The sequence below is a fragment of the Aethalodelphis obliquidens genome, unplaced genomic scaffold (assembly GCF_003676395.1).
Source record: "Aethalodelphis obliquidens isolate GAN/ISIS:26980383/991018 unplaced genomic scaffold, ASM367639v1 scaffold53, whole genome shotgun sequence".
NCBI lineage: Eukaryota > Metazoa > Chordata > Mammalia > Artiodactyla > Delphinidae > Aethalodelphis > Aethalodelphis obliquidens.
Window position 1 is genome coordinate 14,021,752 of NW_020837997.1, and position 67,021 is coordinate 14,088,772.

At 60.8% G+C, this 67,021-nt stretch overlaps 4 protein-coding genes and 1 non-coding gene across 11 annotated transcripts in view; 2 read left to right on the top strand and 3 right to left on the bottom strand.

Moving 5' to 3' along the window:
* Window positions 1-4,692: 4,692 nt before the first annotated feature.
* ARID3A (AT-rich interaction domain 3A) lies at window positions 4,693-38,618 on the bottom strand. 3 transcript variants are annotated; one of them, XM_027085908.1, is made up of 9 exons: window positions 38,440-38,618; window positions 34,247-34,904; window positions 32,931-33,243; window positions 14,274-14,346; window positions 10,766-10,949; window positions 10,156-10,403; window positions 7,533-7,814; window positions 6,262-6,360; window positions 4,693-5,782 (listed from the first exon to the last, which is right to left on the bottom strand). In XM_027085908.1, exons 2-9 carry the CDS (start codon window positions 34,633-34,635, stop codon window positions 5,607-5,609), a joined length of 1,764 nt encoding a protein of 587 aa, XP_026941709.1. In that variant the 5' UTR covers window positions 34,636-34,904; window positions 38,440-38,618; the 3' UTR covers window positions 4,693-5,606. The 3 variants fall into 3 exon arrangements, with proteins under 3 accessions (XP_026941709.1, XP_026941710.1, XP_026941708.1); XM_027085909.1 differs by lacking the exon at window positions 38,440-38,618 and adding an exon at window positions 38,278-38,335; XM_027085907.1 differs by lacking the exon at window positions 38,440-38,618 and adding an exon at window positions 38,116-38,249.
* A 5,743-nt stretch (window positions 38,619-44,361) lies between these two features.
* Window positions 44,362-47,848, bottom strand: KISS1R (KISS1 receptor). Its single transcript, XM_027085947.1, has 5 exons — window positions 47,565-47,848; window positions 46,653-46,777; window positions 46,008-46,143; window positions 45,468-45,700; window positions 44,362-45,277 (listed from the first exon to the last, which is right to left on the bottom strand). The coding sequence occupies exons 1-5, from the start codon at window positions 47,806-47,808 to the stop codon at window positions 44,828-44,830; spliced, it is 1,188 nt and encodes a 395-aa protein (XP_026941748.1). The 5' UTR covers window positions 47,809-47,848; the 3' UTR covers window positions 44,362-44,827.
* Window positions 47,849-50,858: 3,010 nt separating this feature from the next.
* R3HDM4 (R3H domain containing 4) lies at window positions 50,859-59,923 on the top strand. Of its 5 annotated transcripts, XM_027085980.1 has the most exons (9): window positions 51,064-52,032; window positions 54,211-54,369; window positions 55,658-55,812; window positions 56,183-56,328; window positions 56,744-56,861; window positions 56,978-57,063; window positions 57,539-57,624; window positions 57,703-57,758; window positions 58,898-59,923. In XM_027085980.1, exons 2-9 carry the CDS (start codon window positions 54,356-54,358, stop codon window positions 58,999-59,001), a joined length of 765 nt encoding a protein of 254 aa, XP_026941781.1. In that variant the 5' UTR covers window positions 51,064-52,032; window positions 54,211-54,355; the 3' UTR covers window positions 59,002-59,923. The 5 variants fall into 5 exon arrangements, with proteins under 5 accessions (XP_026941779.1, XP_026941778.1, XP_026941782.1 ...); XM_027085978.1 differs by lacking the exons at window positions 51,064-52,032; window positions 54,211-54,369 and adding an exon at window positions 50,859-51,007 and having other exon boundaries at window positions 56,204-56,328; XM_027085977.1 differs by lacking the exons at window positions 51,064-52,032; window positions 54,211-54,369 and adding an exon at window positions 50,878-51,007.
* Window positions 59,924-60,043: 120 nt separating this feature from the next.
* LOC113608976 (uncharacterized) overlaps window positions 60,044-67,021 on the top strand; it is a 61,989-nt gene continuing 55,011 nt past the window's right edge. Inside the window, 4 exon segments of the mRNA XM_027086031.1 lie at window positions 60,044-62,205; window positions 63,593-63,770; window positions 64,347-64,454; window positions 64,659-64,828. Coding sequence (XP_026941832.1) covers window positions 63,638-63,770; window positions 64,347-64,454; window positions 64,659-64,828 — 411 coding nt within the window. The 5' untranslated portion in view covers window positions 60,044-62,205; window positions 63,593-63,637.
* LOC113608999 (U6 spliceosomal RNA) lies at window positions 61,702-61,808 on the bottom strand. The gene has a single exon (XR_003428466.1). It is a non-coding gene; the product is annotated as a U6 spliceosomal RNA (small nuclear RNA).

The following is a 67,021-nucleotide window of genomic DNA, read 5'->3' on the forward strand; positions in this document are numbered from 1 at the left end:
TATTCCAAAGACGGATTGGAGCTAGAACCAACTGTTCCTGATTTCCACCCCCAGAACCAGCTGATGTTCCCTCCCTGCTTCCTCAAACTTTTTTTCTTTTTTTCTTACTGCGAGTAAGAAAAATGAAACACCTTAAATGCTAGTTTACATTTTTCAGATACTGTTTTCCCAAAACCACATCCTTCTTTGAATCCTGAATCCTGGGCATTCTGTGGAGCCCCATTTGAGAATGGGCACACTCTGCGACCCCCGGAGGTGGAACAAGGCAGCCTTCTTCTAGCCACCAACTCAGGGCTTGAACCTGGTCCTGAGCAGCGGAGCAGGTCACTGCACAGCTCTGGGCCTCAGTTTCCCCATGTGCAAATCAGGGATGCTGATTCGAGCCCTGGGTGTGTGTCCTCATCTGCGGAGGTCTGGCCTGGAAGTTTCCAAGCACCCAGGTTCCAGGACGCAGGGTGGGCCCTGCAGGTGCCGGTTGCAGGGGGACCAGTTGTGCAAACAGAAGTCGCTGCTGTGGTCACTCAGGCAGGGGCAGCCCCTGGCTCTGCTGGAGGGCAGGGCAGCTGGAGTGCTGGCCCGGCCCCCTCCCAGGCCTCTCCCTCCACTCCTCCTGTTTCCCCTCTGCCCCTCCGTGGGGGGACGCAGCTCGGCCAGGCTGCTGTGTGAGGTCAGAGGTCACCCCACCCCCAGCCTGGTTCCGGAATGAGGACAGACCAGTTGTGTCAGAAGGGCAGGACAAAAGCCACACTTTGGGGGCCTCTCGGACCACCCAGTCACCAGACCTCCTTGGTGCCAGCCTGGTTCCTGGTCCTAGACCCACTAAATCCTAGGCCTGGAGGGCATGAGGCTGGCGGCAGGAGCAGGATGGGGAAACTGAGGGACAGAGGTCTGCACAACCCCTCCGGGTCTAAGCCCCGCATTCTTCGTTCCCTACACATGTACTGAGAGCCTCCTGTTTGCAGGCCCAGGGTACACTGCCCCATCTCACGCCCTGCCCACCTGGGGCGGCGGGGACCCAGGAACAAACCCAGCAGCCCTGGCCTTTGTGGGGCCGCCCCGTTAAGTGCACTAATGGCGGAGGGGAAGGCGGATGACTCAAGCGAAAACCCTCTTCTTTTTCCGGCGTCCTTTCATCCAAACCTGCCTTTGGCTGCTGGTGGGCTCCCGCAGCTCTGCTGATCAGACATGGTTTTGAGTTTCACCTGGGAGGCTCCCTGGGCCTCCTCACAAGCACAGAGCGGGAGGCCCAGCAGGCGGGAGGCTCCTCGGGGATCTGGGAGGCTGGGGAGGAGGTGGCGGGGCCCGACCCCCTCCCGGCTTCCCCCCTGCCCCAGGGCTGTGTGACCTCAGGGCCTCTTGCCCCATCTCTGGGCCTCTTCAGAGGAGGAATGAAGATGCTGGACAGGCCGATCCAGTTTGCTGAATGGGCCTTTTTAAAACAAAAAAACAAACAAAACAAAAAAACACTTTTCCTTTACCTCCCTGGGGGGGCAGGGGGCTCTGAGGGGCAGGTGGGTTGACCCCTGTCCTCTGACCTCTCCAGGTCCCCCAGGCCCGCAGAGGCTGGAACCACGTGGATGGGCCACAGGGAGGTGTCTCCAACAGGAGTGAGTTGTTTTTCCTCACTCAACACAGACCTGGGGGCTGACCCCGGCGGGAGGGACCAGCCCAGGCCAGCCGTGGCCGGAGCAGGTGGCAGGGGAGCCATGTGGCAGGAGGCCCGCCCTGCCCACCATCCGGCCACGCTGACCTTGAGCCCGTCACGTCCTCTGGGCAGGGGGTGGGGTCAAGACATGGCTGAGGAATAGATGCCCAGAAAATCTTGCTGTGCTGGTTTGCCCGTGTGTGGGGTTTCCCTTCCACGTGTGCTGAGCCCAGGGGTCGCAAACTGCCCCGAGGGCTGAGCCCGCCCCTTGGTCTGCTTTCTTTGCGGCCACAAGTCAAGTGTAAAAATGTGGACTGAACCACAGCAGGAAGGCTGGGGGTTGGGGAGGGGGCAGAGTGGACCCCTGTCACGGCCAAGACTGCTTGGGCTGCTCCCAGTGGGCGTGGGGCAGCTCCGTGCATCTCACCCACATAAGGTCAGGGTGACACCACCCAGCACTGCTGACATGGGGGAGGGTCGTCCTCTGTGGGGCCCCGCCCCCCCCACTCGATGCCAGGAGCGCACACATCCCTGGACGTGGCCCAGTGTCCCCTGGGGGGCACAGTCCCTGCTGGACGCTGTCTGGGTCAGGCCCTGTGCCTTCTGCTGCCAGGACCCAGGGTAGGGGTGGGGCGACGCCCAAAAAACCACCACAGGAGCCGTTCTCTGTTAAAAGAAGTGTTTTGTCTTGTTTTAATATTTCATCAGCTTTACAGGGTTACAACTGTCTTAAATATTTCTGAAGTTTAAATACAATCTGCATAATAATGTTATAAAATGTAAACTTTCAGTGTTCTTTTAAATTTCAAAATCACACCTTTTTTTTTCTTTTTTTCTTTTTTTGGTCTTTTTTTTTTTTCCCTCCCTTTTAATACCTGAATGTCCTGCAAAAACTGAAATAAATCGTCACAGGCTGCCCCGCCGCGGCCAGGGTGCGACAGGCTGGGCCCGGCCAGAGGTAGAGAGTAGTTTTACATCTTTTTATTAGAAGTTTTTTTTTTTTCTCTTTAACCTGAGTTCAGGCGCGGTCCCCACGCCCTCTGACAAACCCCAGAGAAACTGAAATTTCACATGTCAGGAATGAAAGGCTGAAGTCATGTTTGCCAAGAAAAAATGCAGAAGCAAAATTAAGGGGGGAAAAAAAAAAAAGGATGGTAGTGGGCAAAAATGCTAACAGTGAGAAAAGTGACTGTACAAACACACAACTATTACAAACCAACCCGCCACCCCGTGCCCCGTCCCGCCCCCCGCCCGCCCCCCAGCCGGACAGCTACAGCCCTGCAGCCGGTTTGGAGGTCACAAGGAAGGTTCTAGAAGCAGCCCATCCACAAGCATCTCCAGAGCAGGGGAGCCCCTGGAGCCCCTCTCCACCCTGAGTTTGGGGGTCCCCACCCTCAGCATGCTGCTAAGCCCCACCTGTTCTGGAATGAACAGCACTCAGCCCCCATCCCCGTCCCGGTTTGCATAAGGGGTGCTGAGCAGCACCCCAGAAACCCCCACTGACAGGTAGCGGCGGGGTTGGGAGCAGGGGGGGCTGATGGGGGCGCCCCAGTCAGAGGCAGGGCCCCCTGGGGGCTGAGCGCCCACTGGCCCCGGGCCCCCCTCGCGTTTCCACGGCCGGTGGACTCCCCCCATCCTGGGCCCACGCCCCCCCCCATCCCTTACAATCATCAGCGTCGCCCAGCACCGCAGGCACACCCTGAGTTAGACCCGGGGGAAGGCGCCTCTCCTGCAGGACACCCGCTCCCCGAGACACACGTGGATCTCAACAGGACGCACGGGGGTGGGACCCTGAGCTGGGGGCTGGGGGCTAGGGGGGGTGGGCGGCCTGGCGGGGGTTTTGGCATCAAAAGTCAGACCTGAGGTAGAAAGAAACTCGCAGCAGAGACCCCCCTCCCCCCCACCCACGCGGCCGGCAGAATGGGGGGCGGAGTGGGGCGGGCAGAGGGCAGCCGCCCACGCTGCTGCGGTCAGGTGGGGGGAGAGGAGAGGGAGAAGGGGGGGTGATGGCGAGAGGGGAGCAGATTGTGTCTGGGGACAAAAGGATCCCCCTCCCACAATGATTGTGCCGCTGCAGTGAGAGACGGGAGGGGAGAACCTTCCAGAAGGAAAAGCAGGAAGAAAGCCCCGCGTCCAGCGCTACCCCCTCCTGGAAGGGTGGGGGGCGTCAGCGACCCTGAGATATACCAAAGAAACGGGCTCCCTCCCAAAGACACACATCAGCCCTGCAAGGCAAACCCAAACCCAGAGAGACTGGGGGCGGGGGGGAGGGGGGCTGAGGACCACCCTCACGGTCTCCAAGGCAACAAGATGACGCCGGGGTCTGGAGGCTGGAGGCGGGAGGCGGCCGGCGGCGCCCTCCCGCTCCGGGCTCGTTAGGCCGGGCTCCCTGGGCCCATTTAGAGGTTCCAGGCTCACCCTGGGAACAGCTGAGCTCCTCCCACCCCACCCCAGAGGAACGTGAAAGAGCGCTACCTTGTGGGAGCTACGGCCCCACCCAACAGCACCTGGTCCTCAGGGACCCCAAACCGCGCCTGGGCTTAGGACGGATGTGCAGCTCGCCTGGTGGAGACCTTCACCAGCCCTGAACTAATGCCCCCCAGCTGCGCGCCCCCCCCGATGCCCACCTTCTGACACGGGGCACAGGGTCGCAGAGGGAGGGGCACGGCCCCTTCTCAGCCTCTATTTAGTTCCTTTAGTTACTGCAGGGACCCCAGGAAGTACGAAGGGACAAAGTGGAGGAGATGAAAATGCTGGGGGGAGGGGTGGTGTTCAGGGTGCCGTGGCCCCACAGAAACCCTGCCCTGAGCTAAGGCCGGCTCACCCGTGTCCCCCGCATGGACAAGTCTCCAAAAGCAGCCCTTTCAGGCAAGGGAGTCCCCAGGCCGTATTCATCCCTGAGACAGGAGCCTGGGGCTGACAGGCGAACCCCCTCCCAGCAATTTCTCCTTTCGAGTTAAGACTTTGGGGTTCCTGACTGAGGAGCTCCGCATGAAGTAAGAACAAGTACGGTGATGTCTACCATTCAGCATTCCTGCTCCCCTTTCCCGCGGACCCCCGGCATGCAGCCCCTACCACAGCACCTGAGTTCATCGGCTCTGCTGACTCTAGCCCAGGGATCCAGTGTCCTGGGCCCGCCAGCTGCCCACTGCGCCACAGGAAATGCACAACCGAACCCAAATCAGTCATGGGAAAAATAAAAAGGGTATTACTTTTTTCTTTTTTTTTGTTTTTTTTTTGTTTTTTTTGCTTTTTCAAGTCCAGTTTCCCTGAATGAACACAAATATATAGATATATATATCCTTTTCCTAGGTTTGATTCCTCCCCCAAGAATAAAATAGAATATTTACAAAACAAAACCCCCGAAACCTCTTAAAAACCCTACAGACTTTGAAGTTCACTATTTCTTTAAAAAAAAAAAAAGTTCCCGAAAGCAACAAGAAAAAAATTCAACTGCTCTTGGCTCAGGGGTTTCATTCAACTCAAGGAGCTGGGTGTGGTGAGTGTGTGATGAAGAGGGAAAAAAAAAAAAAAAGGGAAAAAAACAAGATAAAAATGAAAAAACACAGTGCAGGGATGTATGAGGTAAACAGGATTGGCCTGTCCAAACCAGACACCAGTCCACGTGGGTCCGCTAGGGCTACAGGAAAGCCCTAGGAGACATTTGCCTCTCTTGTTTCTAATTTCCTTTGCTGCTCTCACAATTCATCTCTCTGAATGTCCGAAACCTGAGTAATTCAAGTGTTCCTTGGTTTTCCCCTGTTTTATTAAATTTTCTTTATATATATATATATATATATATATATGTATATATATATTTTCTTTTCTTTTTGGCGTCAGCTGTCGCTCCTTTGTGGATACCTCCCCTCCCCACCCGTATCTCCCGCCATCCCGGCCCCTGCTTGGCCCACCTGGACCCCCTGACCCGTCTGGTGGGCTCCCAGGGTGAGGAGTGTAGCGGTTAAGGCAATGAGTTATTTGAGGTAGAAGATGCGGGGGGTGCAGACAACCCTGCTGGCCCCGCCTGGCTGCCTGCGCTGCTGCTGGTCCCGCTGTTTGCTCCCCGGCTGCTGCCACCTCCGCCTTTGCTGGGAGCTGAGGGTGGCGTGGGGGCCGGCGGCTGGGCGAACAGCACTCCTGGTGCAAGGACAGGAGACAAGTCGTGGAGAATTTAAAAGATCATGTGACAGGTGCAAGGGATTCCTGAGCGCTGACCCCCTGTAAAGAGCGTGCCCGCCCCCCTACCCCCCGGCTTGCCGGACACTACCATCTCCTCAGCCTCCCCCCATGGGGGTCTTTACAGCCACCGAGCTGTTCTGTGTCAACATCGCCACCTGGTGGTCTATAGGAGCCATGGGTCTGATCACATTTTTTTTAGAAGGAACCTGGAAACATCATTTGCTATAAGATATATAACACAGGATATGTATTTCTGAGCACTTACTCTGTGCTGAGCTCCGTGCTAAGTATAGGACACAGACTATCTCGCTTGAATCTCATGAGGGAAGAGGTCTGGGCTCAAGAAGGCCACACCCCCGGGGGGTGGGGGTGGGGGCAACCAGGACTCGGGAGGGAGAGATGTGGTCAAGGTGGGCATGGGGGCTGGGTGGTCCTACCTGTGTACATGATTCCATTAATCTCTACTGACATGCTAATACTGTTGCTGCCATTGGTGTTGGTCAGGTTCGCAGCTGAGTCCTGGCGGCTCTCAGAGCCTGCGGGAAGAAGAAAAACCACCCTTTGTAATCATAAACCCACCTATGCAATGATCTGGGTGACGTGGGTCACCCACCAGACGTGAAGCTTCTCGAAGCGCTGGACAGGATCTCTCAGCAGCGCACACAGTAGGTACTCAATAAATACTTATTGAATAAGGATGTATTTGTCTCAAATTTGCTTTTTTCTTGATTAGAAGTATTTTTTCTTTTTTTTAAATAATTTTTACTGGACTATAGCTGATTTACAGTGTGTTAGTTTCAGGTGTACAGCATGATTACAAGTCCTAAGTGGTGTCCCCACACCCAAATCATGTCATTCTTTTTTTTTTTGGCTGTGCCGCACGGCTTGTGGGATCTTAGTTCCCCAACCAGGGATTGGACCTGGGCCCTCGGCAGTGAGAGTGCAAAGTCCTAACCATTGGACCGCCAGGGAATTCCCCATGTTATTCTTTTTTTTTTTTTTTTTTTGCAGTACACGGGCCTCTCACTGTTGTGGCCTCTTCTGTTGCGGAGCACAGGCTCCACAGCCATGGCTCACGGGCCCAGCCGCTCGGCAGCATGTGGGATCTTCCCGGACCGGGGCACGAACCCATGTCCCCTGCATCGGCAGGCGGACTCTCAACCACTGCGCCACCAGGGAAGCCCTCCATGTTATTCTTTTTAATGACCACAAAGTATTCCAGACTTGATTCAAGAATTCCCCTACTGATGGACACACTAGTGACGTCATGCAAATAACTGCAGTGAACGTCCTTGAAAACCTGTGTTTCCTTGTTTCCCTACATTAGTTCTGCTCTAGATGTCAAGCAGAATCACCCAGTCATGGGGCAAGCACATTTTCTATTTTTAAAAGAGATTGCCAAGTTGTCACCTATTTACGTTCCCACCAGCAGGACCAATGGGGCCCCTTTCCACACATCCTGACCAACGTTTGATATTATCAAACTCTGACGGGTGAAAAACGGTATCTCCTTGTTAACTTGCAGATCCCCAACTAGATGGAGTTGAACGGTTTTTCCTATGAGTTAACGAGTCAGAGCTGCCCATTTCTTCTACTGGTTTGTCTGCCTTTCTATCTTACTGATCCGTAAGCACTCTTTACACGTGGTGGCTACGGGGCCCTTGTGCGCATGCAGGAAGCACAGAGGGTCTGAGCGCCAGGGTGGTACCTTGGCTGTTGATCCGGATGCTCATAGGCAGCTGGGCCGTCATGGCCAGAAAGTTCTGCTGTAGCGCTCGCTGCATGAGCCGCTGCTGTTCCTCTGCCACCAGGGCCATCTTCTTCTCAGGAGGCTCCCCAGACTCCAGCTTCTCCCGGAGCTGCTCCAGGGCGGCTGCCTGTGCCGCCACGGCTGCCTGGGCCGCTACTGCCTGGGCTGCCACCACGGGGTGACCTGCCAGGGAGACTGGCAGGCGGCCGGGGACCGTGATGGGGATGGCCGAGTCCTCCTCTGGACAGGAGAGAAGAGGGGTTGGAGGCCAGAATGGAACAGAGGTGGCCCAGTCCCCACCTCCCACCCAAGGTAGGAATGTACCCCCTTGAATACCTCCACCGATGGGGTGCTCACTTCCTTTCCAGGGAAGTGTACAGGTTTTTGAATAGACACAAGTGCTATAAGATCCTTTCTACTATCAGGCTGACATCAGATACCAGCATAATGGTAATATAGGTCACGGTGACAATACTAGTTACAGTGACAGTATCATAGTAGTATTTAGCATTAGTGTTATAGAGAGACCACAATAGCACATATTACATCTAATACTAGTTATGACAAGAGCTCACCACACGTCTTGTCTAAAGCACTTAACGTGAACCGTCTCAACAATCCCATAACCACCAAGTCACCCCTTTCTCCACTTTACCGCTGAGGAAACCAAGGCTCAGAGAGGATGGATAATTTTCCTGAGGCCACAGACCTGGAGAGAGGCTGAGCTGAAATGAAACCCATGCAGCCCAACTCCAGAACCAGCTCCTAACCATTCCCGTCCTGTGGTTGAAACAAACGTCCCCGTGGTTCCCACCCACTGGTCCCACTGTCTCCTCTTCTGACTCTCCCTCCCGTGTCTATCCCTGGTGGCCTGGGGCTGCCTCTCCAGGAGGGTCCCCACTCCAAACTTTGCAGTTGCCAGGCCCTCTGCTCTGGAGTCTCTGCAGCCCTTTCTGCTTGCCTCCCGCTCAGCTGAAAAGAGCCCCTGGGACCCATCAGAACCAGCTTTTCCTGGCCCCCTCAGTAGCTCCATTAGGTCCGAACCTCTCCCTTATCCGCCCCCGTCCTCCCTAGCTCCAGCACAGGACCTCGCATGCAGCAGATGCCTAATGACATTCACGGGTATCGCTGCAACTCCCCAAGGCTGGGGGGTAAACTGAGGCTCACAGAGGCCGGAGGGAGCTGTCACTGGTGAGACCCCATTCACCTTAGATCTGACCAGCCCCAAATTTTCAGGGCGCTGTGAGGATCACCTCGGATCCCCGGGCCAAGCTTGGAAAGTAGGGAGTCACAGCTCATGTGGCAAATGAGAAATGGAACCTCGGACAGGTGCACCGACCTGCTTGAGGCTGGGCTGCCACATGTGTTACCGAGGATTCAGAGACTTGCTGGAAGAGGGGACTGTGATCGGCTGGTGATGTCTGCCATGGATGGGGATTAGGGGTGGGGGGCTGCCAGCTACCTGCAACCTGAGGCCTGTTGCACACTGGGCATTTTACACACTGCAGGCTCCCCAACACCCCCACAGAGAAGGCATAATTTCCCCCACTTTACGTGTAAGGAAAGCTGGGCTCAGAAAGGGGCAGTGAGCTGCCCAGGGGCACCTAGCAATAGCTTTAGGGGTGGTTAAAGAGTCCATTTGGGGCTTCCCTGGTGGCGCAGTGGTTGAGAGTCCGCCTGCCGACGCAGAGGACACGGGTTCGTACCCCGGTCCGGGAAGATCCCACATGCCGCGGAGCGGCTGGGCCCGTGAGCCATGGCCGCTGAGCCTGCGCGTCCGGAGCCTGTGCTCCGCAACGGGAGAGGCCACAACAGTGAGAGCCCCGTGTATCGCAAAAAAAAAAAAAAAAAAAAAAAGTCCATTTGATGACCCACACGACACCCTTGGTGTCTGGTGGGACAGTGTGTTCAGGAGGATTCTAAAGCTCAAAGGGAAAAGAATACAGTGATCAACTAGTAATGTCCGCCACGTGCAAGGGACTAGAGAGAACGACAGCGATGAAAAGCATCAGCCTTGGACTTCCCTGGTGGCACAGTGGTTAAGAATCTGCCTTCCAATGCAGGGGGCCCAGGTTTGATCCCTGGTCAGCAAACTAAAATCTCACATGCTATGTGGCCAAAAAATAAATTAAAAATCAAAAAATTAAAAATTAATTAATTAATTAAATAAAAACACCAGCCACAGGCAAGTGGACTGGGCTACAGTAAAACAGTGATTAATCAGTAATGTCTGCCACGGGTATAGGATGGGAAAATTGGGCTTGATTTGCCATGTCTGCCTTGGCATAGAACTGGAGGAAAAAATTATCGGTTCGTGATGTCTGCTGAGGGCACAGGTTCAGGGGAAATGAATTGATTAGTGATGTCTGCCTGCTTCGGGCCTGGGGCTGGAAAAATGGCAATTGATTAGTAATGTCTGCTACGAGCACAGCATAAGCAGGTTGGCTGCCTTCTTACACACCAACTTTGGGGTCTATCATCCCAGTTACCCAGGGAGGGGAAAAGGCAGTCCCCTCCCTGGGACACACCGCCAGGCTGAAGCTGAGTCAAGATCAGGCCCCAGGCCCCATGCAGCCCTCACCTTTCTTGATCTTGGGGGCTGGGGTGATGGAGCTGCCGTTGGTGCTGGCGGCCAGGCCCAGGGAGGACACAGGGAGCTTGGGCGAGGAGAGCATGCTGTGGGCCCCGCCCGGTGAGTAGGCGAAGAGGGAGCCCCCAAAGCTCTGGCGCCGGCCCTCCCTCCGGTTGCTGTCGATGGCGGCCTGGAGCTCATTGGGGTTGCTGAGGCCACGCTTCTCACACTCGTAGGGGTACAGGTACTTCATGTACCTGCAGGCAGGGGCAAGGGGACAGGATGGCACCTGGGATGCCTCTGGGGTCTGCATAAAGCCAAGCCCTGCTGCAGCACCAGCTCCTCAATCCCCATCCCACATCTCTGCCCGGAAGCAACCGGCAGCCCTCCAAGCCGTGGTCCTTGCCTGTGCTGTTCCCTCTGTCTCAATGCCTGTCCTGTGACATGTCCCCAATCCCGTCCCCACATCGACTACCTGCTATTCCTTCAACACTCAATTTGCATAGCCTCGGAGCCAGGACATTCCACCCTCCACCCTGTGGTCTGGCCACCCCCCGCCCCCCACCACTCCTCCCTGCCTTGGGTCCTTTCTGCCCGGACGCTGCGGGCGGGCACTCACTGGGTGCGCAGCGTGAAGGCGGCACTGGTGATGGACGTGGGCAGGTTGAGGCCCTTGGTGATCTCCCGCCACAGCTTCTTGTTGATGACCTCCACCAGGCCGCCCTTCTCCGTCACCAGCACGTACAGCATGAACAGGTCGAGCACCTGTTTGGCCATGATGGGGATGCGGTTCACGGGCGTCCCTGCGGGGAGGGGGGGTGCCGTCACCTGGGGTGGTGCCCGACGCGTCGGTGAGCGCGGGTCCCCTCGGCATAGCTGACCTGGGGCGGCTCACTCTCTTGGGGGCCGTCCCGGACGCTGTGAGGGGTGGAGCAGCCTCCCTGCCCCACCCACTGGATGCCAGGAGAGGATGCCAGTGTCCCAGTGTCCCCTGGGGGGGGGCAGGGTCACCCGGGTGAGACCCCTGCTTGCGAGAGCCCTGAGGAGGCAGCTCTGCCTCAGTCTCTCCATCAGTGATCTGGCCTCATGCTACTCTCACCTGGGTGGGTGACGGGGGAGCTGCAGGGCCAACCTGGGGGCCCAGCAGGAGAAACACAGCCTTTGTTATTCCTCCTACAGACACGACAGCTGCCAAAACAACTCTGCTGTGTTGGGGGCTTTGCAGTGGGGGAGGGAGGGCTTGATTAATCCACTTTGCAGCTTAGACACTGGGGAGGTGGGCCAGACCTGGGAGGGAGGGGGGGGGTGGCCCAGCCTCGGGAGGGGGCTCCTCCCTACAGACAGCCCTGCTCCCATCTTACACCCACCCCGATGCTCCAAGCCCCTGCACAGCCATCTCCCTGTCACCCAGAAGCCCCAGCCGTGGGAGCCCTTAGGTCTCAGCTCAGCCTGCCTGGCACCATCATGGCTGAGGGTGGAGAAGCCCCCACTTAAACCTCTCTCCCTGGCAGGGAAAGTACGGGTTTACTGTGGCCCCCACCTGCTGTCCTGCTCACATGGGGTCCCCCGGTGCCCAGCCTGGCATACAGCAGGTGCTCAGTAAACAACAGGGAAGGTTGAAGGCCCCCACCCCAGCCCTGGGGGCATGCTTGCCGCCCCTGCAGAGGTGGCAAAGGGAAGCTCCAGGGTGGGTTCCTGCTCCCTGCCCCCACCCTGGACAATGCCCTGTACCCAGGACCCTGCTTCCTGGTCCCCCCTCTACAAGCTGGACATCCCGAACCACCTCCGGCCAACCTTGGCCACTGCCGGGCCCTTCCCGGGTTGCAAAATCCCCAAGGAATGAAGACCTCCTGGAGGGGGTTGAGGAAGATGGGCCTCAGACCCCCACGCTACCCACTTCATTTTCCAGCCCAGGAAGGAGAGAGAAAAGCAACGCCAGGTGTCAGCAGCACACCCAGCCCCACAGATGCGCCCACAGCGCCCACCTGGCCCACCCAGGACGCTGGTTTAGGCTCTGCATTGGGAAAAAGAAGGAATCACACCAAAGCTCCTCCTGGGACCCTGCGCCCTGGTCCGGCAGCCGGGCGACGGATGTTTATAGAAGGAGTGGGGCTGGGAGAGCACAGAGAGGCACTGATGGAGGCGGGCGGGGGTGGGGGGGCGATAAGGAAGGGCGGAGAGGTTGTCAAGGAAACCGCAGGAAGGTGGGGTGCAGGCAGGACCCCTCCTCCATGTCCAGCCCCCAGAGAATTCAGAGAGATATCCAGTTGGAGGCTTTTACTTTGTGATGTGCGGGAAAGACTACTTTATTATGGGATGCAGGACATGGTATCCAGATTCTCAGCCCCAAAGCCCCCGACCCCAATTATAGAGGGGAGGATTCAAGAGGAAGGTAGGGAAGAGAGGGCCTTGGAGCTGGGTTTTGAGGGTTGCATAGGAGTTTGTTGCTTCCTGTCCTCCAGGAGCACCTGGCTTGGTGAGGGAGACAGGGCTGGACACAGACCCTTGAAGCCCTGTGTGGCCAGGAGCTGGGGGCCCCAGAGGACCCCAGCCTCATCACTCTGGGGCAGCTCACCATATTTCCTCCGTGCCTCCAGGACACCGGGAGCCCAGTCTGGGGCAAAACGGGTGGGCTCTGGGCCTGGGAGCTTGGAGCCCCGTGGTGGGGGGAGGGGGAGCGGGGGGCTCAGGTAGGTGTGGACGGGATGATAAAGGGTGGGTCGATCTCTCTGACCACATGGGGGGTGGGGGGCGGCGGGGGGGGGGGGGGGCAGCAGGCCTGGCTGGGTCTGGATTCCTCCACCCCCGGCACAGGAGGAGTTAATGTGGAGGCCGCAGCCCCCTCCCCTTTCATCTCCTTCCCTTCCGGCCTGGGCCTGGTTGGGCCTGTGTTTACAGAAGCTGCTGGCAGGGAGGGGCGGGCAGGGGCCCTGGACAAAGAAGCCGCCTGGCTGGCCCCTGAAACAGTCATAGCGCATGCAGCTCCCCTGCCCGCCCCACCCACCCCCAGCAGCCCCGCCCCAGCCCCGCCCCTTCCTGCTTCTGTGGCTCAGAGGCCCTCTCCCCTCTCCAGGCCTCAGTTTCCTTCCCTGAACAGTGGGGGTCGTGATAACCCTGCTGGGGGTGTGTGGGGGGAGGAGGTATCAAGGAAATGAGCCCCACACGCAGTGGGTGCTCCTGAGACCCCTGGCTGGCTGGCAGCTCTGAGCTGAGGGAAGGCCCTGGGGACCCTCTGGGTGCCCTCCTCCCCCATCCTCCCTGGGCCTGGCTCACCCTGAATGCCCCCGACGCCCCCCCCAGCGTCTGGGCCGTCCGTTTCCCCACCTGGACACCCACCCAGACCAGTCCCTGCTCCCCAGGCCTGGCCTCCGTCCCTGGTCGTCTCCCTGTTCTCAAGGCCGCGTCTGGCATCCGCCTCACCTCAGACCCCAGGGTGTAGGGGGATACAGGTGGCTTGGGCCTGGTACACTGTTGGCGCATAATAACTGTGGACCTGGCACTCAGCACATCTGGGGCACTGCCACACGGCGGGGAGTGTTGGTGGCCCACCTTACGGATGGGGTAACTGAGGCCCCAGGTGGGAGCAGGGAGGGGCCGGGACCCAAACCTCCCACCAGTGGCGGCAGGAAGGCCAGACTCTAGCCTGTGGGGAGCTTCTGTCCTGCCACCCAGCGTCCGCCCGCCTGCCTGCCTGCCTGGGAACGCAACCCTGCTCCCCAGACAGAGGCCAGCCCCGCTGCGGGGGATCCGGGGAGCCAGGATCTCAGCGCCCGGGTCTCAGCAGCAAGGGAGGAAGCCTGGACTGTCAGTTCCGGGTTGGGGCCCTGAGAGCCCCCCCGCACCCAAGGACTTACCCCTCAGACTCTCACAGCTGTCTCTCCCCCATCAGACCCTCAAGGCTGGGCTATGTCTCCTGTCAGATACCCAAGGCAGGATGGTGCCTCTTCTCTCAGACCTCCCCCGCCACCATGGCAGGGCTGTGTCTCCCCCCTCAGGCATCTCTTGGATGCCTCCGGCCACGGAGAACTCACTCACAGCCTGGCTGACACACCTGCCCCGGGCAGTGGGCAGCAGGGCCCCCTCTTCTGTGTGCTCGTATCTGGGACTTCCCGGCGGGCAGGCCTCACCTCGCTTCTGCATGAAGCTGAACAAGTCATCCAGGAACTCCTTCCTCTTGGGGTCCCCGTCCAGTTCGTAGAGCTGCGACGGCAGGGAGGGGATGGATTAGTTGGTGCCAGAGCTTGGGTGCGGGTGCCACGTCCACATGGCACGGAGGGCCAACCGAGGGGTCCCGGCCCCAGACCCCCGGCCCCCCACAGTCCAAACATCTCCTGAGGCCTGCCCCCACCACTATCAAACAAGGACCGAGACACCTGTCCTGGGGCGGCCGTAACAGCTGACCACACACTTGACTTAAACCAGAGATTTATCCTCTCCTGGCTCTGGAGGCCAGCCGTCTGAGATCAAGGTGCGGCAGGGCTGTGCTCCCTCCAGAGGCTGGGGCGGGGGGCAGCTGCGGGGGGAATCCTTCCCGCCTCTTCCAGCTCCTGGGGCTCCAGGTGTCCTGGGCCTGTGGCTGCATCACCCCAGCCTCTGCCTCTGTCTTCACGTGGCTTCTCCCTGTGTCTGTGTGTCCAAATCCCCCTCTTCTTATGGGGCATCACTCACTGGCTTTAGGGCTACCTCATCTCCACCCGTGACTAATCACATATGCAAAGACCTGATTCCCACATCATGTCCCGTTCACAGGAACCTGAAACTCAGACTTGAACATGTTCATTTTGGGGGGCACAATTTATCCCACCTAGACCATCGCCACCGTGAGGATGGTGGACGTCCGGTACGGTCCACTGAGTCACACGCATGTGCTCCTGAGAGGTGGCCCATTTTGTAGCTGAGGACAGAGGCAGGCCTGAGCCTGGAGTCAGGACTCTCGGGGACGCTCAGCCCAGGCTCTGTCCTGCGCACCCGCTGCCTGGGTTCACCAGTCACCGGCGTGGGGAGAGGGCCTCGGTCTGGGCTATCAGCGGGGCAGGGGGTCCCCAGCCTCAGCTCCCAGGTGCTGGCAGGCAGGAGAAGCCGGCAGAGATAACTAGAGAGCAAAGTTGGGGGGGGGATTTGCCAAGGGGGGCAGTGCAGATAGCAGGCTTCAAATTAAGCTTTGGGGAATGCAGTCCCCATGGCCACCTGGACACAGAGCAAGCGGGACTGTGTGGGGCCTTGAAACCACCAATTAGCCCCGGCTGAGACAATCGGTCATCAGGGCCCAAGAACACACTGGTGCCCAGCTCCTGCGGTATGGGACATCCCCGGGCCTGGGGAGGCAGGGTCCTCGGGTTGGCTACCCCTCGGCCACCCCGCCCCTCTCTGGGCCTCACTTTCTCCATCTGTGTAATGGAGAGATAGTGGGGCATGCAGGGTACAGGCCGGAGCGGGGGGCGGTGGCGGCTGCCAGGAGCCCAGACCTGGGTGGTCGAGGCCGGGCCTTTGTCTCCACCCTGCCAGAGGCCGGCTGGCCAGCTGCATTCCTGCACTGATTTATGGTGGCCAGGGAGGCCCCGTTTTTCCCCCTGCCTGAAGGGTGTGGGGCCTGCAGGTGGACCTTCCCGTGGGCGTGCACCCGCCTGGGCCGCCTCCACTGCCCCTGCCCCATCCTCATGCCCCCTGCCCGCACGGCCCCCAGCACTGTGTGCGCCCCTCGGCCCCTTCATCAGATCCCCATGATTCAAAACCTGGTCCAGTCTCCTGTCTGTCTGCCTGGCTGGAACGCCGGGGATTTTGTCTGTTCTGTTTTCAAAGTCTAAAATGGGGCTGAGCACACAGCAGCTGCTTAATAGATGCTCGTTGAGTGAACCCTGATTTTCTCGGCCGCAACGTGGGCCAGGCTGGGCACAGAAGATCAGAGAGACTTGTGGGGAATTGCCCTCAAATTCCCATCCACCCGGAACCTCAGGATGGGACCTGATCTGGAAATAGGGTCTCTGCAGATGACATTAGTTACGATGAGGTCCCACAGTAGGGTGACTGGTGTCCTTATGAGAGGAGGAGAGACGTAGAGACACATGGGGAAATAGAGGCAGAGATTGGGGTGACGCCTGGAGCCCCAGAAGCTGGAAGAGGCAAGAAGGACCGTCCCCTGGAGCCTGAGTCACGCCCAGCCATCCCCTGGCCCCAGACGTCAGTTCTCCAGAACTGAGAGTAAATCCCTGTTGTTCTAAGCTGCCCAGTCTGTGGTCATTTGTTATGGCCGCTCCAGGAAGCTCACCGGGGACCACCGAACCTCAAGCCCTTCCTGACGAGGGGGCGACATCTCCTCTCTTGAGATCCCGACCCTGGTGGAGGGGGGTCCACCCAGCAGGAAGCCCTTCCTGGGCCCAGCTCCCACCAGAGATCACAGTGCCCCTCCTGCCTCAGTCTCCCCATCTTTCAGAGACAGTGGGTGATAAACACAATAGCTTCACCCTGAGCTCCTGGAACCATCAGGACCCCCATATTCCAGGTGGGGAAACTGAGGCTCAGGGCAGAGAACAGCTGCCGGGCAGAGGTGGGCTGGCTTGGTGGGGGGCCGTTAACTCCCAGGCCAAATGGTGGGCGGGCTGCCGTGGCGCGGCCAGCGAGGCCATAAAGGGGGTGGGCAGGCTGCCGACAGAGAAGGAAGAATTCATGGCTGTTGCTGTGGGCAGCCAACAACAAAGACGGGCAGTAAAGGCCGCCCCAGCTATATGGGGCTCTGGGCCCAAGTTCCGCACCCCTGCAGGGTGTGTCCTGCCCTGGCCAGCCGGCTAGGGCTGCCCACCAGGCCTCAGGGATGGGGGAGCTGGGGGCGGTGTCCAGGCCCCCCGTGGTGGTGTCCAGGCTCCCCTCGTGAGCCCCTGGGCCCGTCTGCCTGTCCTCACAAGGCTCTCAAGCCACACAGCTGGGCCACAACAGATCCTGAGCCACACCCAGGCCTCGGGCCCACCTGGGCCCTCTGGCTGAAACCCTGACCCTTTCTGGACGGACCAGGAGGCACTGTCATACCCCGAGCTGCAAACCCAGGCTGGAGGTTGGGCAAAACCTCAGGAAACACCCCCGCCTTGGGCTGAGGCCCCAGATAAACTGCCCCAGTCTCCCCTCCCCGGAGCCTGATTTCCCCGGGGCCACTGGGCGCTCTGATCACGGGGCCACCTCCACCTCCCGCCAGTTCTGAGGACACCCCGCCTCTCTGCGGCCACGAGTCCCAGAAGACCTGCCAGGGCCGCTCCCAGCTGACCTCTCACCAGCCTTCCCGCTGCTTCTCAAACCCGCCAGGGGCCGCGGTCCCCCCTCCAGGCCTTTGACCTGGCAGCTCCTCTCCTGGAATGCCGTCCTGGCTCTGTCCTAGCTCTGTCCCCGCGGGCTTCCCCGTTGTCGCCCAGGTCTCTGTTCCCACGTCGCCCTGGAGAGAAGCCCCGCGTGCCTGTGCTCTCACTTGGAGCACATGCACCGATTACAGGCGACTCTCCTATGTACCCCATTCCCCCGCACCACCAAGCCGCATGGGTTGACACACTGGTATGGTCTCCTGTCCACCTGCCCCGGTAGGGTGTTTGGGATTTTGTCTGCTTGGTCGCCAGGATCTAGAATTGGGCGCCCAGCAGCTGCTTCATAAATGCTCGTTAGGTGGACCTTGATTTCTCCGAGCAACGTGGGGGTGGGAACCCCTATCCTTTCCCAAACCCGAGATGTGTCCGTGCACAACCCACACTTCGGGCCACCTGCGTCCTGGCGTCGGGCAGACAAGGGTCTTGGGGGCACTTGGGAGTCTGCCCTGCTGGGTTCACAGCCTGTCCTCCCCAAGCCACATCTGTGAAGGCGGTACAGAACCCCGAGGATGTGGGTGTGGACGTGCGGGCCCGGGCTGGGGGCTCCCACAGAGGCTCCCAAGCACACACCTCCCTTCCCGTTTTCCACCTGCTGGGCGGGGTCACCGGGACAGGCCCCTCCGCCGCTCTCTGCTGTGGCTGGGCCCCTACCCAGTGACGGAGGGCATCCATCCGCTAGTTACCAAGGCTGGACTGCCCGCGTGCCCATCTTCCCCTCCCCGGCACCACCCACTTCACAGACGGGAAACTGAGGCACAGACCAAGCAGAGCCAAGCCCCCACCCCTGCTGAGCAGCCAGAGGGGCCTTCCCGGGCAGCCCGGGAGAGACTCTCCCCCGCCTTACAGTCTCCCATGGCTTCCCATTGCCCCCATCGAGGATCCCACTTCCCCTGCGGTCACTACTGGCCTGTCACCTCCTTGCCCTCACCTCCCTCTGCTCGGCTCCCTTGGGCCTTGTCATGCTTTCTGAGCAAAAGCCACAGGCCCTCACCTCAGGGCCTTTGCACCTGCTGCTCCCTCCTCTGGAATGCACTTCCCCGGATCTCCGCAAGGCTCCCTCCTTCCCCTCCCAGCCCCTCCTCACCCTCTGACCCCGGCCTCTGCCTCAGTTTCCTTTGCAGCAAAGGCGCCACCCAGCCTCATGCCACACATGGATTTCTCAGTGGGCCCTCGACCGCGTCGGGAGGATGATGAGCGCAAAAGGCCACCTGCCTCGCTCTGGGCCCAGCCCAGGTGGGAGGGGGAGGCTGGTGGGGAGAGGAGGGGGTCCCCGGAGGGACCCCGCCACCCACCCCTCCGCAGAGGGTGGAGGGGACAGTCTGCAAGGAAGAAGCAGATAAAGCAGGACAGGCTCCGGGTCAGGGAGTGGGCGGGGGAGGCGGGGGAGGGGCCAGGGAGGCAAAAGTGAGATAACCTCCCCTCCCCCAGGTGCGCGAGGGGCAAACAGGAAATTCTTGTTTGTGGCGAAAGGTGAGCATTTTCACTACCACCAGCTTCGAGGAGCTCCCAGCCAGGTCAGCGGGTTGTGCTGCGGACCAGGCCTCGATGGCCCCCGGGGTGGGGCCCCCTCCCCCGAAGCCGCCCTGCGGGCACAGCGGACCCCTCGGGAGCCAGGGCACCACGCATGCCCTGGGCCCACCTGCCAGCCTGAAAGAGGAGGACAGGCCCGTGGCCTCCATCAAACCGCGAGGGGGGACCTGGTGCAGGGGGGAGGGGCGCCCCCAGGGCCGCCCACACGCGGGAGACCCCTCCCTGGCACCGTGTCCCCAGCTCCAGCCTGCACGGGCCCAGGGCGGCGACCAGCCCAAGGCCGAGGGGCCCCAGCTGTAAAGAAAGCACCCGCTCCAGGGCCCCCAGGAGGAACTTTGCCCCCTTAATGGTGTCCGCTCAGCCCCCTCCCGACACCCAGGCGGCTCCAAAGTCCGCAGGGCCCTACCTCGGATGCAGGAGGCCACTGGGCGGCAGGGGGACTCCAGGAGTGAGGCCGTGTCCTTGGACGGCAGATACAGGGACAAAATCAGGAGAAACCGGGAGCGTTCGGGCGACCGGCGACCCCCAGCCCCAGAGAGGGACAACCTTGTCCCTGGCAGCCACCAATGTGGCAGGGAGAGGCCCACAGCTGGGAACAGGTGGAAAAGGCCCCCTTGTGGTTTTTTTCTTTTTTTTGGCCCCACCGTGTGGCCTGTGGGATCCTAGTTCCCCGACCAGGGATTGAACCCGGGGCCCCTGCAGTGGAAGCCCCAAGTCCTAACCACTGGACAGCCAGGGAAGTCCGGAAAAAGGCCCGTTTTTGCACTTGTGTCCAATACGGCTCATATGGGCAACCAGAGAAGGATGGCTCCCCCCACGGCCAGAACGGCAGGAACAGACACCGTCCATGTGTGGGGACCATGGGGACCCCGCTGGAACCCCGGCCCTCGGAGGGGGTCTGGGAACGGACAAGGATGAACGGCGGAGTGAGGCGTCAGGCACGGCTGGCGCCGCCCAGGAGCCGCAGGGCCTTCATCTCACCTACCTGGTCCTGGATCGTTCAAAAAAATATTTATGGAGGTGAAAGTCACGTAACACAGAATTCACCATTTTAAGGTGAACAATTCAGTGGCCTTTGGTGCACTGAGCATTGTTCTGCAACCACGACCCCTATCTAGTTCCAGAACATTCCATCATCCCAGAGGAAGCCCCGTCCCCATCAGGAGTCACCCCCCTCCCCCTCCCCAGCCCGTGACAACCAGGAACCCACTCTCTGTCTCTGCGGATCTGCCTGTTCTGGACGTTTCCCATCAGTGGAATCACACCCTGTGTGTCCTTCTGTGTCTGGCTTCTCTCACTGAGCATCGTGTTCTCAGGGTCCATCCACGTGGTAGCGAGTGTCGGGGCTTCACCCCTTTTCACGGCTGAGTGATGCTCCCGTGTGTGGATGGACCACATTTGTTTATCCATTCGCCACTGATGGGCATTTGGGTTATTTCCATTTTTTGGCTATCATTACCAATCTCACTATTTCTATATTCTTTGGGCTTTGGACAAGAACTGATTCATTGTAACTCCTGTAAACAAAGTGAAACTGCACTGAAAGAGCAGAGAAGCCCGCACAGCTGGTTTTTATCCCTCAACGTCCCCCCACAGAACACCCAAGAACAATAGGATGACACTTCCTCCTTGCAGCCCCCCAGGGTGGAGAGTCCAGGGAGCTTTTAATCTTTACATTGAGGTCAGGCTGTGTCTCCCCTGCTCCGAGGAGGCCCCTGACTCCCTGCTGCTGTCAGAAGAAGCCAGGCCTCCTGCCTGCCAGGCTGTGGTCCTGGCCCCCCAGATGCCTGCACCTGGTCCCTCCCCAGCACTGGTCCCTCGCTGCTCCCAGCCTGCTCCTGCCCGGGGCCTTTGCATTGCTGGTCCCCCCACCTGGCTCCCCCTCCTGGCGGCCCCACCCCAGCTGATAAAGCCCCTCCTCACATTATCGGGCCCTGGGAGGCCCTGCGCCCCATGACTCAGCGCTGGCAGCCGTTACCCAGGTGGGCAGGGGCTGGGTCCCTGGGGGCCAACCAGCCTCCCCCATTCACAGAAACGCCCACGCGCAGGGCTGGGGGACGGGACGGGCAGGGCACGGGTGGGGCGGGGGCGGCACCCACATCCCCCACGGCCCCTCCCCTCGTGCCCACTGAGGCGGCCAGGGGCTTCCGTGCGGGTCTCGGTCCGGCACTGGTGCCGCCCCGCTGTAGCCCGCTGTAACCATCCTCTTCCGCAGCCCAGCCCAGAGGGTGCGCTCCTGCCCCTTCTCGCCCCCTCCCCAGAGACCCCGGGGCAGGGACAAACGGATGGATGGATGGACGGATAGATGATGAAGTCTGGCGCGGGGAGGCCGGGTGGGGCGGAAGCACCTGGAGTCTGGAACCCTCCCTGTCAAGCGCTCGGGGCTGCGGCCAGGTCAATCCATCTTGCGGCCGTGACTGAGCACCTCTGTATGCCTTTTTTTTTTTCCTGGGCTGCACTAAACTGTTTGCGGTGCACGGCTTGCGGGATCTTAGTTCAAGGGTTGAACCCGGGCCCACGGCAGTGAAAGTGCAGAGTCCTAATAACCACTGGACTGCCAGGGAATTCCCAACCTTCTGTATGTTAAGGCCCGTGTTGGATGCCCAAGAGAGACCCAGACAACCCTTGGGAGCCCCAGGCCTGCGAGGGGGACAGCAGGAGTCACACACAGGCAGGGGGAGGTGGTGAGGGAGGGGGGCGTCTTTGGAGCCGGCCATCCCTGCGGCAGGATGGGGGAAGGGCACGCTTGCTGGCTGCTGCACACAGTAGGGGCTTAATCAGTGTTCACCGGGCGACCTCAGGCTCTTCCCACAAGTGCCCTCCCGGCGCACCTGACCCGAGGCCACCCACCCCCACCAGACGCAGGGCCACATGGCCCTTTCATTTCCCGTCAGCGCTCCAGGGCTGCAGGGGCCCCCACTGGGCCTGCAGGAAATTGGGGAAGTGATTCTGGGCCAGGCAGAAACATCTGCCAGCTTGGCCAACCCCCACACCCCCAACCAACCAGCATGTGCCCCCTCTCCGAAAAGACACGGCACCCCCCCCCGCCCCACGGAACAAATACTAATAAAGGTTCCAGAAACAAGTCAGAGAGCCTGACCACGAAGCTGACGATTAAAGGCGCTTCTTCCTGGATTTCCAGGTGGTGAGGTTCCGGGGAAGTGCCCTAGTCTCTGGGTCAACCTTTCATGTAACTGGGGTCTCCTGGAGCCTCAGTCTTCCCACCTGTGAAGTGGGCAGGGTGCACCTGGGTCCTCCAGGTGGGGGACGAGGGAACCATGGGAGCAGATTGCGCAGAGAGAAGAGTCTGGCTCCAGGAAAATGGGTGGGGGGTTGGGGGGCAGGGAGGAGGAGCCACCTTGGTGGCAGGACAAGGCTTGTCACCCGCCAGCTCCATGTCACAGCTGGGGATGCCAGCAGGCCCAGCACTGAGGACGCACTCTGGATGGGGAACCATGAGGAGAAACTTCTAGGAAGGCAGCTGCCCTGCGGCATGCAAACGACATGCAAATCCGGGCGGGCCGCCTCCCATCCACCTGGGAGCCCCCACCCACAGGCCTGGCTCTGAGCAGACTGCTATCTGCATGGGAGCCCATTTCACAGACGGGGAAACCGAGGTGCTGAGAGAAGGCCGCAGAGCTGGACTCGAACCCAGTACTGAGCCCCTTGGTGCCTCTGGACCACCTCAGAGCCTTGTGGGGCTGGGGGTGGGACCCTGCCCGAGACCGCCTGGCACTCAGGGGGCACCGGGCAAATGCTTTGGAGTCAGACAGCCAAAAATCCAGAATCTTCTCCCTCTTCATTCCCTCCCTCCCTCCCGCCAGCAATTACGAACCCGATGTTGCATGCTGCTCTCAGGGCGTTTCGTTTGGGGGTTCCAGGCCCCCAAAACCCAAGGACGATTGTCTAGCTGCCACTTAGCTGCTGGCTCAGGGTTCTGAGCCTGGCGCCCGGGGATTAAAACTCCTACCATGGGGTTTCTTCTGAAAGGAAGCAGCCCTGTTTCCCTGCAGAAGAGCCGCCGGCAGCGGGGAAAGCACCAGAAGGGACTCTCCTAGCGGTCCGGCTGTGCGTGAAGATCCACCAGCCCAGGGAGCAAGGGCCCCGTCACTCCCAGCCCGGCTTCGCGGGACGGAAGTGCAGTAGCATAAGAGAGTTGATTGCTGCCCCTCCCTGGCTGTGCTGACCGTCCCCGGGCCTCCCCCAGACAGCACAGGAAGGAAAGGGGGTGCTTCCCGCCTCCCGCCCAGGAGTCAAGAGGAAGGGGCCCTGGACAGCTCAGGGCTGGGGGTTCCCGCCCGGCACACCTGCAGGAGCCCCTGCCAGACTCCAAGCCGATGGTAAAACAGAACCTGCCCGCGGCGGCCAGCGGGCTCAGGTTGCCAACAAACCCGCCCGCCGACCGCAAGAGGGGGACTCTGCTCCTGGAACATCCCGCCGCCCAGGGAGCAGCTCCTGCAGGGAATGAGGAGGACAGACGAGACCCACGCTGGGCACCCGGGGGCCGAGCTGGTGCCCACCACGCCCGCTCTCCTCCACCAGGACCCTCGGTGACCGGTAACCGACAGTGATGACAACAGAACACCAGCTCGGACACTGCCCCTGTTTTCCAGACGGGGAAACGGTGCCCAGAAGGAGGGTGTCAGGAGCAGCTACCACCCGCACCCCAGCTTGGCTGGGCTCCCCCCAGACGGCAATGGCATCGAAGAAAAGAATAACCCTCAGGGACTCCCTGGTGGGCCAGCGGTTAGGAACCTGCACTTCCACTGCGAAGGATGCGGGTCCAATACCTGGTCAGGGAACTAAGATTCCGCAAGCCGCGCCCCAGAGGTGCCCTCAGGCCCCACTTCTCGTCCAAGAACTGGGCACCCTGTTGGTGGATGCGTGCGCCAGCTAGAGGACACAGGGAGGGGCCGGGCGGGCCGTCGGCCGGGCAGGGTGCCAGCTGAGGCAGGGGCCGCCAGGCCGGGAGAGGGTGGCAGCCAGGCCCATGCATGCCGTCCGCTGGGCACTCACGGGAAAAGGGCAGCTGGGAGTAATTACAGGGTGATGGGGGCAGGTGGGCAGATGAGGGTGGAGATCGGAAAGAAGAGAGGAAAAGGACAGAGGGTCCGTCTGTCCCCGGCCAGGTTCCAGGCCCGGCTCCCCCATGCCAGGCAGGGTGGCCTGGGGGAGTCACACGAGTTCCAGCCTCCAGCAAGGGCCCAGGCCCGGTCAGAGCCCCGTGGAACAACATAACGGGGCTCGTCCTAAAAGGGGGGATAAAGAAAAGAAGGAAGGGCTTCCCTGCTGGCGCAGCGCTTGCGAGTCCGCCTGCCGATGCAGGGGGCGCGGGTTCGTGCCCCGGTCCGGGAAGATCCCACATGCCGCGGAGCGGCTGGGCCCGTGAGCCATGGCCGCTGAGCCCGCGCGTCTGCAGCCTGTGCTCCGCAACGGGAGAGGCCACAACAGTGAGAGGCCCGCGTACCGCAAAAAACAAAAAAAGGGAAGGAGCGGCGGCCCACCCCGACCAGAGTTGGCAGCCCCTGGGGCTGGGGGCGACCCCCTGGGTAGGGGCCTCACAAGCCCGGAAGACCCACACTGGAAGCCATGGGGTGGTGGGCTGGGGGACATAACCTAACAGGGCAGAGGCTGGGGTGGCCACGGGGACCCTCAGAGACCCCTCACGGGGCAGAAAGAGAATGTGACACAGCCCCAGGGCCCACGGCCACTCCAGCCTGGACAGAGATGCCCCACCTACCCCCAGGGACAGTAGCAGGAGGCACACCCCCGCCTTGAGAGAACCCCGGGCCCCGCCCAGACAGACTACATGGCCTCCCCACCTGGACCTCTATGTGGCATGGACCCGGGTCTGCCCCATGGCTGCACAGGGACCCTCCCAGCCCTGTTTGGACGCATGCTCCCACCCCGACACGTGGACCCTCAGCCCTGCCCAGACCCAGCAGGTCCCACCACCTGGCGTGGTCTCCAGGCGCATATGGACACACCCGTCCAGCCAGACTCAGACACACAAACACAGACACACCCTCGTCCGCTGGCTGGCTCTCAGATAATGGCCCCAGACGGCCCGCCCTCGGCCGCTGCACCCACCTGGCCCCCACTGCCACGTGGCCACAAGGGCGGCCACTTCTGTCTGCTTTGTTCACAGGTGCATACCGGGTGCCCAGAATGGGGCTGGGACACAGCAGGCGCTCCACACATGCCTGTGGAAGGCCCAGACTCAGACACACACGCACACGGGTGCCCAGCCCGGCCTCTGCACCGTACAGCAGTCCCATGACCCCGTGGACCACACGGTCGGGGTCCCCTAAGGAGGCCCTACAGCCGGGCAGGCTCCCTGAGAATCTGCCCGGCATTGCTGAGCCCCAAGGATCAGGGACCCAAAGCCCTCACTGGAATTTGTACTCATTTCCTGGGGCGGCAACAGGCCGGGGGGCTTGGCACAGGGTTTTTTTCTTACACGGCTCTGGAGCCCAGACATCCAGAATCCAGGTGAGGCAGGGCTGCGCTCCCTCCAGAGGCTCGGGGGAGGGTCCTCCCTTCCTTGTCCAGCTTCTGGGGGCCTCTGGGCTTGTGGCTGCATCACCCCAGTCTCTGCCGCCAACGTCACACGGCCATTTTCTGTCTCTGTGTGTCCCTCCTCTATTTCTAAGGGCACTGGTCACCCTCCTCCACTATGGCCTCATCTTAACTGCATCACACCTGCAAAGACCCTATTTCCAAGCAAGGTCCCCGTTCTGAGATTTTGGGCAGACGTGCCCATTCGTGCCCCCCGATAGGTTTCTTCCTGGAATTAGGGTTTCATCTGTTTCTTGCTCATTGTCTGGAAGGCGGGGGTGGCGGCAGGCGGCGCTGACTCTGTGTCCGCCACACCCCTCGGCCCCACGAGACCCCCGCCAGCCCTGACGAGGGGCACGGCTGCGTCCCGAGCTGGGGCCTTCAATAGGCAGATTGGTTACCGTTTAACCCCGTGACCCCCAATTGTCCTCTGGCCGAGCGCAACTGGGCGAGCAGAGGAGGGCGGGCCGGCCCCGCCCCCACGTGTGCCCACCCACAGCCCACAACCCCAGGGGCCCCCGGACCCTCCCGGAGCGGTGGATGGCGTCTGCAAACGGGGTCGCTGGGCCTTCCAGAGGGTCCGGGATGCCCCTCCAGGTCACCACAGGGGGTGCTGGCTCAAGATCAGAAGGCTCGGTGGGTTGAAGGGTCTTTGTCTCAGGTGGGGAAACTGAGGCACAGAGCAGGTGAGCCCTGCTCAGCACCCCCCGACTGCACCTCTGGATCAGACAGGGCACACCCCTGTCTGAGATCACACAGCACGTGAGGGGAGGAAGGGATGTAACTTGGCGGTGGGACCCCCTGCAGCCCCTGAGGCCCTGGTCACACCTCGCGGCTCCCTGGGGCTGCGTCAGCAAGGCAGCTCGGGAAGCCACGCGGACGGGCGCGGGCAGCTGACCTGTGCCCGGGCCGCCGATTCAAGCCACTGACTGGGGCAACGTGACTTTCTGGCTAACGGTTAATGGGCCCCACCGCACGCTCAAGATTCCCGAGACACGGGGCCAGCAGGGCCGGCGGGGGGGGGGGGGGACGCAAGGCTCACACACGGACACACGTGCACACACACACGTGTGTGCTTGCAGACCCACAAGCATACAGCCATGTGCACACAAAAGAGCCACGGGAAAGGGTCACCTGTCATCCACCGTACAGACGTGTGGAACAGGCAAAGCGCTGGGATCGACACACTCGGATACACAAGCTCAGCCACCCAGACCCCAGGACACACTCACAACACGTCCACACATGCCAGGGCCAAGTCGTACGGGGGTGCACGCAGACGTGCACAAACACTCCAGAAACGGGGACACACAAGCAGGCGCTTGAGGGGACAGATACACGAGACACTGCAGATGGGTCCACGTGGCCCCAGACCATGCACACAGACACACGGGAGCCACGCCGGCACACGCGTGGCCACGGACACCACAGGGGGGCCCAAGACGCCCCCAGAGCCCCGGCTCTGCAAACAGACACCGACACGCACGGGGTCCCTCGAGACGGGAACCCCCAGCCCACAGGGACCCCACGCAGCCACCACGTCCCCACGCACACGCGCTCGCCCACGTCAGCGGGCTGGACCCCACGTGCACCCCACGCCCGCCGGGCACCACGTCCTCCGGCACCATGTGTGTCATTAGAAAGCGTGGGGAGGGGCCGGGCGCTTGGCGGTGGCCACCGGGGTGGGGAGCAGCGGTGGGCGTGGGGGGCCAGGCCACAGCGGCAGTGACCCCTCGGCGGTGACCGGGCAGCCGGGCGGCGGCGCCGGGGCCAGATAAGGCTCTTCCGGCTGAGTCAGTGTGGTTCCCAGGGCTGGCACGGGTGGGGGCACGGTGCCAGGGCTGCAGGCGGCATCCTCCCCACGCCCGCCACGGCCCATCTGGCTCCACGCCAGCAGCCGCAGTGGCTTTGATGAGGTGGGCGCTGTCCCAGGCGGGCAGAGCTGGGCTCCCGGGGGGTTTCCTGGCACCGGTCCCGCCCCCAGCACGGGGCCCAGGGACCCTGGCGCCCCAGGAAGACGCTCGGCGCCAGAGCTGGCCTGCAGGACCCATGGGCCTGGGCCCAGCCCATGCTGCTCCAAGCAAACCGGCTCGTCATTGGGCTCAGAAGCCAGTGCCTGACCTCCAGCCTGTGTGCCCAGAACACACTCCACCAAAAAATTCTCCTCCTCCACCCTGGTCCCACAGGACCGGCTGTAGCGCTGGCCTCTTCCACTCCTGCCTGGACTGTGGAGCCCAGAAGGGTTCTCCCAGCGTCCCTCTCCCTCCCCCAGCACTAAACCATGCTAAGGCCCCCCTCTGAGCCCCCCTTTGCTTTGCCCTAATGTCTGCCCACCCCTACCCCTCCCACTTTATGTTCCAGCCACACCGTTCCAAGATGCAGGCCCTAACCCTTCTCTTTCCATCTGGCCGACTCTTACATGTCCTGCAAAGCCCCAGCTCCAAAGCCCATTCCTCTGGGCAGCCTTCCCTCTGGCTCAGCCCTGACTCTTCAGGGCTGAAGTACGTGTGTCCCTCTCTGGGCCCCCAGCCTCCGGGGGCTCCCAGGTAGGATGAAGAAACCATCTGCCACCTCTTCCCGGAGTCCCGGCAATTCCTGCTCCCTAACCCCACCCCATTCAGCCCCAAGCAACCCTCACGAGCCCAGAGATGTTCACTGCAGTGTTGTTTACAACAGGGAAACAGGAAAACAGACCAGCGTGCTGGTGTCAGCTCCACAAGGGAACCCGCAACGGCTAAAAAGAACTCGGCTACTTGAAACACTCTGATGAAACAGACAGATGCACAGTGAAAATTATGACAAAAAACGAGAAAAGCAGTACGTCCAGCTCAGCGTTTGGCAGATCCTGGCAGACCCCCGAGAGACCACACTTCGATACCTTACGCGTCACATTTCTGTGTAAATGGACAGAGAAAGGCCTGGGAAAACCGTAGCTGCTGCCAGCTAGGTCACAGAGGGGGCTGGCAGGCCTCAGGCCTCACTGGAATCCCTCCCTTTTTATCCCCCACCGGAATGGTGTCAAGTGTCACTTCTGGCATCAAAAAAGGACTTTAAAAATGTATATATGTGTACCTTCCATAATTTAAAAAAATCGAAGTGAGGCGAAAGGAGCAGAAAAAAAAAAACCCCAAAATGTGACCCCGGCCTCCTGCTGAGGATGCATCTGAGGCCCAGGGCTTCACCCCAAGTTGCTTGAACCCATTTCCGGGGCCACACACGCTGGGGTGGAGGAGGACACCCACGGGAATTCAACAGGCCCCAGGAGGCCCAGGGAGGGGAGAGGGGACGGGCGGGGTCCTTTCCTGCCTGGGGGCCTGTGTGTCCAGGCACCGGGTCCTGACACCCTGCTGTTGGGCCCTGGACCAACCGCCTCCATTTCAGACGAGGAGGGCCACCCGGGCTCCCCCGAAACCTGCAGCCAGGGGGGCATGCCCCCTGCCCCTCACCATCTGTCCACTCCTCCAGTACACCCTGGGGCCGAATCCCAGCTCTGACACCTCCCCCGTGTGACCGTGGGCAAAGCTGCCTGACGGCTCTGTGCCTCAGCTTCCACCACTGTACGACGGGGCAAACGCAGCGCCCCCCGCCTCACCACGAAACCAAGGTACACGAGACACACGCGAGACGCTCCACCTGCCGCCTGCGCACAGTTGGGCGATAAATACCACCTAGAACTGTCATCTCTATACCTCTGAGCTCATTTACAAGTTGTGGGGAGCAGACACGACCTTGGAGAGGAGGGAAGATAATCATCCCGACCTTTAATGCAAATCGGAACCACAGTGAGATTGCACGCCACCCCGCCAGGACGGCTGGAACCAAAGTCCTAACCACAAGCGTCGGAGAGGACGTGGAGAAACTGGAACCTTCGTGTGGCTGGCGGGGATGCAAAATGGAGCGGCCACTGTGAACAACAGCTCCTCAGGAGGTTAAACACAGAGTTACCACATGACGCAGCGCCTCCACTCCTGGGTACGTGCCCGTGAGGACTGAAAGCACGCGTTCACGCACAAACTTGTACACGCACGTTCACAGCAGCCAAAGGGAGAAACGACCCAGTATCCGGGGGTGGAAGAATGGGTAAATAAAGTCCAGGATATACATGCGTAGAATGGAACATCACTCAGCCACAAAGAGGGGTGAAGCCCTGACACTCCCACTACGTGGACGAAGCCCCAGAACACGATGCTCAGGGAGAGAAGCCAGACACAGAAGGACACACAGGGTGTGATTCCACGGATGGGAAACGTCCAGAACAGGCAAATCCACAGAGTCAGAGAGTGGGTTCCTGTTTGTCAGGGGCTAGAAGAGGGGGTGGGGGTAAGAGCTAAAGGGTACATTTTAAAAGGTTTATTTTTGAGGTGATGAACATGTTCTAAAATTGACTGCACAACCCCGTGAATGTACGAGAAACCACCAAATCGCGCTTTCGACAGCTGAATTATGTGCTAGGTGAATCTTAAGTCAATAAAGCTGTTAATAAAAACCCCGGCGTTTGAATCATCGAAGCTACAGCTTCAAATGCTTAAGTGGCTGAAGCTCTGCAGTTAAGACTCCGCTTGCTTAAAATCCCACGGTGGCACAGCCCTGCTGGTAACAGGAAACCACCAGGATTTCACCAGGGTGCCATGCCTGGTGGCCGCAGGCTGAGATCCTATTCGCTCCCCATGACACGCGACGATCCCAGCCAGTGCTGGCCTCCACCAGCTTGAGTCCCTGGGGCCCCACGGCAGCGAGGTTCCAGGCTTTCAAGGAAAGATTCCGTGGCCCTGAGCCCGCTGCTCCCGGCCCCTCCCCAGCCTGGCTGCCCCCCAGACCCTGTAGCCGGCGGCAGAATTTCACGGCTGTCGAGGGTTTTCGGGCGGAAGTCAGGCCTGGGCCCTGCCAAGACCGGGGAGGAAGAGGCAGTGATGGTGCCAAGCAGGCGGCCGGCCGGCCCGGCTGCCACGTGCCAGGAAGGGGGTGGGGCAGGCGCCAGAGTCAACACAGCCCCCGACATCTGCTGGGCTGGCTGAGCCCAGGCCACTGTTGACACTGGCCGCACAGATGCCTGGCCAGCTGGGCGGGAGGGCAGTGCTGGCAGCTGGACCTGGCACAAACAGGCAGGCGCAGGATCCTGGCGCTGCAGGGCAGCCCCCCGCCTGCCCACAACTTCCCTCAACCCCCACCGTCTTGGAATCCAATTCCATCCCCCGCAGGGCCCAGCCGGGCGGCGGCGTCTGGCCTCCACACACAAGCCAAGCTGCATCCTACCCCGGGGCCTTTGCACGGGCTGTTTCCTCTGCCTGCCGCACCACCATCCCTCAGTGTGAGGGCCCAGCTCCTTCTCCGACTGGGCCTGGAGCAAGTGCCACATCCCGAGAGGCCTCCCCACATCCTCAGCTGGATACCAGGTCACGTCTCCTCACCCCTTCCTCCCCGTTTGTTTACGGACCTTCTCTGAGTCCAGCAGGGGAGCTGTGTATCCAGTAGGCGCTCTGTAAGCGTGAGACTGACTGTGTGACCTGGGTTCCCTGGGCCCCTTGGGCCTCAGTTTCCCCAACCGTGCCCTGACCCTGGGAGTCCTCGAGACATCATCATCATGTCCAAAGACTAGCGGGACAATGGCCCCTGGAGGCCCTTTGTTCCTGATGGGCCGAGGGGGCTTTGCGGCCAGGACACCTGATCCCTGGACTCCGCCTGGCCTGGCCACCCAAGCCCCGTCTCCCGCCAGTGTTGGGCCACGCAGCAGAAGCTGCTGGGCGGGGCCGGGGCTACCTGTCGACCCCCAACCCCACAGGGGCTGCGGCCTTGTCCCTTCCTCTGGCCTGGCCGTGACCCTGTGAGGCGGGGGGTGGGAGGTGTCTGGCTCTGGTCCCCAGCCTGGGGCTTCCTGATGGTTGGACTCAGGGCAGATGGCAAATATTCGGCGAGTCCATAAATATAACTCGCCCATGAGGTTCCCGTTTGTGTTATTTTGACACCAGCAGACGTCAAGAGCTCGGTTCTGGGAAACCCGTCCCCCACCCCCAATGCCTCGCCCCTGTTTCCTTATCTGCAGAACTAGACAGACGGCAACCCAGCCACAAGCAGCTCCTCAAGAAGAGGAGGGAAACTGAGGCAGGGAGCAGGGTCGGGGGGACCCCGATCCCAGGCACTGGCTCAGGCTGGGGTCCACACGCAGAGGAAAAGCCTTCAGGCGGGAGGGGGCAGCCGGGGCCACGCGTGGGGAGCGGCCAGCCACGCCCTAAGGAGATGACGTCTGCTGGCTGTCATCCCACCCCTTGGCACTGCCGCCCGTTTGCCAGGACCCAGCCGGAAGCCAGGCAGCCCCACCCATCCCGAGATGCCTGGGCAGGGGATTAACCTTCCTGCCCATTCCTCAGGCTGGCCTCCTGCCTCGGGGCCGCTGCCCTGGCCGTGCCCACCCCGCGGGCACCGTCCCCTTCTGCATTTATACCTGCCCCGTCCCTCCCGTCACAGCCCCTGTCTTGTTCCTCTCACGCTGTGTGTCCAGTTTCCAGTTCTGTACTTTATCTGAGCTTTCTGAGGGTTGCCAGAATCCCAGTGCCCTTTTCCCACACGGCAGCTGGGCCTCATGTCCTTCCAGGAGGATCCCACTGCCCATCCTGGAAGCCAGCACGGAGGGAGGGTGCCCCAAGGCCATACACGGCCACCTCCCGGCTCCCATGTGCCTGGCGCGTCCGTAGCCTCAGATGAGGCTCAGGCGCTGGGCCTGGGAGGTTAGGTCCCCACCGTCCACTCTCGGAGGTCGGGGCAGGGCCCAGCTGGCCTCAGGCTGGAATGCAAGCCCAGCCGGCCGCCCCGGCCGCCATCTGGTTTCCATCTGCCCAGCCCAGCGAGGCCCAACTTCAAAGGATCCCCCGCCCGGCCACTTCCTCTGCCCTGGCCGCCCGCGGGGAAGGCACCAGGACGGCCCGCTTCCTCCCCACCCCTCTGGAGCCCCCAGGAGCTGCTCGGCCGTCCACACCGACGCGGCCAACCCCTGCTCACCCCCCTCTCCCCAGCCACAGGCTCAAGAGACCAGACTCGACGCCACGGACGAGGCCTCTGGCCCTGCGCCCCTGAGCCCCCGCCCCTGCCCGCCTGCCAGCCACACCCATGAGCCCCACGGAGCCTCGTCCTTTCCCAGGCCCGGTCCCTCTGCTCAGGACCCCCTCCCTTGCTCTATCTCTCTGCTTGTTCTCTGGTGCAGATGGAGCCCCCTGAACTTCCCCCTCGTGTCCCCACATGCACACGTTTACCGGCCAGCCCGTCCCACCCACGTACACGACCCCACACCGTGGCTTCCACGAGAACGCCTGACCCCCTGGCAGCGACTGCCCACAGCCCCTGTTAGGACGCGAAGCCCACCTGCTTGAACTGCTCCTCGTACGTCCAGTCCCCGTGGTCCGGCGGCTGCAGCTGTGGCACTGCGTGGGCAGCCCCTCCGGGGAGGGCCGGGCCAGCCCCCGGGCGCTCCTGGCCGCCCAGAGCCCGGGGCCCGCCATCGCCGCGGTACGCCTGCAGCGGCTGGGCCTTGCGGGGAAACAAGGATGCGGGGCCCGGGCCGGCGGAGCCGGGGGGCCCGAGCCCCCCCTCGTCCTCGTAGTCCTCGTCCTCGTCCTCGTCCTCGTCTCCCAGATCCTCCTCCAGCTCCTCCTCTTCCTCCTCCCACTTCGGCTTCCTGGGGCAGACACGGGGCGCGGGTCAGGGGAGAGGGCGAGGCCCGTGCCGCCTCCTGCCTCGTTTTCCCTGTCTGGACGTGGGTGAGCAGCCCCACGTGCTCTGGTTGTGGAGAGCGCCCGTGAGGAGGCCAGCTCAGGCCGTGGGCTTTACTCTCGTGTCCCCAATCAGCTCAGAGCAACTAGAGGTGCCCCTTGGGCATAAACCCCAGCCCCTGCCCACCTGCTAACCCCGTCTCCCCTCCCGTCCCCTCCGTCGCACAGGCTTCCTTGCTGGGCCTTGAAAATACCAACCCAGTTCCTGCCTCGGGGCCTTTGCTGAGGCTGTTCCCTCTGCCAGGCATGCTGTTCCCCGCTCCCCCTTGCCCTTCCCAGAGGCTGTCACCTCCGCAGGAAGACCTCCACCCACCACTGCCTGAAGCTGACCCCGGCCCCAGCCACCCCCCTCCCCAAGACCCCTGCTTTATTTTCTTGGCACCTCCGATCACAGCCTGCAATCGCCCTGCTGCTTTGCTCGTTAAACGTCTTCTCAGAAGGCTCCCACTGGGGTTTTGCCAGCGCCCCGCTCAGGGTCTGCGTCAGACCCCGGGGAGGCACGTCCGGGGGCAGATGGATGCTCACTCTGCGTAGGTTGCACCCGGGCTACGGCCTCTATCATCTGTCCCCGCCACTAAATCTAGTACAGCCTCGCCAGGCGATAGGGGCCATTGGCCACGTGTGAGTAGCTCCATTTAAATTAAGGTGAAATAAAGCTACATGAGGAGATCCCAGCCGCAGTGGCCACACTTCAAGTATCTGTCAGCCTTCTGAGACGGGTGGCCCCGATCCTGGGTGGTGCGGGTGGAGAAATGCCCACAGTCCCCGGGGAAGTTCTAAAGAACAGTACGTCCTGGGTGGACAGCAGGACAGGGGTTTTGTCCTTCCTCTATGGCTGTGTCCCCAGGGCTGAGAGCCGCCGGCACGTGGCAAGTGCTCGGCGTGGGGGGCCTACACACCCCAACTCACAGGTCATCGTCGGAGCCCTCGAAGTGGCCGTCACCTTCGGGGAGGCCGGCCGCCTCCCTGCCTCGGCCGGGTGCAGGGGGAGAGCCTGGTGCCCCCTCTGGGGCCACGTCCTCGTCCTCTGAGCCGGGGGGCCCATCCTCGGAGCTGCCTGGGCTGGGCGCGTGGCCGAGGCCGGCGGCGGCGGCTCGCATGGCGGCCAGCGCGGCCATCTGCGCCCGCTGCATCCGGGCGCTCTCAGGCTCCCTGTCCTCGTCCGGGGCGGCCCTGGCACGGGCCGGGGGCCCGGCCGCGGGCTCGCGGGGTGGCGGCGGCGGCTGCCGGGCCTCCAGCTCCTGGCGTGCCCGCTGCTGCCGCTGCAGGAGCGTCTCCATCACGGCCTGCAGCTTCATGGCCCTGCGGGCCGGGCCGCCCCGGGCACCAGGGCGGGGCGGCGGCGGCGGGGGCGGCCCCTGGGGGGAGGGGGCCCGGCCGCACTGCAGTGTGGGGGCCGCGGGGGAGCCGGGGCAGTGCAGGGTGGCGGGGGGCAGGGGCGGGGGCCGCCGGGCTCAGGCTCAGGGCTGGCGGGGCATGCCAGCGGCAGGCGGGCGACGCCTCCTTCTCACACCGGGAACTGGGGGTAGGCGGCTGGCGGGTGGCTCATTCACGTGTCAGCAGAAACCTGGAGGGGACAGGAGAGACCGTCAGACCACGCCTGGGCTCCTCCCCACTCAGGTCGGACCTCAGAGGCCTCTGGGAAAATTGTTTCCATCCACGCCCATCAGTGTGCAAACCTGGGGGCCTCCCTGGAGGTGGAGGAGCACGTTCGTCCCATCTGCCCCCACTCTGTCCACCCTCCAGAGGGCTGGGAAGCAGGGGCACCCCGCACTGGACTCCCGAGGGCCTCGAGTCGACCCCACCCGTCTGGGCCACAGAGAAACACTTAGTGGACGACAGCACCCCAGGGAAAGACCTCGGATTATAGCTTCATAAACAGAAACAGGGGAACAGAGCATTTCTGGCTTCTGATTGGCTACAGCCAGCTACTGGGCACCAGAGTTCTGGGTTCCGGTTCTGAGTTCTAGGTGCTGCTCACGGCCCAGGGGGCTCCGGGCATCTCACAAGCACGATGGCCGACCCAGATTGAGCACCTACTGTATACAGGCTAAAGCTTCCCCACTCATGTTCTCACCCCATCCCTAAACCTCAGTCTCTCTAGGCCTCAGTTTCCCCATCCGCAAAATGGTGCCCTAATGGCACCCACCTCGCTGTGCCCAAGCAAGGATGAAGCGAGTGTGTGATGGTAAAGGCGGGAGCACAGCAGGCACTCGCTGGACTTAGGGAAGGAGGCTGGATGGTCCCCATTTCACGGATGGGGAAAACTGAGACTCGGAGCTGCCCTGCTGGAGGACACACAGCAGGTTCCAGGCAAGGCTGGGAGTTGAACCCAGGTCTGGGTGACGTCAGAGCCTCCCACGCGGCCCCCATGTGCCTTCTGCAGGGAGTTCCCCTGCCCTTTGGGACCCCAAGTGGGGCCAAGGTCCCAGAAGGCAATGCGCTCTACCTCCAGTCCAGGGTCCCTTCAGACCACTGCCAACCTACCTTACCAGGGCCTCAGGCGGGCTCTGGGTACAGATGTCCCAGAGCCCTGCACAGCTGGGCACCACCAAGGACAGGAGGATGCAGGTCCCACCCCAGCCCCACTCACCCAAGCCCAGGCCACACCCCCACCCGCCCAGGCCGCCAATAAAACAGACTAGGCAGAACCCAACAGGCCCGGCAGTGACACCACAGATGGTACATCACAAGAACACAGGACGGTCCAGGAGCCACTCCAACCAACAAATGAATCCCCAAGGGCTCCTGAGCAGCTCCTGGGGCAAAGGCGGCCCACACACAGGAGGGCCCAGCGGCCAGAGGCTCCTGGGAGCGGGCGGACACCGGGTCACCAGGCTGGCCGCCCTTCCGGCCCCTCCTGTGACCTGGTAAGAGAAGCCTAACGACCGCCCCCCCCCCCCCCCGGGGGGAGTCTTGCAGTGTAGGCCCTCTCAGCCTCCCCAGTCATGGGAGGGGCCCTGTCCCCAGTGCTGGGTCTTCCAGCAGGATGGGTGAAAGGGCAGTGCGGGAGGGGGGGGCAGGTAGGGGGTCCCTGTGGGAAAGTAGGGAGGGACCTGTCCCCGAAGGGCCTCAGTATCTAGCAGGGGCAGGGGTCCCAGGGCACAAAGACCCTCTCAGAGGCCATAGTGCTGGAGAATGACCAGCACAGCCTGTCCTTAGAGGCAGCAGGACAGCACCCAGCCCCCAACCCCCGGGGACAGGCGGTCACGCCCCCCCCACCAGCCCCAAGAAGTGCTGAGGGGACACTTCTCACCCAGTGTCTAGTCTGGTCTGCTGCCCCTCCCCCACCTTTGACAACTTCAAGATGAGCCCCCCCTCCCCACGGAAACGCTCTGGGCAACGCCCCCCCTCTTTGGGGGGCAGAAGGAAGAGGCCAGAGGAAGCCACGCCCCCTCAAGCCACCCCCCACCCCCCCCACACACACACACACAGGCCTGCTGGGTTTAATGACCCTTCCGGGTCCACGGATGGGGGAGGGGAGCAGGGCAGGCCACCACGTTGGGGCTGGTGGAGGGGGCAGGTGGGAACCCCGGAGCCCCCCTGGGCTCTAGCCTGGGCACCCCCCCCCATGGCCGCCATTAACCCTAAGCTGGTGACGCCCACCCCCTCCAGACCCCTCCCCCCCAAGAGCCCTTTGTCCTCAGGCCCTACCCCCACTTTATGACAACCCTAGGGGAGAGGCATTCCCTGGCAGGGACCGGGCGGGGATGGGGGGGGTGCTGGGTGGCCCTTGGGACCTGGATGGGGGGGCAGGGAGGGATCTGGGGCCACACCCTCCCCCCCATGCCTCCCGGAGAGAGAGGTCACCCGCTCGGCCCAGAGCTTGCAAAACACGGTTATTTAAAGAGTTGTGCAAGGCTGGGGCCCACGGGTGGCGAAAGGGGGCCCTCACTTCACGAAGGGAAGAGGAGGGGGAGGGCGGGACAGAAAGCTGGGGAGGGGGCTAGGAGAGTCCGGAGGGGGCGGCCCGGAGGAAGTGAGAAAAGAAACACTGAAAAGGGAGAAGAAATAAGACGACAGAAACCCCAGTCCGATTTCAAAGGCTTCTTGGAAAGCGGCCGATTTGCATGGTGGGGGGGCAACCCCTCCGGGCCGGGCGACTGAAAACGGAAGATTATTGACAAACCGGCCGCCCGGGGTCCGCGGAACGTTGGAATTGACCAACGCGCGCTCCCCGAGCTTCCTGCGCCCGCTTTTGTGTCTGGGGGGGGGCACTGAACGGGGCACGGGGCGCTTTTCCCGGGGATCCCCGCCAGAGAGTCAGGGCCCGGGCAGAGCCCACCCCAGCCGCGGGCCCCGTGGTGTCCCCTCCAGGGGCCCCTTTCTGCCCCAGAGCTGACGCTTTATAAATAAACCATCCAGGCTGGGGAGGGTCGCCAGGGAACTGCCCTCCCCACCCGGCGCTCCCACTCTCCTCGGGGCTCCCGAATAAAACACCGATTCCAACGGGAGTAGATGAAACAACCCCGACCACAGCCCCCCGCGCGCGCATAGAGACCACTTCCTTCCGCTGGGAGGGGGCGCACACGCTCGCGACCCCCGGTCACCCCCGCGCCCGCCCCCGTACAATATGGCAGGGGGTGAGATCTCCAATGGAGTCGCAGAGAAAACCACACCAACTCCGACCCACTGGGATCGCCTTTCCGGCCCTGGACCCCCACCCACGTCCCTGACCAACTTTGGGGAGCCCCCTCATTGGCTTCCAGGGCGCGCGGCGCCCACCCGGGAGAGAACGCGCGATTTAAAAGTCCGGCCCACCCCTGCCCCAGCCTCACCGCGCGGGGCCCGCTCGGGGGGCGCAGGGCCCACTCGGGGGTCGCATGCCCCACGCCTGGCGTCTGGCCCTGCCCCGGCCGCGCCTGGCCTCCAGCCCGGGCCGCGAGCTGCGCGCTGTTGGCTCCCGGCCACCGCCGGGTTTGTGCCGCGCGCCGACTCACCGAGTCTCCAGCCGAGTCCGCGTCTACACCCCCCACCGACCCGATTGGTAAAAGTCTCCCCGCGCGCGGCCTCCCCCGCCCCTTCCCTCCCCCCCCCCACCGGCGCGCTCACCGCCCCGCAGACAAATCACCGGGTGACAAATCGCTCTCAGATGCAAATACCTCGCCGGTGATTCAGCGCCGCGGCTCGGAACGCGGGGAGGGGTCTCGTGAGGCCCCCTCCGCCTTCCCGGACGCCCCCTCGCCCCCCGCGCTTCGTCCGACGACGCTCGACTAGCACAGGGGTGCTGGGGAAGGGGAGAGAGTGGACGGAAATTTTCACGTCGCGGCCCCTTTAAATGATAATAAATAATAAAAGGGAAGGGGAACAGGGACGCGGTATACCCCGCCCCCTATCTAGGGACAGTGGGCAAAGTGCGCGCCGCGGGCCCGAGCGTACATGATGCCGAGGGCGCAGGCGGGGCTGGGAGCGCCCCAGGGGGATAGGGAGGGGAGGAGGTTGGGGCTCTGTCTGGATGGGATTTGGGGACGCTAGCCTGGTCCGGGACCCCCCCCTCCCCATCTTACCGAGCGCCTAGGATAGACCTACCGGGCTCAGAGTTTCACCCCCGCCCCTTAGACTAAGCAACTCGAGACTTCACCCCCCTAGAGTGGTGCCTCGGTTTCCAAGTCTGTAAAATGGGGATTAGAGACTTGATAAAGGAAGGAGGGAGCTGCGGCGACGGGAAAAGAGAGCGGGGCGGGGTCGGAGGAAGGGAGCGAGGGCCCTGCGATGGGGGCGCTACACGGTGGGGAGGGGTCTGGGAGAGGGCGGGGTTGCCAGGCGCGGGGGCACCGCACTGTCAAAGGCGTGGGGGTGGGGAAGGGCGTCCAAGATACCTAGGAGGGCTCCTCGCGAAATCCTGTTGACCCCTACCCTCCCACCCCCACCTGAGGTTCCCATCACCTCTTGGGAACCTGACTACCCAAACCTTCTAGGAGGAGAGACAAGATTATCTTCTTGGTAATAATAGTTGAACAACAATTTCCACATTTAGAGCGCTCGGTTGTGCGGCCAGGTGCCCAAGGCATGAGGTTCACATTTTTGTGTAGCAGAGACTCTTAATGTCCCCATTTCAGAGAGCGGGAAACTGAGGCCCAGGGTCGGTTGGGGGAGGTGGGCTTGGGGTTGTGGACTCAGGTGGGAGGTGTGAGCCCCTGAGGCCACGCCTGCGAGCTAATCGCAGGGGCCCAGGCTCCAGCTCAGATAAAAGCCAAGTGGGAGCATTGGAGGGCCGGCGGGAGCCACCCAGAGGGCCCTCACAGGGAGGGGCCAGAGTCCCTGATCTTTAGGGGGGGTTGTGTGCAGCCCCCCCACACACACACACACAATGCACAGCATTGCCATCTTCTGTGGGTAGTCCCCCTCTGGACATCACCCGCCCCCATCCGCTCTCTGGGGAATTCCCAAGCCCAGGGGATGGTGCAAGGGAGCCACCCCCAGCCCAGGGCCAGAGTTCTGCCTGCCCCTTTCATTTACCCAGCCTTCCAGCCCCTGGGCTGCCCTTAGCCTAATGACAGCAGGTGGCAGGGAGGCCTCCACCTTGAGGCTATTAAACTGCCAACCCCAGCTGCCTGCCCCGCCCCTGCCACCAGAGGGGCAACAACTGCCCTGCCCGAGGAGGGGGGAGAGTTTGGAGACCCAGGTGAGCTGGAAGAGGGAAGCCACCCTTTAAGGGCCAGGCCCCAGATCAGTTCCAACGTGCAGGAAAGCCCCCTCTCCACCAAAGGGCCAAACCTCGGAATGCCTCCCCTCCCCCACCCCAGACACGTGCATGGGCCTCCCTGTGTCTCAGTTTCCCCCTCTCTAAAATGGGCCAATTTAAATTTATTCCTCCTACAGTGGTTTTGAGGATGACATTCCCCTCTGGTCAAAGGGAAGGGGTAGGGAGGGGTCTCCCGAAGGGCAGGAAGTGTGCCACTCTGTCCCCCATTTCCCAGAGGGAAGTGGCTGTCTCTAAGTAGCTGGGTGCAACTTCCCAGAGGTGCCTGGCCCGGAAGAGTGAGGAGCTGCAGGATTCCCAGCTGCCTCTAGTGAAGGGGGGCCTATTTTTAGCCCAGCAGGGAGCTGGGAATTGATACCAGATTTGCTGGCTCTACAAGGGACGGGCAGAAGGCCTGGGCTGCACCTGGGTCCTGGCTGTGTGATTTTAGGTTAGTACAAACCCTGCTCTGGGCTCTGTTTCTCAAGCTGGGAAATGGGAATGCTGCGACCCCCAGCCCTCTAAGGTTTCCTGGCCAGACCAGCTTGTGGGGGTCCTGTAAATACAAGCCTGATTCTCACTTAGCCCCTCAGACAGTCACTCCTCCTGCCCTCCATTCAGGCTGGGGGGTGCAGCATCTTTTTAAAAGTTCTGGGACTTCCCTGGTGGCGCGATGGTTAAGAATCCGACTGCCAATGCAGGGGACAGGGGTTCTATCCCTAGTCCGGGAAGATCCCACATGCCGCGGAGCAACTAAGCCCATGCGCCACAACTACTGAGCCTGTGCTCTAGAGCCCGCGAGCCACAACTACTGAGCCTGCGAGCCACAGCTACTGAAGCCCCCACACCTAGAACCCGTGCGCTCCACAACAGGAGAAGCTACCGCAATGAGAAGCCTGTGCACCGCAATGAAGAGTAGACCCCGCTCAGCCCCGCCCGCCGCAACTAGAGGAAAAAAGCCTGCGCGCAGCAACGAAGACCCAAGGCAGCCATAAATTAATTAATTAAATAAAATAAAAATTCGCCCAGATCACAAACTGCCCTCCTTCCCACATATATTCCCCCTGAAACATATTTCTGCCTCAGGGCCTTTGCCCTGGCCATTCCCCTGCCTGGACCACCCTTCCCCAGCTGTGCTTTTTCATTCAAACTGGAACCTCACATCACCTTGTTTTATCTTCACCCAGCCTCTTCTGTTCAAAACAGCTGCAGTTGTTTAACCTCCTTAGCCTTGATCACGGCTGGTTGCATCTCCAATCCTGAGGTTGGGCCGGACACATAAATGTTGGTTGAACGAATGAATTCATGGGTCCCCTTCTGTCCTCCCTCACCCCATGGTATTTTTGGAGTCTGTCTACACAGAGGTGGAGGGCAAGTTAACTATTCACCATCTCAATCTCAAAAAAAAAAAGGAAAGAAAAAAGAAAGACCTGAAGGGGATGCTGGGCCCAGCCCCAAATCCCAGAACCCCGACTGGCCTCCAGGTTGCCTTGTCCCTGTGAACCGGGGTCTATGAAAATGTAATTATAACTTCTTTTGAAGTAAGAAGAGAAAAGCAAGTATAATTATAAGGAATAGATAGTCATGAATCCAGCCTAAAGTAATTCGTCACTATACCAACACAGCTGCAAAATAGAATTTTTAATATTTTTTCATAGAAGGGGCCCAGGAGACCCAGAACATTCATAGTGCGGCTCTGCTTGACCCACTTTGCAGCAGGGACACTTTGAACCGCTGGTCCAGGTTGCGATACGCATGAGCGACTCCCCCTAGGCCCTGGGGTCCCTCTGTGGGGTGGACCCAGGGAAGCCAGGACCATCCGCGGGGTTCGCGCGCCCCCTGCCGGGAACCTGTGGACTGCAGCCGGGGGCGGGGCTTCCGCCGGAGGCCGCCAGGGGGCGCCGTCTCACCTGTAAACGAACTTCCCGGGTCGGACGGGGAAACGGAGGCCCGCCGAGCCCTTCCTGTGGCTCCTTAGAAATGTTCCGGGGTAGAGTTGCCGGACAAAATACAGGACTTGTAGTTACATTTGGATTTCCAATAAACAACGAATAACTTTAAATGTATCCCAAATAAATATTGCACAGGACCTAATGATACTAAAAGTTTTTTCACTGTTTATCTGAAATTGGAATTAACACCTCTCCCGACCCGCCCGGACCCCCGGGGCTTATCCCCATGCTGTGGCTTCGGGTCCTACCCCCACCTCACCCCCTCCCAGTTCAGCTGCACCAGCTGAGCTCAGGTCACATTTCCTGGTCTCACCTCCTCCAGGAAGCCTTGCTGGAATCACTGCCACCAAGGTCAGGCTCACAGTTACTCACAAAGCGCACACATATCTCCTTCGTAACCTTTCTCACTGCTATTATTTGCATCTCTCTAGGTAGTTCGCCACTCACTGGCCCCTTTGCTAGACAGGGGCTCTGTGTGGGTAGGGGTCAGAGGGTGCCTCGTACATAGAGCCTGGCACGCAGAAGGGGCTCTGAAAACTGCCCAGCTGAACAGACTTGAGGATAAACCAAGGGTCTGCAGTTTTGGAACGATGCCTCTTCCTGGATGTCCCTTTAAACCCTTTAACTTCATTTTTAAAAAAACTTTTTCGAGATCATTGTACATTTTTTAAAAATATTTCTTTAGCTGAGCCGGGTCTTAGTTGCGGCACGCAGGATCTTTAGTTGCGGCATGCAAACTCTGAGCTGCAGCATGCATGTGGGATCTAGTTCCCTGGCCAGGGATGGAACCCGGACCCCCTGCATTGCGAGCGCGGAGTGTTAGCCACTGGACCACCAGGGAAATCCCAAGATCATTGTAGATTCTAACGCAGAGATATCTCTCTCATACCCTTCACCAGGCTTCTCCCAACAGTGACATTTTATAAAACTGTAGTACCACATGGTGATCAGGATATTGCAATCGCTACATCCCACCCATGGATTCGTATTTCCCATTTTCCTTGTACTCATGTGTGAGTTTTCTCTGCAATTCTATCAGCTGCGTAGGTTTGTGTCTCCACCACAGTCCAGGGGCAGAGTGGCTCTGTCATAAGTGTCCCTCATGTTGTCCCTTTCCTGTCATCTCCTCCCCTGGCCACCACTCATCTGCTCTCCGTTCCCATATTTTTGTCACCTCAGGGACGTTACAGATGGAATGGTACATCATGTAACCTTCGGGGACTTCCTTCCTACACTCAGCGTCATTCCCAGAGATCCACGCCGGGTGTGTGTGTATCAACAGTGTGTTCACAACTCAGACCTGCTGAGTGGGCGTGGACGGACCACGGGTGCACCTATCGAAGGATGTCTGGGTCATTTCCAGTTTGGGGCTATCACAAATAAAGCTGCTATGATCACATGAGTACACATTTTTGTGTGAACAGAAGTTTTCATTTCTCTGAGATAGGTGCCCAAGAGTCCCTCTGGAACTGTGTTCGGTTGTTTTTGTTTTGCTTTGTTTTTTCGGCCGCACAGCTTGTGGGATCTTAGTTCCCCAACCAGGGATCAAACATGGGCCCTCAGCAGTGAAATCATGGAGTCCTAACCACTGGACCACCAGGAAATACCCTGGTTTTTTTGTTGTTGTTGTTTGTTTGTTTCAAATTCCTTTTTCACAGGAAATCCTGCCACTCATTCCCTGAGTCGAGTTTTGGGGGATGAGGCGAGGAGAGGGAGGGAGGTGGGCAGGGCCTGTGGGCAAAGGGGAGATTTCACCCTCATGCCCGGCCTGGTACAGAGACCAGGACTTGAAGACCAGAACAAGCGAGCTTCAGGCCAATGTCTATGTCAGAATGGAATGGCCTCCCCTTCTCACATAACATCTTTGCAAATTTGGGCTCTTTGGAGACCTAGGATGTCCCCAAATAATTTGGAAGGATGGGGGCCCTCCAAGAGATGGGCAGTTGTCCTTCAGGGTGACTAAGACTGAGGCCTGCAGGGCCTCACCCTAACCCTCCCCCTGCCCAGCAGGCACACGCAGCTCAACAGACCCAGAGGTGGGTCTGTTCCCCCCACCTTGAATCTGGGTGTGACACTTATAGCACCCAACAATTCAACGTGGAAGGAGTGAGGCTCTGCGGCTCCCACCTCTACTTGGAAGTTTACGCCAAGGCATAAGCCTGACTTTCCCCAGACTGCCATGTTGGGAGGAAGCCCAGGCAGCCTGTGGAGGAGTGCTTGGCTGCCAGCGTGAGACCAAAGCCTTCTCTGGCCTTCCTGGTCCAGCCGCTAGGTCGGCTACTCACTCAACACCACGTGGGTCACAAAAACCGCCCAGCTGAGCCCGCTCACTCACCGAATCGTGAGTGGTAATACACTGATGCTGTTCTATGCCTCTCTGTTTTGGGGTGGTTTGTTACGTACTGCTGATCCTGTGTCTCCCAGGGACGGCTCTGTGCACTGTGCTCCAGGGAGGCCTTATTTATTCAATGACACCCATTATTTTCCAGCCAGGATTCTGGACGCTCACCTGGTAGCAAGAAGAGCACCTTTCTATCAATTTTAAGATGCACATCGTGTTCACTTTTTAACATCTCTGAAAATGGCATGAATCTTACAATTTTACAGTCAACTGCAAGGCAGTGTGTGAAAATGTCTATCGATACTTCCTTGAAAGTTCCAGAAAGTGCCGTCAGCAAACCATCTTCAACTTCAGGAAACACAGAGATAACGATTACAATATCAATAGTGGCAAAGCTTTACAAGAGCTCAGAACATTCTCACTATGATGAACATGGACAAAAATAAAGACATTAATAGCAGAATTACAGCAGCTCCTGTTCCAGAGGGGCTCATCTTGATGCCCCCAGAGAGGGCTCAGAGAGGGGCAGCGTGCTCCCTCAGGACACACAGCCTGCGCGGCCCCAGCCCACCGCTGCCTGGCTTCGGGGGCCTGGCGGGGGCCTGGTGGGCGGTCAGGCGGTGCAGCTCGGTTTGGGGGGCGGCCGGGTCCGAGGGTCCCGACCGGCGGGGCCGCCGGGGAGCGCAGGGGCAGACGCGGCGGAAGGCCTGACGGAAGTGGGAGCCCAGGAAGGCGTAGAGCAGGGGGTTCAGCGCCGAGTTGCTGTAGGACATGCAGTGCGCCCAGATCTTGAGCGCGTAAGCTGCGTAGCTGCGCGGATGCCAGGCGCCCGCCGGGCCTAGAGCCTGCAGCACCAGGAACAGCTGGATGGGGCCCCAGCAGGCGGCGAAGAGCAAGACCACGGCCGCCACCAGCCGCGAGACCTTGGCCCGCACAGCGCCCGCTCGCTCCGCCAGCAGCTGCCCCTGGGGAGGGGGGGAGGGGGTATGAGAGAAGGCGAAGGACCGGCAGGGGCGACACCCAGGGCTCTCCGCTACTTGACCCTCTTAAATTCCGCCCCCCCGCGCCACCCTCCTCAGATGCACCTCACTCCCCCCTACTGTGCCATCCCCCCATCCCCTGCCCGGCCGCGCCCCCATCCACCCAGCCGCGCACCTGCAGGGCGCTGTCGCCGGGCGCGGGGCGCACGGCGGACCGGCCCAGGTGGCGCAGCATGGCCCCGTAGCAGGCGCAGGTGGCGACCAGCGGCAGCAGGTAGAGCGCCAGCAGGTTGTACAGCGCGAAGGCGCGCTCGAAGGAGCGGCTGGGGAAAGCCTCGCTGCAGTAGGTGCGCGGTCCGGGCGAGAGGCGATGTAGGGCGAGAACCGGCGCGGACACGGCCGCGGAGCCTGCATCACAGACCCGGCTGAAGACCTGGCCCGGGGGACGAGGGGCGCGAGGGGGCCCGGGCTCTGGTCTCCCCGGTGCCTCTAACCCCGGTTAGGGTTAGGGTTAGGGCAACGGACATTGAGCGCCTCCTAGGCGCGCGTCTGCCCGGGTCCGCGCCCTCAGTAGCCCTCGCAGGGAATGCCATTGCGTCCATTTCCCGGATGAAGGAGCGAGGTCCGGGGAGAAGCAGTGAGTGTGTGTGGAGTGTGAGCCCAGGGCACGAAAACTTGTCCCCCCTACCCCGTGCGGCCTCCGCGCTGCACTCACCCGCCCAGATACTGAGGCTGACAGCCAGCGCCAGGTGGGGCGTGCGGCGGTGCAGGGCGCGCAGCGGGAACACAGTCACGTACCAGCGGTCCACGCTCATGGCGGTCAGGGTGGCGCACGTGGCCTGCACCGAGACCTGGGAGGGACGGGAGCCCAGCGTGTGGCCCCCTGCCTGGTCTGGACCTTTCCCTGTCTGCGCCCTCCTTGCGGGTCCCCCACCGTCCAGCCACTCGAATACAGGCAGGACCTGTCCCGGGAGGGTCTCCAGGGCCCACAAGTTGAAGGGGCAGGAGAGGAGGGGCTGTCAGAGAGGAGCCCAGGGTGGTGGGGGAGGGCGGAGTCATTAGGGGTAGGCTGAGGCCCCCAAGACTGAGACCAGGAGAGGCAGATGCATCCTAGGATCCCGAGACGGGTGGGGCAAGAAGTAGCAGGGCTCCGAGAGCCCGCCACCCCACTCCCCGCCCAACCCCCATTGTCCCCCGTCTTCCTCCCTCCCACCCAGTCCAGGCTCCACCTGCTCCAGCCCCACCCACCCACCCCCAGACCCTGTCCCCGCCCCGCCCACCTCCACGCCCCGCCCACACCGACTCCTCCCCCTGGCTCGCGAACCCCTTCCCCCAGCCCGCTTGCCCCCAGCCCACGCACCTGCTGGATGTAGTTGAGGAACTTGCACATGAAGTCGCCCAGCACCCAGGCGGGCAGCGGGTAGAGCAGAGCAGTGAAGGGCACGCAGCACAGCAGGAACGTCAAGTCTGTTACTGCCAGGTTGGCTGCAGGCGGGGGACGCGCGGGTGCTAGATGTGGGGTGCATCTGCCTAGCCGCCCCAGCGCCCTGGCCCAGCCCACTGGGCCTCGCCTTTGTCCCAGTGACCAGCAGGGTGGCTCGCGAGGCCCCCAGAGAGGTCCCAATATCCGTGGGCAGAGAAGTTGGGGCACCCTCCTCTCACCCTTTTATATTTCATACACCCCCCAGCAGGGGCTTCATAGCTGTTCAAGCAGCAATGGACCCTGCTCACCCCTGTGGGGGTTGCGAGTAGGCCCCCGCCCCTCTGAGCCTCAGTTTTCTTACCTGAAAATTGGGTAGAGTGGTGTTGCCCAACAGCCAACATAGAATGGAGAACACTGACTGAGTACTCAGCCGGGTAGGGCACCCCCATCACACAAATGTGTAAACTGAGCCTCTGGGGCAGAGGGCGCAAAGTGGGGGCCCGCGGGCCACGCGGTCTTTCCCCCACTCCTTTTATTCATCGGACACCATGTTATAAGAACCACATTTCAATCGGACATCTTCCTTGAGTGGCATGGCCAGCGCTCCATGGGCCACACTCTCCAACCTCCCTTTTAACTACTCCGGCCACCGTGGAACCCTCCAACGCCAGAGTTTGCGACCTCCAGCTTAAGGTACAGGGACAATAGGGAAAGGACAGGGAGCCCTGCAGGGGAGAGATCCCTATCTAAGAGGACTCCGACGCACCGCTAGGGGCGCCCCTGGCCACTCCGCCCTCGTGGCGACCCCCGGAATGGCCCGCAGGCACCGCGCGGCGCCTGGGCGCTCACCGATGTAGAAGTTGGTCACCGTCCGCATCTGCTTCTGGCGGCAGATGACGAAGATGACAAGCGAGTTCCCTGCCAGGCCCAGCAGCATCAGCGCGCCAAAGAAGAGCGGCACTAGCCAGGCGTCCACGGGCCACGGCGCGGGGGCCGGGCCGTCCGAGTCGTTGGCGCCACAGCCGGGACAGCTGGATGCGTTGGCCAGCGCCCACCAGGACGCGTTGGGCCCGGACGTGGCCGAGGAGCGCATTGCCGCCCTCTTCCTCCCAGCCACCCTCTGGGATTGCGCCCAGGGATGGGGCAGTGACTCTCCTCCCGGCTGCCCTCCTGGGATGCGCCACAAGGTCTGGAGCGCGGCTTCGCTGGACTCCGTGGATTCTCCGCTGGCGCTCAGCCGCCGAGCGTTTATACCCCGCATCCCACCGTGTCCCCGCCTTCCCGCCTCTCCTGCAGCCGCTGGCCACTCCTGTGCGGCCTGCGGTTCACCAGCGCAGCACCCTTCTCTCCCATTCCCTCCTCCCCCCCCCCACCTTGGGGGTCAGGATAAGAGCACAGGAGGGGGGAGGCTGGAGGAGGGGCTTGGGGCGGAGCAGGGGTGAGGTAGGCTTCCCACAGGCTGCTGTGGACCCGGGAAGGACCGATCCTACCCCAGGGGAGGGAAGGGTAGAGACCCACCAGCAGGAAAAGCAGGGGGACAAAGCTACAGAGTCTAGGGAATGAGGCAGAGGCCATGACTTTGACCTTCCATGGGGCTGGGGCTCCCGGTGGGTGGGCCCCACCTGGCAGTGAGGTCAGCCCTCAGAGGTCCTCCGTATCTGCTGCCAGGGTTTGCCCCAGGACACTGGCGAGCCATGGAGGTTCAGGGCAACAGAAGGAGGCCCGGGATCTTGTGGTTAGAAGATGCCTGTTCTTAACCTCAAACAAAACAAAAGAAGAACAAAAAAGGAACCAAAACTCAACCTCCCCAGGACTTTGCTGCGAATCAGACCCCTTGAGAGTGTCCACCTCCCACCTAACGGGCACTGATTGGCAGATACCAGCACGGGGACACAGACACCTGTGCTGCTGGTAGTGGGAACCAGGTGGAGAGAAGTTTATAAAGGATAATGTTGATCCCCAAACCCACACCCAGAAATGTACCCCAGATACTAGCCTGTGAGGCACGAAACAGGGCACTGGGATGTTCTAAGTAGCAAAAGAAAAGATGATGCCGTCTGTGTAAAAAAGACTAAAAGGGGGAAAAGAAATGAATAAATATGCGTGGGCATCAAAGGGCATCACATATCTCCAGAAGGAAGTACTAGGAGCCTGGGGGGGAGACAGGCTTCGACATCATTCTTGACAATGGCCTAAAAATTCAGAAAAGGAAAAAAAAGTCCCTTTGGGGTGGTAATGAGGGCCAGGTTAGCATGAGGAGACCCAGGGATACTCCACGGGCATGGAGGAACTGTCCTGGGGAGACTGCTGAGTTGAGTGGGCCTGGGAGAGAACTCAGCAGGGGGCTGGACCTTGGAGGGGGCCTCGACGGGGGTGGGGTGGGGGTTGGCAGCAACGGCTCATGGACTGGCCCAGGGTCTGGGAGGGTGTTAGGAAGGTGACGACAGGGACTTGGCAGTCCAGTGGTTAAGACTTCCCGCTTCCACTGCAGGGGACACAGGTTCGATGTCGGGTCGGGGATCCCACATGCCAGGCTGCGAGGCCAGGAAAAAAAAAGAAGGTGAGGACAGGAATGAGTGAGGCCCCAGAATCACGGCAAGGCCCAGGCTACGTCCTGTAGAGTTAGCACATCTGTGGAGCAGCTGGTCATCATGGGCCAGAGCCGCAGACCAAACATCCCGGCCCCCAGATCCCCCGCCCAAGCACTCCCCCCAGAGGTACCATCTCCCAAGTTGTATCACCTTGATTTTTTCATATTTATCTACATGAGGTCACACACTGTGTGCTTTCTTGGGTCTTGTAATAGTTCCTCCTCCTTTTTCTTTTTTTATTTTATCCCCTCTTGCTCTTTATACGTTAAAGCAATCGGGTTGTTTGTCCTGTACAATTTCCACCAGGCTGGATCTGGGGGTTGCATCCCTGTGGTGTTTCTTATCGTGGTCCTAGTTCCCCATTTTTCTTTTTTTTAATTTACTTATTTATTTATTTAGTTTTGGCTGCGTTGGGTCTTTGTTGCTGCACGCGGGCTTTCTCTACTTGCGGCGAGCGGGGGGCTACTCTTAGTTGCGGCGTGCGTGCTTCTCACTGCGGTGGCTTCTCTTGTTGTGGAGCACAGGCTATAGGCGCACGGGCTTCAGTAGTTGTGGCACACAGGCTCAGTAGTTGTGGCACACGGGCTTAGTTGCTCCACGGCATGTGGGATCTTCCCGGTCCAGGGCTCGAACCCATGTCCTCTGCATTGGCAGGCGGATTCTTAGCCACCGCGCCACCTGGGAAGTCCTCCCCCCCCCCCCCACACTTTTCTTGTAGAATGAAGGGTGGATTCTAGATTCTAGAGCAGGTTTAATTCTCTGTTCTTAACTCTCGGGTCAAAAACCAGGTCTGTCATCAAAGGGCCCCCCCACTCCCGTCTCATCGGTCTGTCCCTTCTCCTCCACCTCTATTCTGCTCCTCCCCCCTTCACCTAGTACCCTGCTCTAGCCATTCTGGATGCCCCAGGGCCTTTGCACTGACTGTTCCCTCTGCCTGGCATACCCCTCCCACTTTTGCAGGCTGCCAGTCCTCTTTCCAAAGGTCTCCACTTCCCTAGCCCAGGGCGGGGAGGTCCTGTTCGATCACTGCTGGATCCGGAAAGCACAGCCCCCACCCCAAGGACTGTGAGCATTTGCTAAATGAATAAACTCTAAAAGTCAGAAGGAGGTGGGGTTAGCTTTGTTCCATTTTTAGAGAAGAGTAGATTGAGGCACCCAGCCAGGACTCCAGAGGCTGCACTTTACAGAGGACAGGGAGGGGTCTGGTGGAAGGAAAGCCCTGTTGGTGCCGGGTGGGGGTAGCATGGGTCATTTCATCTGTCCAAGCCTCTGAAAAGGACGTCCGCTTCCTTCCTCCTTCCCCAGGACTCAATTTCGCCATCTGTCCCCCTAGGGCTGGGTGCCGTGCCCACAGCCCCGCCTGGGCGCAGGACAGGCGCGGTCTTCTGCCCCGGTTTCCCCGGGGCTGGGTGCCGCCCCCTCAGTGTCCCCGTCCGTGCCTCGGGGTTGGGTGTCCCCGGCCCGCAGCTCGGGCTCGGCCGGGACGTGGCCGCGACTCCACCAGGCGCGTACAGCCTCCAGGCTCCGCCCCGCCCCGCCTCCGGCCTCCCGTCACTTCCTGCCCGGCCCAGAGAAGGCCCTGCCGGGCGGCGGCGACAACAGCAGCGGCGTGCAAGCTATGGTGGCGCTGGAGAACCCGGAGGGCGGCCCGGAGGAGGCGGCGGCGGCGGCGGGGGTCGCCCCGGGCGGGCGGCGGACGCTGTGAGCGCGGCCGGCGGGCGGGCGCGGCGCGCTTCCGGGCTCCGGGGTCCCCTCCTCTTACCCCTCCCGGGCTGCAGCCCCCGGCCCGCCCCGCCCCCTTTCCTTGGGGGTACCCCACTCGGGTGGAGCGGGGTGGTGGTGGGCTTTGTTGTCAGTGGGTGTTTCCCGGGGAAACCCCATCCCCGTACTTCCGGGCCTTTGCCGGGGCGCAGGGGGCACCCCCGTGTCCGCGTGTGCAGACCCCCGGCGCCCGAGCTTCGGGGGTCCCGGGCGCCGCGTCGGGTGAGGCGGTGCCGCTGCGCGCGGTGTACCCGGAATCCACGCTGGTGGTGTTCTGGGTATTTACCCACTTGCGGCTGTTCCTGTCCCCCAGCTGGGGATTTACCCCCCAGCCAGTCCTGTGTATCCGGCGGGGTTGTGAGCCCCCCACTTCCCGGTGGACGCGCTCTTTGTTTTTTTCCGGGTAAATACCCAAATGAATGGGGGGCTTACAGACCCGGGCCAACACGAGCCTGTGTGTCCTGGGACGTGGACTGGAGGCAGGTGGGCGGCCCCATATGGGTATGCCCCCCTCCCCCAGGTTCGCAGGTCTCTTTCTAACCCGAGTGTTGGTGCAGAAACCCAGGTGGTCCACCCTGGCTGCTGGGGTTTCATTTCTGCTTCTTCGTGTGCCCTTCCTAGTGGCCCCGGGCGGGCTGTTACCCCTTCGGTGCCTCGGTTTCCCCATCTGTAAAATGAAATAACAGCGGTCCTCTATTTAAGGGGCTGGGGTCAGTGACCCTGCACTTGGAGGTGCCCAGCAAAGCGGAGGGCACCATTCTTTAATAATTATCTTAAATAGTTCACTATTGTAGGTGTTTTGTTATTTTAAAATAATTTTCTCATTTTGGTATTTTGTGATTGCTTTATTATTATTATATTTGTTATTACTTTATTGTTATTATTACCCAGAAGCTGTACTGGTCTCTACAGATGTGGTTATTTAAGGGGCCTTAACCCGCTCGAAGTGGGTATTTACCTGCCAGGTGGGTCCCTCCAACCTGCCCCCATCCCCCCTCACCTCCATTCCCGGGGCGGGAGAGGGGAGCTGCTGCTCCTTCTGTCTGCCCATCCCAGCCTGAGTCACCTCCGCTCTGAGCCCTCCTTGGTTTCCTGCTAGAGAAAGTAGGTTCCTCTTTGGCCTGTTCCTGGGGGAGGGGCAGGTGCCAGAGAGAGGGTGTGTTTGCCTAGGGGAGTGGGTGTTAAAGGCCCCATCTCAAAACCCTCAGGGAGAATTGGGGGAGGCAAAGGAACCTGTCCTCCCCAAACCCAACCTGACTTAGCAGCTGTTTCCACTGTCAGGCCTGTCCACCCCTGTTGGACGCTGGCCCCTGCCATGGTGCAGACATTTCCCAAGGCCTGCTGGGTCCAGGAAGCCTCACATGCCCCATCTGGGTGGTCAGTTTCCCCATCTGTAAAGTGGTCTCTTTGGGTGGCTGGGGAAGCAGATGAACTGGCCCTTGGGTGAGTGTGTAAACAGAAGTTCGGGTATTCATTCAACAAACAGCTATTGAGCACGTGCTGTGGGCCAGGTGCTGGGGACACAGGAGCAGCCAAGAGGGACCTTGTCCTTATCTTGCGAGTTAGTGAAGGAGGTGAGAATTCAGGAGTAAACAAGTATGAGGACGGGCTGGTTTCTGATGCTAACCGGTGAAGCCGGAAACGGGGCTGATTGGGCTAGTTGGGGGGTGGGGCAGTTTCCCCCAGGAGGTAACTTTTGAGCTGGGACCAGAAGGAGCCAGAGAAAGGATTCTTCAGGCAGGAGGCTGAGCACATGCAAAGGCCCTGAGGCGGGCTGTTCCAGGTCAGCTTGCGATGCAGTAAAAGGGCCCTGTGCCTGGAGCAGGGGCAATGAGGCGGAGAGAGATGGGTGTTGATGTTCTGATGTGGATGTATATTATATAAAGTTTATGCTGTCCTCCACCCCTCCTCCCCAGCGTTTATTACAAATCTGCTGCCCGCTCCGCCTGCCCACTCTGTGGCCCCAGGCTCCTGCTGGAATCTCCTGGAATCAGAGAGGGTAGTGAGGCCCCAGGAGGCCGTGGGACCAGGCAGCAGACCTGCAATGCCAGGCCGGGGAGAGGCTGGGCCTTGTCCTGAGGGTGCTGGGGAGCCACAGGTGATGGTGGAGCAGGTCAGGGAGCAGCTGGATCTTTAGTCCAGTGGGCTGTGGTCTGAGGGGTCCAGCGAGACCTGAGTTTGAGCCCCTCTGACCACTGTGGCCCCAGAGGGAAGCAGGAGGCTGGATGGTTCAGGGGAGTGGTCCTGTTCAGACCAGGTTCGAATCCTGGTTCCGCCCCGGGTCCCGAGGTGACAGGGAGCCCCATTTCTTGGAGCCCCATGTCCTGAGGGCCCGAGCTCTCTCACTGAGTCCCACCCTGCTCTGAGGTTCCCCGACAGCTCCCCCCGGATGTGGTCCTGTTATCTGCCCCGCCAGGCCACCGTCCTGGCCTCCGTCCATCTGCGGGGTGGAGACACAGGCCCTGGAGCCACAGCGAGGCCGCAGCTGAATCTGGAGCTTGGGGTGGGGGTGCCTGGGCCTCAGGAAGATTGCGTCCAGCCTCAGAATTGTGGGCTCTGTACTGACTTGAGTTGCCCTGCCCTGTCCCAGCTGCCCTCTTTGCAGCTGTGGGGTCTCGGGATAATGACTTTGCTCCTCGGTTTGCAAATCTGTATAACGGGCATCAGAACAATAGTACTTGCCTCCTGGGGTGATGGTGAAGGCAATCGCTTAACCAGGCTGTGATCAATGGTGTGGCCCACGGGGTGAGCTCCCAGCCACAGGAGGAAACCAAACAGGTGGCAGCTTGGGGAAAGGTGTGTGTCCTGGTTCCTCTTGGCTCTGAGTGCCCCCTCCCAGACCAGCAGGGGCCATCGCTATCCCCACTTTGCAGAGAAAGAGCTGAGGCTCCAGGTCACACAGTGAAGCATCCGTCGTAGCTGGGATTCAAACTCAGGGCTGAGCTTCCAGGCTCTACCCCTGCCTGCGTGTCTCCTAATTTTTTTTTTTTTTTCCTTGGCTGCACTACGCAGCTTGTGGGATCTTCTTTCCCCGACCAGGGATTGAACCCTGGCCCCGGCAGTGAAAACGCCGAATTCTAACCACCGGTTGTGTGTCTCCTATTGTGCCTGCATGAGTTTACCCATCAGATAATTTTTCATAGATTTTTGCCTGAAGTGTCATCCGTGGAGCCTGCCCCACCCCAACCTAAGACAGGGCTGAGGCTCATCAGCCTATTTGCTTCGTGATCAAGATGTAACAGCCTTTCTGGCCAGGGCAAAAAACTTAAGGCTGGGGACTCTTTACATATGTATAGACCTTGGTGAGTGTGGGCTTCAATCCTAACTTCTTTGAGGCACCTTGTCCCACTGTCCTAGGGCTTCATGGCATTTTCTAGCGCCTGTTTGTGGGGCAGGGGTCATGCTTCTCTGTTTAATTTGTGTCTTGGGAACTTTGAACACTAGGAAAGTTTGGGTGGAATTCTGGACTCTGGTTTCTACTCAGTCTTGGAATCGTGAGATTTTGCTGGAGACCTGATTGGGCAGTTATTTTTTTGAGCATCTACTGTATGCCAGGCAGGGCTACAGTGGACACCAAACTCTGCCCGCGTGGAGATCACGGTGGGTGGTGGGCAGGGTGGTGGTAGAACGTGTGGCCATCAGGAGAACAGAGCAGTGAGGGGGCGGGTCCCCCTGAGGAGGTTTGAGCAGAGGCCAAAAGGAGATGGGAGTGAGCCGTTCGGAGCCTGGGGTGTGGGCACCGGGCGGGGGCACAGCTGGTGCAGAGGCCCAGAGGCCGGGCTGCCTGGCGGGTTGGAGCGGAGGCGCAGGGTGAGGGCGGGGGGGGAATCCTGGCACCCTAGACCCTCTTAGGCTGAGTCCGCCACCGGCTCCCCAGCGTGAGGGTTTCTGAGCCGGGTGGGACCCTCCTCTCAGCCTGTGGTCAGGGGCTGACCAGGGAGGAGGCCCTGCAGCTTCTTGCCCGGAAGTTTCCATTCAATATCGCCCCCTCCCTCCCGCGCGGCCGTCTGCTGCCTGGCCCTCGGGTCCCCAGCGGGAGGCCCGCTAATCCACCTCCAGGATTAGTGCTCCGGGCGGGGGTGGGGGAACCACTCTGTCCACCTCCCCCATCCAGCAAGGGGGCCCCTGGGGCGTGAGTCAGGTGGGCCGGGGCATCACCTTAGCGCCTGGGGGCCGTTTTCTGGGTTATCTTCTGTTGGAAGCGTGGGGTTGGGGGTGAGGGGACGCTGCATCAAATGAAGTCTCAAGAATCTTCCAGAGGAGGGAGACTCGGCCTCACCGGCTTGCAGCTCAGACCTGGAAGCCTGGGGGCGTGGGCAGCAGCTCTCTTGGCCTCCCACCCAATGTGTGGCTCCCCTTCTCTGACCCTCGGTTTACTAACCTGTCCTCAACGGTCCCTGCTTCCCGGGTGATGTGACGATGAGACACAGTGACATTTTAAGGGCTGCCCATGTGATAGGGGGTGAGCTTCCCATTGTGGAGGGAAACCAAGCAGGGGATGGCTGTGAGAGAGTGGCGATGGTAGGGTTGTGCCTGGGCGTCCTGGTCTGTCTTGGCCCTGAGGACTGCCCCCTCACACCTGGCCCACAGGCCCCTTCCGGGCTGCCTGCCCGCTCTAGCCAGCTCCCAGGTGAAGAGGCTCTCGGCCTCCAAGAGGAAGCAACACTTCATCAACCAGGCTGTGCGGAACTCAGACCTCGTGCCCAAGGCCAAGGGACGGAAGAGCCTCCAGCGCCTGGAGAACAGTGAGCAAGGGTCGATGGGCGCCTCCTGGGGGCTCCTAGGCCTCAGACAGCAATGGTGTGCATGTTCTGTTATCTGAGCCTGGCCCTGAGCTGGACGAGAGGGAGCTCTGGGCATTGGAGCTGGGGCTTTAAAGGGGGTGTAGGAGTTCAACAAGCCAAGCCAGGGCTAGGTAGGAGGAGTTCTGGAGGCTGGATCGTTCCTGTGCCTTCTGGGAAAGACAGCTGGAGCGTGGAGGAGGGGAGGCTGGTGAGAGTAAAGGCCCTAAATATAGAGGTGTGGGGGAGGAAACATGGTCCTCTGGACCCTGTGGAGCCTGGCGGGGGGGTGGGGGTGGCTCGGCGGGGGGCCTGAATGCAACCCCCAGCCCAGAGACCGTCTGTTTCCATCTAGCCCAGTACCTCCTGACCCTGCTGGAGACAGACGGAGGCACACCTGGCCTGGAGGATGGGGACCTGGCGCCCCCCGCAGCACCCAGCATCTTTGCAGAGGCCTGCAGCAACGAGACCTATGTCGAGGTGGGGCCCTGTATCCTGCCCTGGGTTCCCCCGCCCACCACCAGGCACTGCCTATGCTGGACCCTGTGCCAGGAGCACCCATCCCCTCCCTGGTCCCTTGATGAATACCCTGGGTCTCCTTCCAGCGACCTGAAGCCCACCCACCCCAGAACCTTCCAGCACCCGTGGTTCATCTGCTTATCACACTTGGAATTACTGATGGGATTGGGGGCGTGTTTGGTTCATTTCGATTCCCTGCCCCACACAGGTGGGTCCGCAAGTGCCCCACGAATTCCTGGCCGGCCCGGTGGTCACATGTGTGCACAAGGAGTATTTCTGTGCACTTGTGGCCCCCCCAATGTGCATTAGCCAAATGGGGAAACTGAGGCTCGGGGGCTTGCAGTCATTAGTAAGGGCCTGCCTGCCTCTCTTCCAGGTCTGGAACGACTTCATGAACCGCTCTGGGGAGGAGCAGGAGCGGGTTCTCCGCTACCTGGAGAACGAGGGCAGGAGCAAGGCGCGGAGGAGGGGCCGCGGGGAAGACAGGCGGAGAGGTGGGCCTGGGTCGGGGGTGGGGAGGGCGGGGTCAGGGCAGGCGGGGAGGAGCCTGGCGTGTGGGCGGGGCCTGCAGCTCACTCCCACCTCTGCCCCACTGCATGGACTCTTGCAGAGGACCCGGCCTACACGCCCCGCGAGTGCTTCCAGCGTATCAGTCGGCGTCTACGAGCCGTTCTCAAGCGGAGCCGTATTCCCATGGTGAGTACCAAGCCTGGCCTTGGCCTTGTCTCTTTCCACTTGCTTGGTCTCTTTTGAAGGCCCTTTTTCTCAGCTTCTCAATCGGGCGGGGTGAGGGGAGACCAGTAACCCAGTGAACGTGGTGTGATGGAGCAGACAGGGCAGGATATAGGCTAGTGAGATCCGAGTGCAGGACCCAGGGCTGGGCAAGGGTTCTCCTTGAGGGTGGGAGGGACAGGGGCAATGAAGGTGGGTTTTGAAGGATGTGTAGGAGTTCACCAGGCCAAGGACTCAGAGATTCAAAGGTTTGGATGTGTCTTGAGTGCCTGGTATCCTTGGAAACGGTTAAGTAGCCTCATGTAGTGAATCAGAGGCCACATTTGAACCCAGGGCTTTGGGCTCCAGAGGCTGTCATGGATGTGGGGGGCCTGGACATCTTGGCTAGGGCCCTGGGCCTGGACATCTTGGCTGACCCCTGGGCCTGCTTCTCCTGCAGGAAATGCTGGAGACCTGGGAGGAGCGGCTGCTGAGGTTCTTCTCTGTGTCCCCCCAGGCCGTGTACACGGCCATGCTGGACAACAGGTGACTGGGTGGGTGGGGGTGGGCGCCGTGAGCTACCCTGGTGTCTGGCTCTGGCCACTCAGCATCCATTCCCTGCAGCTTTGAGAGGCTCCTGCTTCATGCCATCTGCCAGTACATGGACCTCATCTCAGCCAGTAAGTGCCTGGCGGCCCCTGGGACCCCAGTTGGCTGATTCAGTCTGGGGGAAACCAAGGCTGGGCTTCCCCGGGGTCTGCTTACCCGGTGGCAGGCTTTGGAAGAGGAGGGACAGCGTGAACACAGAGGGGGCAGTGCGATGCTGCCTTGATTCATCAGAAGCACCTGTACCTCTGGCCCCACGATGGACGATGCTGTGCACATAGACTCCCCTCCACCTGCATCTTCGGGGCTGGGGAGAGAGGGGCCTGTGCGGGGCTGATGAAGCTGGGCCTCCAGGGACCCCAGTGTCTGCAGAGTTCGCATTTAGCTGTAGCCCCCCTCCACTGTGCCACACATGTGACTTCTGGCAAGTCCCTTCTCCAGCCTGTGTGCCCCTTTCACGATGGGAGTGATCTTGGGACACAGCCCACCCCCACCCCCCCATGGAGGGTCCTCGCAGACCCTTGCTGGCCCTCGGCATCCCATCGGGTCCTCTGTCTCCACGCCCGTCTCTCTGCCTCCTGCCTGGAGTTGCTGAGGAGACAGTTTCCATGGCAACCCCAGGATGGTTCCTCTCAGGCTGCCTGGGAGGGAGATGCAGCCCCCACACTTGCTTTTGTTCCCACTGGCTCAGGATGGAGGGGCTGGACTGGGGGTGCCTCTCTGTGGGTGTGGAGCCGTGGCCTGAACATAGGAGGTGGGGCCTGGCAAGATGGGGAGCAGGGGAGAGGGAGCCGCCGGGCCAGAGGCTGGGAGGTGGGCCCAGCTTGGGTTGTGTATAGCTATGGTTCAGGTTTTGGGGTGGCGGGAGGTGGGTGAAGGGAGGTTGGTGGGGCCTGGGCCACCGGGGGCCTAGGTGATTCCCTCTGAGGGCAGGGATGGAGGTGGGAGACCAAGGGTCAGGGCGGGACCCTCGTTCAGTCCCCTTGGCCTCGGGCCAGTGTGTCTCGGTGGTGCGTGCGTCTCTGTGCGCGTAGGACACGGGATAAGTAACGGGAGAGGAAGGAACAGCTCGAGCTGCTCTCAGCGCCTGGCCTGGGAGCTGGGGGGTCGCGTCAGCCCAGCTCGTGGGGACCTGGGGCAGGACAGGCCGAGGGCTGGGCTCCTGTGTGCCACAACCCTCGCCTTCCTCCCTGTCTTGCCTGTCCCCCGGCAGGTGATGACCTGGAGGGCAAGCGGCAGATGAAGGTCAGCAATCGGCACCTGGACTTCCTGCCTCCGGGGCTGCTCCTGTCCGCGTACCTGGAGCAGCGCAGCTGATGGCGGCCCTGCCCCCGGCCCCGCCTCCCCAGTGCCAAGACCTCCCGTAACATCACTGAAATATCTTTATTATTTTTGGAATTTTCCCTTGGAAACGTGCTCTTCCCCTTGGGGTGGCTCCCGCACCGCACCCCTTCCCCGCCCAGCTTTCCGGGTTAAAGCTGGCGGCTGGGCTGCCCCGCGTGAGCACAATTCACCCTACTCCCGCCCCGGGGCCTGGACTCGGGAGGAGATGCCTGGCCTGGTCACTTCCCTGTCCCTTCCTGGGTCAGCGTTTTTGGCCCCGTGTGAAGCTTAAGCGAGGAGGGAGAGGCTGGGTTTTTATCATTTTTAATGAATTTGGCGTGATTTGTTGTAGATTTTTAAATTTCCCTTTTGCGAAGAAAAACCAAAAACTTGCCCCAAGTGATAAATTGGGGGGCTTCATTCCAGTCCCTGCTTGATCCTCTCCCAGTTTTTGGCTTGGGTGGAGGGTCTCTGGGGCCCTGCCCCTCGCCCTGGGAGCATTACATTTGGTGTGTGTGTGTGTGTGCGCGTGCGCGTGTGCATGTGTGTGCCCCGCAGCCCAGGATGGAAGCTGCGTCTTAAAAGCTGGTGTCACCCTCTTTTTGGAATGTGTGTTGCCCTCGCCACTCGCCTTTGGTGGCTGTTAGGGCCCCATCTGCTCTGCACACCCCCCTTCCTTCCTACTGAGGATCTGGGACTTCCAGCCAGAAGCCTCTACTCTCAGACTGTCCTGTTCCTCTCTCCATGTCCCCTTGCCCCTGCCCCCAGCCTGGCTCTGGGGTGTCCTCGTGCTGGTCACCCTGGCCTGGCACAGGAAGCAGGGCTGGAGACTGCACCCCTGCCCTGCACCCCCGTGTGTGTGGCTAGTTGTGCTTTGGGAAAGGTGGAGCGTTCAATAAATTTCTGGTGCTCTGGTCTACTGCTGTGGGGTTTTCCTTTGGGGCAGGGCTGGGGGCACGACAGGCACTCACGATGCCCTTGTGTCCTGGTCATTGAGGGATGTAGGCCTCAGGGGATGAAGCTTGGTTCTGAGTGACAACCCCTGTGGAGGCAGGTGTGTGGGGAGACTCTGTTAGGAGTGGCCCGGCCCTTGGCTCTGCTGCCCTGGCTGGTCCCCTCCCAGGTGCCCAGGCTCAAACCCCAGCTCTGCCACCTTCCAGCTGCGTGACCTCCAGAAAGGTCACTTGTGGGACTTCCCTGGCGGTGGTCCAGTGGTTAAGACTGCACTTCCACGGCAGGACTGCGGGTTTGATCCCTGGTTGGGGAAATAAGATCCCACGTGCCCCGTGGCATGGCCAAAAAAAAAAAAACAAGTCACTTGTGTGAGCTTCCTGAGTGGCTGAACAAAATACACCACACTGCAGCTTAAAACCACAGGAGTTTATTGTCGCCTGGTTCTGGAGGCCAGAAATGCAAGATCAAGGTGTGGCAAGGCCACACTCCCTCTAGAGGCTCCAGGGAGTGTCCTCCCTGCCTCTTCCAGCTTCTAGGGGCTCCGGCCTCCCCTGGCTTGTGGCTGCATCCCTCCAGCCTCTGTCTCCGTCTTCACGTGGCCTCCATCCTGTGTCTTCCTTCTGTGTGTGTCTGGAAACGGCTGTGCATCCTGCAGGATCCCCCAGCCTGGATTATCTGCTGTTCTCTTGTGATCACGCTGAGGGAAGTTCCCTTCTCACCCGGCCACATCAGGGGTCCCTGCTGCCCACAGGGCTCCTCACTACTGACCTCACCCCTGATCTCCTCCACCTCCCTGAAGGCGGAGTATCTATGTTGATTACTGGAAATTCTACCGGGGAGATTTGTCTCTATTCCCCTGTGTATTTGTTTATTTAACCATTTATATCAGTACGGACGCCTGGGCATTTACTTTCTAGTTTGGGTTATAATCCAATATTCCTTAATTTTATTCGTCAGGTTGTTCCAGATTCGGCTGCTGGGAGCCCTGTCAGTGGCTCCTGTGTGTCACTGAGGCACTCCCATAGTTGCGGGGTTTTATTTATTTATTTGAGCACCCTCCTTACTTTCTGCCGCTACAAGACGCAGAGGGCTCCTCTGCATATTCTTGCTTCGTCCTAGAACCAGCCCTTTCGCCAAGGAGCCTGGTTCCTTTCCCTGGGGCACCGTTTTAAAAACCAAGATCTGGGCGCTGGGTGTGCTGTCTTCCATTTTAACAGGCATTTTAAAAGTTCTACACATAGATGCTAAATAATGGAAATCCCAAGGGCTCGTACGGAGGACACAAGGAGATACTTGAGTAACCCGCTTCGAGGCTCTCACCTGTGAAGGGGACCAAATTTCCGGCGCCCAGAGAACGGGCTGGGGCTCCGGGCACGGATGTCGGGTCTCTAGGGGAGTTCACAGCCTGCCTCCAGAACTATTAACGCGAACTCCGTCCTGTCCTGGCCTCTGGCTGGTGCGTGGGTTGTTTCCCCCACCCCGCTACTCCAGCCGGGCCCCCAGACAGCCCGGCCCCCCAACCTTTGCCCAGGTGGTGCCGGTCACCCGGTGCACGCTTCCCTGCAATCCTAGGTCTTTCTGGAAAAGACCTTTCAAACTGGGGAGAGTCCAACAGCAATAGAACCAATTTTTGGAAAACAAATTGTGGATGGGGTTTGAATCCAGAGGGACCCTCAAAGTGTAAAGGAACCTCACTTATAGAACCCAGTTATAACACCGCGGATACCAGAAGAGGAAAGGCAAAATATGGAACGCTTCACGAATTTGCGTGTCATCCTTGCGCAGGGGCCATGCTAATCTTCTCTGTATCGTTCCAATTTTAGTATATGTGCTGCCGAAGCGAGCACAGTTGTACGTTTGATCCCAGAACTATTTAGAGGGCATAGAATATGCTCTTTTACACTAAGGGCGAACTCCATTAAAAACCGGTTCAGCCATTCGTCCCTTCTTTTATGATATTTGTGCAACAATACCTTAACCAAATGGGGTCATTCACTGAAATTGAGAAAGTGGTTTTTGTTCCACCAAATATGACTCAGGTGGCTGCTGGGAATCCATGATCGCATGCAAATTATACTGGAAGAGGGGCGGAGCCGGAGCCGCTGCCGTCCCAGAAGTCTCTGGGAAGCGGCTGCGCTGCGCGGGCGAATCTTTGCTCCTGGGAAGATGGCGGCGGCGGAGCCGGGGCATTAGGGCAAGTGCAGGCTGCGGCCACCCGCTCGGCTGGACGCACAGGCCGGCCCGGTGAGTACGGGGTTGGGGGCTCGGGCGGTCGGCCGGCCTCCGGACGGCGCCGCGGCAGCGGGGAGCGCCGGCCGGGGAAGGCGGTAACTAGCGGGCCCGGGGCGGGGCCTATGGGGTCAGAGGGCGGGCCTGGAGAGCAAAGGGTGCTGGGTACGCGGCCTGAGTGCGCTGGGCGGGGTCTGGGGGTCGTGGCGGAAACTTGGGGGGACCTGAGGCGCCCCGGGGGTCGGGGCATCCGGAGCAGGGGGAAATCGGGGCGGGACCTGGAACGATCGGGGGAGGGGCCTAAGGTTATACCTCCCCGCGGAGGGCCTGAGGTGCGTTGGGTGGGGGGGCTTGGGGGCGCGACCTGAAGGGCCAGGTGTATGGAGGCGAGGCCTATGGGGTGGTTTGGGAGACGCTGAGATGAAAACAGAGTTTGGGCCGGGCCTGGGGACACAAGGGGCAAATTGGGAGTGGGGTGTGGAAAGCAAATACTGTAGGGGGCGGGGCCGGAGGGCTTTGGGGGCAGAGCTTAAAGACTGTTGAAGGGGCTTGTGGGCGAGGCCTCGGTGTTCCCGGGCAGGGCTTGAAGAAGCTTGGGGCCTGGGGGTCGTGATTGAGGAAGACGGGGCCGATCGTACTCCCAGTCTCACTGCGCTTTAGTAAAGGTGAAAAGAAATAAGCTTAATCGATGCCCGGCGCATGGAGCGCGCTGAGGAAACGTTCACCGTTCCCGTTGTTAGTTACCTGTGGAAGCCCTGCACCAAGCTGCTGCCCGGCCCCCTCCCTGCCTCTGTCAAAGGCAGCCCCACCGGTGCTCTTGGGTGTCCGTGGACTCCTCCTTAAGGATAGACCCGTGTCCTGCCCTACCGCTCCTCACAGCTTGCACTGTCCCCAGCTTTGTTCACCTGGACCAGTGCAGTCACCCCCACCCTGTCCCGCAGCCTCGCCCTCCAGACAGCCAGAGTGGCCTGTGAAACATAAACAGGCCTCAGCCCTCCTGGGGCTGCCACCTCCCTCAGGGTGAAACCCCCCAGGCCCTGCACGACCTGTCGCGTCCCCTCCCCACCCTTACTTTGCCCCGCTCCCTCACTCACCCTTTTCCTGCCCCGCAGGGCCCCGTGCCACTCCTTGAGCGCCCAGGCTCAGTCCAGCCTCTGGTCCTTTGCACTGGCTGTTCCCTCCACCTGGCATGCTCTTCCTTCAGGCTGCTTGCCTCGATCCCTCACACCTCCACCGGGGAGGCCTCCCTGGCCATGCATGAGTAAAATGCAGCTCCCCCGCCACATGTGGGGCAGGGGTTGAGTCCACTTTGTCCCCCGCGGTAACCCAGTGTCCAGCACTGCCCTTGGGGTCCTGCAGATGCTGCGTGAACATCGATGACAAGCCAGTCTCCCTGCCGCAGGAGCTGGTGACTGTCCTCTGTGTGTGACCTTGGCAGGTGGGCACAATGGACCTGGCTTACATCTGCGAGTGGGAGAAATGGCCCAAGAGCACCCACTGCCCGTCGGTGCCCCTGGCCTGCACCTGGTCCTGCCGTAACCTCATCGCCTTCACCACGGACCTGCGGAGTGACGACCAGGGTGCGCCAGCCGCTCCCCTGCCCCCCACCCCCCGGCTCCCACAGGGTCTCCTCCTCCAAGACGAGGGGTGGTGAGGGGTGCAGAGGGCCTGGAGCCAGGGGCGCTGGGATCACCCCGTGGGATGGCAGGGCCCAGGGGTGGGTGGCCCCGTGCAGCTCGCTGAGGCTCCTGCCTGAGTTTTCCAGACCAAACGTGTCACCGCCTGACTTTGAGGTGCACTCTGCCAGCCGGGCCTGTGTTGTCTCTGCCACTGAGTGACGTGCACTCGGGAGAGGGAATTAGAAAAACACAGAAACTTAGGGTGAGGGAAAGAACCAGCCGTTAGTTTCCACGGAGAGACGCCCAGTGTTAGCATTTGGGGTTCGTTTTCTTCCGGTGCCGTTTTCTACGTCTCCTTTGCCCCACTGGAGGCAGGGTCACGGGCCGCGGGCCGCTCCATCTCTACTCAGGCGGCCGGCGTGTCAGCAGCGGCTCCTGAGTCCCCATGGCCGGGGCTTTGCTTCTTCCTCCCTGATGCCCCCGGGGTCGTCGGGCACCCGGCTGTTGTTGCCGTGTTGAGCACACCGTCCTTCACAGACCTGACCCGCGTGATCCACATCCTGGACACTGAGCACCCCTGGGACGTGCACTCCATCTGCTCGGGGCACAGCGAGGCCGTCACCTGCCTCGAGTGGGACCAGTCAGGTGAGGGCAGCTCCCCTTGATCTGTGGGTTTGCGGGCCCTGCTGTGCCCACTGCTGCTGTCCAGAGTCCTTTCCGGACTCGCCTGTGCCCCTCCCTGCTCTACTGCCCCCAGGCCGGCCTCTCCCACCCGGGCCCCTGATGGACAGTGGCGGGGGCGGGGGGGGGGGGGTCTTGTGACGCGATTTTGGCCCCTGCCCCGCACAGGCTCGAGGCTGCTGTCTGCTGATGCCGATGGGCAGATCAAGTGCTGGAGCATGGCCGACCACCTGGCCAACAGCTGGGAGAGCCCCGTGGGCAGCCTGGTGGAGGGGGACCCCATCGTGGCCTTGTCGTGGCTGCACAACGGTGTGAAGCTGGCCCTGCACGTGGAAAAGGTGGGTGTCCTGCCTGGGGGCACGGCTCCTCCTCTTGTGTCACCAGCACCCTTTTGGTCCGCCTCGCCCGGGCCCGGCTCACACCTGCCATGCAGGGTCAGCACCCGTGTGGCCAGCAGCCCCCGTGTGACTGACGTGGTGAGATCCCAGAATTCCTGCCTGTACCCCACGGTTCAGCCCAGCGTCCCCTTGAGAGGGGAGCCGCCTGGGTCCAGGGTGCTGAACTCAGATCGCGATGCCGCGCCTCACCCGTCGCATTCCTCACCATCAGGTGGGGCTGCCGCTGGCCGTGGTGAGGGTTCAGCACGAGAAGGCTTGGGAGGGCTCGGTGGGGCGGCCGGCGTGCACGTGGCCTGCTCTGCCGGCTGCTCCCCAGAGCCAGGAGCCCCTCCTGGGTTGGTGCTGTGGGAAGTGGCTTTTCTCCCATCCCTTCCCCACGTCTGCTCCCTGTGCCCAGTGCAGGGCCTGGGGACAGTTACTGTCAGCACCTGAGCACCTGGCAGCAGCCGCGGGGGAGCGGGGGCAGGGGCTGCGTGCTGCCTTCCCTTTGTCTGTTCTCCTTTGTTCCGTAACGGCGCTACTGAGATACAAGTCGCTTAGTATGGTTCACTCGCCTGAAGCATACAGATTGGTGGTTTACTTAGTATCTTCACAGACTAGTACAGCCATCACCACACTCAATTTCAGACCATTCCTTTTTTTTTAATACTTTCTTTCTTTATTTCTTTTATTTATTTATTTACGGCTGCGTTGGGTCTTCATTGCTGTGCGTGGGCTTTTCTCTAGTTGTGGCGAGCGGGGGCTACTCTTCGTTGCGGTGTGCGGGCTTCTCATTGCGGTGGCTTCTCTTGTTGCAGAGCACGGGCTCTAGGCGCGCAGGTTTTAGTAGTTGTGGCTCGAAGGCTCTAGAGCTCAGGCTCAGTAGCTGTGGTGCATGGGCTTAGTTGCTCCGCGGCATGTGGGATGTGGGATCTTCCCGGACCAGGGCTCAAACCCCTGTCCCCTGCATTGGCAGGCGGATTCTTAACCACTGCGCCACCAGGGAAGCCGCAGACCATTCTTTTCAACTCAAAGGAAGTCTGTCCCCGTTAGCCTCACTCCCCTTCCCCACCTCAGCCCCTGGCAACCATGAACCCGCTGTCTGTCCCTGTGGACTTGCCCGTTCTGGACGTTTCCCATCAATGGAATCACACACCGTGTGTCCTTCTGTGTCTGGCTTCTCTCATCAGCGTCGTGGTCTCAAGGTCTGTCCACACTGTTGCGAGCATCAGGGTTACTGTTCTCCTTACCACCAGATACCTTTGTCTCTAAATTATAAGAGACGGATGTGCTCATTTAAAACGCTCGGGCATGCACGCGGCTCTCGCCCGTGATGTTGCGGTCAGGCGTCTATCCCCTCTTCCCTTGGTAGGAATTCTGACTGCAGGGCTTGCTGCCTAACCTTCTGGACCTTGTTCTCTGTGCGATGTTTCTTTTTCACACTGCCAGCGTCTCTCCTCAGGGGTCATCCGGGGGCTTTTGCTTCTTTCTTTCCAACAGTGCCAGCACCTCCACGTCTGAAAGACTCTGTTGGGGCCGTGGTCAGCCCTGCCCTCCCTGGACGCCTGGCCCTGTGGGTCTGCTCCCCAGACAGAGAGGGCACATACTCTCCCACTGCCCAGAGAGCCCTGCTTAGTCTCCAGCTCGTGCTGTTTCAGTGACAGACACGTTGCCCGGATTGAAAGGAACCCGGCGTGCAGGCTGCCCCCGGGTCCGCCCGGGTGGAACGCTGGGAAAGGCCCAGCCGGGGACAGAAACCAGGGCCGGGGCGGGGGTTGGCTGGGGGCCCGAGGGCCCTTCCGAGGGGAGTAGAAACGTTCCTGCCCAGGATCGGAGCGGTTTCCACAATGGGGTGGTTGTCAACTCGAACCGAAAGCCGGGAAGAGGTGAATTTTGCTGTACGTTGATTGTAACCTAGACCGGGTTTGGAAAGGTGACACAGCAGTGGCAGCTGTACTTTGCAGCACAGCCGGAATGCTTTACCTCCAGGGTCTGTAAACTGCAGCCTGCTCGCTCGCCCACCTTGTAAGCAGTCTCACTGGCGGTTGCTTCTCTCTGCTGCAGACGCAGGGAAAGAGCTGAGTGGTTGCAGCAGACCACTTGGCTCACAAAACTGAAAATACTGAGTGTTTGACCCTGTGAGGAAAACATGGT

Bases quoted from the DNA above. Each gene is read 5' to 3' on its own strand.
- ARID3A (XM_027085908.1), bottom strand. From the start codon at position 34,635: ATGAAGCTGCAGGCCGTGATGGAGACGCTCCTGCAGCGGCAGCAGCGG. The intron at 14,347-32,930 runs GTGGGCTTCGCG...CTGCCGTCGCAG, and splicing joins ACGAGGAGCAGTTCAAGCAG to CTCTACGAACTGGACGGGGA. The intron at 10,404-10,765 runs GTGAGTGCCCGC...CCCTGCCTGCAG, and splicing joins GCCTTCACGCTGCGCACCCA to GTACATGAAGTACCTGTACC.
- KISS1R (XM_027085947.1), bottom strand. From the start codon at position 47,808: ATGCGCTCCTCGGCCACGTCCGGGCCCAACGCGTCCTGGTGGGCGCTG. The intron at 46,144-46,652 runs GTGCGTGGGCTG...CGTCCCTCCCAG, and splicing joins TCCTCAACTACATCCAGCAG to GTCTCGGTGCAGGCCACGTG. The intron at 45,278-45,467 runs GTGCGCGGCTGG...CCCCCTCCCCAG, and splicing joins CCGGCGACAGCGCCCTGCAG to GGGCAGCTGCTGGCGGAGCG.
- R3HDM4 (XM_027085977.1), top strand. From the start codon at position 50,925: ATGGTGGCGCTGGAGAACCCGGAGGGCGGCCCGGAGGAGGCGGCGGCG. The intron at 56,329-56,743 runs GTGGGGCCCTGT...CCTCTCTTCCAG, and splicing joins GCAACGAGACCTATGTCGAG to GTCTGGAACGACTTCATGAA. The intron at 57,759-58,897 runs GTAAGTGCCTGG...GTCCCCCGGCAG, and splicing joins CATGGACCTCATCTCAGCCA to GTGATGACCTGGAGGGCAAG.